Raw genomic sequence first — 72,089 nt, 5'->3', positions numbered from 1 at the left:
GGTCGCTTGAGTAGTCTGCGCATATATCAGATTATAAAAGTCACTTTTTGGATCACTTTTTCATCTCTCTCTCTCTCTTTCTCTCTCTCTCTCTCTCTCTCTCTTTCTAAACATTTCAAAATCTCAAATCTTCTCCCTCTCTCTCTCTCTTTCTAAACATTTCAAAATCTCAAATCTTCACCCTCCCCCTCTCTCTCTCTAGAAAACATCTTTCAACCTCAAATACACCTTGAAGTAGTGGTTTCTCAACCCTTGTCCTTTTGAGAAAAAGATACAGCTCGCCTAGAACTTCTATTTGATCGGAACAAAGTTCGTTTTCGGCTTCGTCAAGTTTCAACTCTTGTTCTTCTTGATCCTTGTCTTTGAGGTATGGATTTCTTCGCACTTAGTATGATTTTTAACTTTGTTATTTGTCTTTTTAAAGCAATCTTGATATTGGGAATTTTTGGAACAAAGCTAGGGTTTTGATTTGAAATCAAAAGAGGGGCTTTCAAAATGGGTTTTTCAATATGAATATGGGTATGAAATGTGGTTGAGTTGTGATGAAATGATGGATTTTTATCCTTGGAGTTGATTTTTAAAGAAATGGGATTTTGCTCTAAATTGTGAACATTTGATTTTGTAAAGAGAAAAGGGAGTTGATGTTGGTTTTATGAAATTGGAACGATGATGATGATGATGGTGGTGGAGTTGGATATGAATTATCACTCCTATCTTGAAATGTTGAAAGGTATATCTTTATTGAAAATTGTTTATCTGTTTAGAGATATCTGTTTTGGGCTATTGGTGGAGGATAGCTATGATTGTTGTAGAAATTGCATGAGAATTAGGTGAATTGAAACTAATTTCTCATCCATTTGCATTGAGCATTGTAACATATTTAACACATTGAAAATATTTATTGTTTTGAGAAAATGGGGTGAATATCTTGGTAAATCTGTGTAGGGAGTGTAGTTGTGGTATTAAGTTGGCCTGTGTGTCCTTGGTGAAAGTGTAGAAACCCACGTGGATAGGTGTCGAGCCTTCCGGTTGGTATCGCTAAAAATGGTAACTGGTAGTGCTTGCAGCCTACTTGCAAACACATCCTAGAGATTCCCCATGTTGTATCCACTGCCCTATTTTCTATTGTAAAGCAAGTGATTCCATGAACTATGATATAAACTTGGAATTACATGGTTTTGGAAAAAGAAATAAAATGTTTGGACACGAGCATTGCATATGCATTCACTTATAACTCTGTTAAGATTCATACAATGTGTTAGAGTTTCTCTACTTGGCTTTGACTCACCCTATATGGAAAACCATTTTTAGGTGGTGATGATATGTCTCCGCCAAGGCTGTAGCTTGGGAGGACTTGGAGCTGAGAGCTTCTTGTTTTGTTTCTGTTGTATCTATTTTGTACAAGCCTAGGGCTTTATTTGTATTGAGTTTTAAACTCACTTTTGTTGTAACCAAGCATTGACTTGGAAAGTTGTAGCCATTAAGGCATTCATTTATCTGTTTAACTCTTATTTCATATTTCTTGCTTATGACACATGCTATAGATTTAGGGTTAGGGCTCATGAATGTATAGTTGCATATGCCATCTTTTCTACAACTGGATCATATGAATGTAAAGATATCAAATTCAAAAATGTATTGTTAATTGATAAATGTTGTGAGATCATTTTGTAGTTATATTTTTTTTTGGGGGGGGGGGGGGGCATTACACAGACCCTTGTAAGAAGCATGACTATAAATCACAAAACTTTCTTTACCTGAGGGTAATATCAAAACCAGTATTGTGGTTAGTCTTGTTTTTTATTTCTTGAAATACAAATTCCTTTTCATCAATCCATTCAAACGGATGTCCCTTTCAGGTAAGTTGGGTAAGTGACACAGCTATCTTTGAGAAATCTTTCGCAAACCTCTTGTAATACCCAACTATAGACACCCCATTTTGACTGACCTTAAGACTTTGATGTCATCGTTTATGCACTCGGTGATTGCACATGTTTGTGCTCGTAATGAGTTTCCGAGGCTTTCGACTAAGCGCCTTGTCTTGGGGCCTCTTAACTCTATTCTTTAAGTTTGCTTTTGGACCGGACCTTGGTACCTTTTCCTGGAGGGAGAGAGAGGCCTGTCGGCCACTTTTTGTAGCTGTAGGCTACTTTTTCCTCTTGTAGGCCACTTGCAGTGGCCGGTAGGCTAGTTTCTGGGGCTTTCGGTTGAGTGTCTTGTCTCGGGGCCTCTTGGATCCCTTTCTTTTGGTTTATTTTCGGACCATACCTTGTTACCCCTTGCCTGGAGAGAGAGGAGGACCTGTCGGCCACTTTTGGCATTTGTAGGCCACTTGAAGTGGCCGGTAGGCTAGTGAAAGTGGCCGACGGCCATTTTTCTGTTTTTACAGATATTTTTGGTGCCCACTGTGCCAGCTGTTGGTCAGTGAATGCATCCTCCCTACACGTGTAGGAAGGGATTCAAGCAAGCTCTTGCTTGCATTTCTATAAAAAAGGAGGAGTCTCCCCCTTCTAAAGGGTTCAGATTTTTTAGAGCAAAAAAATCTACTCTCTCTCTCTCTCTATATATATATATTTGTGCTTGAAAGGGTTTGAAAGTGGGAATTCTTGGTGCATTTCCAAAGGGACTCTTGATCAAACACTTCTACCTTGGAGCTGAGGTTTCTTGAGGTTTGTTTGGAACCTTTTAAAGTTGGTTTTGGCTCAGAAGTGCTGTTATGGCTGTTGTGCTTCACGGGTAAGCCATCTTCTCTTTGAAGCTTTGTTTTAGTTGCTTACTTAGCCACCTTTGCATGCTATTTTAGTCCTAGCTTTCAACTACAAAAACCTTTGTTTTTAAGTGTTAAAAATGATAGTTTAAAGTGTTTTTGGAGTTAGGGGTGTTTCACCCTCTTTAGTGGCTTATTTGCTAAGCTTCTTGCCTTCCTTTAAAGCTTTTGAAATTATCTTGTTTTGGCCTTTTAACCACTGAATTCCAGAGGAATTTTAGTGGTGAAAAACTTGTTTTGAGGTCCCAAATGGGAGGGGGTGGTCCCCCATCCTCTTGTGTTGTTAGCATGTGTTGTTGGCCTATCAAATGAGCATGCGTTTCTCCCTTCTTGAGGCTTAGTTTGAGCATGTTTTTGTGACTTTTTGGACCTACAATAACTCTATTTTTGGTTGGTTTGGTCACCTTTTGCATGCTTCATACACTTGTAGTGTAATCTTACTTGCTAGCCTAACATGGTTCATGTCTTCGCCTATAATTCTAGCATGTATTGGCTTTACTCCAGCATGTTTTTGGCCATTATTTAACATGTTTTAACTCTAATCTTGGTTGGTTGGGTCACCTCTTGTTTGGTTCTAGCACTTGTAGTGCAATCATGCTAATTAACCTACTGTACTTGGTGATTTGGCTTCCCATTCTAGCTTATTTTGGCTACACTTTAACATGTTTTTTGACATGTTTTAGGACTTTTTTGAGTGTTCTTGGTCATGTATGGCTTGCCTTGTATGGCTATAGCATGATAGGCTTTCATAGTCCTGAGTTTTGAGACCCCTAGCATGCCTTATTTTTTATGTTTGTGTGATATGGAATCATTTGGTATGTAATTTCAGAACTTATGTCTTTGCCATACTTCCACTTAAATCACTCTTTAAGTGTTTTTTGAGAATTGTGCCTTTGTGCCTTGCTTGTAAGCCATCAAATGAACATGCTTCTCTTGCTTTTTGAGCTTAAGTTTCAACATGATTAGGCCACTGTTTTGGCATGTTTAACCTCTATCCGGGGTTGGTTTGGTCATTTGTGCTTAGTGTTGCATGCCTATGGTGTTATGCTCTTTGCTTGCTTCAATGCTTTCAACTCCGAGCATGTCTTGCAAGCATCATTTTCATCCTTTGATGTCATTTAGCATCCTATTTCAATGCTAGAATATGCGCCATTGCATTCCATCTTTCATTTGTTATATCACTTTTGAAAGAGGTATTGAGCCCCTTGTTGGCTTGAGCATGGAATTTAAGCTCTCATGCCTAACGGTTTTAGACTTCTCTTGAGGGTTTCTACTAACTGAAAGCATGAGGCTTCTTTTATGCTGAAGGCACATGTGGTTTAGACCATCTTTCCCATTAGAGGACAATCACATTTGGACAAATCAATTAAATGATGGATTGGTAATGTAAAATGTGTAAACAATTTGAATCAAAGTAAAACATGCCAAGATAACATGTTTGTGTTGCATTGCATGTGTTTGGATCGGACGTTAATCTAAACACGAGAAACGAGGGGCGTTTCATACTCAAAGTGATGAAACGTGCCTCATTTCTTAGTTACCGACACCCTTGATTGTGTATGATAGGGTGGAGGCTCATCGAGTCTATTTGTGCATTCATTGACTTGTACAAACTTGGCTTCTCTATCATCGTGCATCGGGATGCTCGGTTGGTGGCCTGAGAGTCGAGTACCACACTTATTTGAGCTTGAGAAATGATAAAGAGGGTGGTTGTACACACATATCCTGTAAAGACCTTGCTTTGCCTCTGTTGTTCCTTATTTGCAGCAAAATTGGAGAATGCAGGAGCAAGTGGCCGACCAGCCAGAGGAAGAGGCCTACTGGCCACTTTAAGTGGCCGACAGTTCTCACGCTAAGAGGTGGTCAGAAGTTGTTCCGGTTCTAGAGCAGAAACAACCTGGAGATTGGTTCGGTGTTCAGGAATCAAGGCGAATGCAAACAGAGGCAACCGGTGGCAAAGTAACGGACTTTCGGGAGGAAGCAGAGCAACCAAGCATGCATGCATCCCTCGCTTCCCGAGGCCGTTCATTTAAATTGTTTAGCTAGTTAGCTTAGTCATTTTTGTAATTAATTAGTTAAGTGTTTAATTAATTAATTCAGTTTATAACTAATTAGCTTAGATTAGCTAGTTATTCAATTGTGTTGTAATAATTAGTTAACTGGAATAGTTAATTAGTTTAGTTTATAATAGTTAGCTTAATTAGCATAGCTAGTTAGCTCTCTTTTATTCGGACCCTCCTTCGAGAGGGCATATTGTTATAATAAGGGTGCATGTGTGTGTGCATGTCTTCCAACCCCCATTTCTTTCTCCCTTTTACTTTTCAGCTTTCGGTGGTTAGATTAGGGCATATTTCAATTAGCATACCTTATGCTTGTATGTTTGCATCATTCATTTCTATTGCAGACACCGGGCTCGGCGCAATATTCAAACTGCATCGTATTTCGATATTTATTTGAATACATGTATCAAAGTGTTGCATTCATATGTCATGATTAGGTAGCTAAGCCTACTTAGTTGCATTTTGCATGTGTTGCATTAGGCATCTTAACATAGCTAGGATCATGCATTGATTTCTAACTAGTTTTCTGTTTTGGCTCGGAGTACACTATAAGTGTTTTCACTTTAGCATCCTTGCATGTGTGTAAGTGACTGCCATGATAGCATGCTTGCCATGAGGCTATGTGCTTAATTGCTATAACTACTTGAATGCCTATAGATGAAGGCTTCATTACTTGAATTGGGACAATTCATCAAAATGTGAGTTTTAAGCCCACTTGGAGTGGCAAATCATCATGTTTTAAGCCCACTTGAGGGTGACAAATTCGCGCTTTAGCCTACTTGTGAGTAGCACTTTCAAACTATTTTTGAAAACAAACATTGGATTGAGTCTATACTTGTATGCTGTGCACATCACATAGTAAGTTAGATTAATAACCGAAATAAGAACACATGTGTTTATGAAAACAACATATCATGCTTAGTAGAGGCCGATCCTTCGATCGGGCGAGCGGGGGTGCTCATGTTATGGCCTTCCCCTCTCGTACCCAAGTTCCCGAGCCGAGGTAACTTTGGTGATGACGGACACGTGGCCTTTGGCACAAGTCAGGGTTTCCTAAATTTACCAAAACAAAATATTTAAGTGGCGACTCTGAAATCTGGGAAAGCAGTCCATGTTTGGCACTTTTTGATTAAAATCAATTTTCCAAAACGATTTTTCAGATTTGGACTATAGCATGCCCCAAAAGTACTGTATCTGACCATATGCCCAGTCTTGCTGCATCTATAGCATGCCCCAAAAGTACGGTAGCAAACTCTTCGATGTTTCTTGCCACACACATTATAGGTTGGTACAGAATCTCTTGTTGAATTAGAGGCATTAGATGTTCCTAGATTTTGCTTCTTCGAAGAGGATGATCCTTTATTTGAATAAGAACCATTCCCTTCCACACAAATGGCCGGTTATGTGAAGCTAACTTTGTTTCAGACATTAGAGCTCGATCAAGAACATCCATGTACTTTGGCAATTTCAAAACATTTACTTTCTCTTGAATTGCATTTCGAAGTCCACCTTCGAATTTTCTTGCCTTTTTGTAATCAGTATCGACCATATGTGTTGCAAATCTGGCCAACTCTGTAAACTTTGCTTCATACTCGGCTATTGTCATGTTACCTTTCTTTAGTCCTTCAAATTCAGATACTTTTTGATCTTTAATGCATTGAGAAAGTACTTCTCGTAAAAGATTTCGAGAAATTTTACCCAACAAACCCCTTGATTTTCATCTCTCACTAACATCCACCATCTACGAGCCTCGCCCTCCAGAGTAAATGCCACCAACTGAACCTTTTGTGCATCAATGCACGGGAATACTTCAAACAACTTCTCTATGCCAAAGACCTACGTCTCGACTTTCAGAGGATCTACTCCACCCCAGAACAACGGTGGTTTCATATTCTTAAATTCTTTAGTCAAAACGATTGTCTGGTCATCAGGCTGATAATCTAGCACAGGCAGTACTTGCATTGGCGAAGGTGGAGGTGGTTATTATTGTTGTTGCCTTAATGCCTTAGACATATCGTCAATCATTCTTTCCATTCTGTCTAGTCGAGCAATAGTTAACTCTTCTAGCTCATTAGCCGTTGTTTTTACCATTATCTATATAAACTTGCATTATAATAAACACAGGAATTGAACATATACACATTGGCACAATAGTTCGTATTCTATATATTCGCATGTTCTCAATGCACACAAATAGATACTTATCAGATAAATGCACCTTAAGTCTTTTCTAGACACCTTATTGCTTATTTAGACAATTGTGTGAATTATTAACTCATGCTCCGATACCACTCTATTATGACGTGAACACGCCCCTATAGTTTAGATCATCGCCGGCCAATAATCATGAGATTACCTATGACATCAGATGGAAATCAAATCGTATCTAATCATATCGGGCCAGAAGCAGAAGCTGAATAACAAAATTTTGTCTAATGAGCTTATGCATAAATGGCATGAGCAAAAACTTCTTATATATTAATAATTCACACTCATACATACATAAAAAGATTCCATATGTCCAACATCATTCATACATCATTTTCATACAAAACCATAGCTTATATATATAAATAAGGTCAAACATGACCTACAAAAAGGAACAAAAGGGTAAAAGAAATAAAAAAACCTCGCTCGTGAGATGCTCATGATAGACTTAAAAAAAAACTCGGTATCCTTCACAGGTTCACTAAGGCTAGACATCCCGTTGCTCACCTACGTACATAGAAATACGGAGTGAGTGAAAACCCGGTGAATAATGTCAAAGTAAAAGGGTTATACGAATAAGTTCTACTAGTTGAATAAAATCATTCTCATAATAATTTTGTATCATAACAAAACGACCTTGAGTCTATTACATAACAGAACGACCTTAGGTCCAACATAATCAAAGATTCAGAACAAAAACATATCTTATTTATCAAAATGACCTTGGGTCTAATTAATTACAGCAGTATAATGACCATTGGGTCAACAGATAACAGATATTCATACTTATCAGATAATCAAAATGACCTTAGGTTCATCTTGTCAAATATATACAGAACGACCTTGGGTCCATTTCACATATACAGAACGACCTAGGGTCCATTATATATATTCATATTTCCTCAAACACATTTGCAGATATCATGTTGATCAGATAGATAAAGACTCATTTATACTTGCAAAATCACAGTTTTAGAAAAGCTTAACACAATAGGACATTCAAAAAATAGAGTAAGTAAGAAAATATCTTTACTAAGATATTACTCACAGTGATTTGGTTATTGACTCGTCCTCGTGGATGATCCTACACAATTCATAAACGTACACATATTGGATCATATTGTTTAGGTAAGTTTTTCTCTAACTTATTCATTCTAACTCTTTAATTCATTTTGGATGCTCAATTCATGCCTAAGAATACTCAGAAATAAATGAGAATGCACACGTTATCAGAGTAAGTCTTTTCAAAATTTGCTGAAATAAAACACTTTAGTCGAGTGTAACATTGGTCGCTCAAGCGGACTACTTGGTCTGCAAAAGTACTAGATGGTCCGAATTTATGCTCGATGTTCGATCGAGCCAAGGTGCAAAATAAAAGACGGTCGCTCGAGCACTAACTTGTTCGCTCAAGCCAATTGCAAATGTCTGCAAAACTTCTAGATGCATGCTATGTGTCCTTGAGCGGAAACTTATTCGCTCGACTGGTGAGACAGAATTGTGGAATTTTCAAAACAAGTTTGAACTTCAAAACTCATAGTTTAAAGCCTATAACTCATGCATAAGATGTTCTATTGTACAAAAACATGAACCTATGATAATTACAAACCTTTAACTCAAAAATCTATGAATTTAGTATAATTAAAGCTTGAAACTTCATAATTATAGCAAGTTGAAACTTAAACTTTCATGCATGTATCAATTGTTTCCAAACTCTTTTCCAAAGCTTAAAAAACATGCAATTCACTTTCGAAACTTTGTGAATCATGCATGCATGTATAATTTATCTTCTAAATTAAACATGGATGACAAAATCATGCTAAAAAATGATGAAACTCAACAAAACTATGCATGCATTTATGAATTGACTTTAATTTCAATAATCTTAACTCAATTTTTGTATTCAATCACATAATCCTCTTGAATTGACATATTAAGTGACTTAAACTCATAAGTTAGGGGCTAATTTCTTATCTAAAGTCTTCAATTAAACTTAATCTAGCAAAATCTTGAGCCTCTCTTCTAAGTTCTTCAACCTCCAACTCAAATTCTTCAAAAATCAAACCCCTTTTTCTCTCTCTCTCTCTCACTCTCTCTCTCTCTGTCTCTAGAGCTCTCCCTCAGATTTTAAGTCCAAAAATATGAGCTCAATTAGCATTCTCAACATATATATACACTGGATTAGCTTAGGGCCTTAATTAAGGCTTAATTAATTATGTTTGAGTTGATTTAATCAAAACTTAATATTTCTAAATTGGATGAAATTTTAATCAAACATCTCATTAGGCTCTAAAAATTATGCCGATCTCAATAAATCAGCAATTTCGGTTTCTATCACTATTAAGGCCTTCAATTTTCAAATTACAACAAAAATCATAATAGATATTCCTATGATCAACAAATATGAAGTCAAAAACCACATTAATGACATAATTAACGTTCAAATTCATAGCTAGCACATAAACACATGTATAATTAAAGAATTAAAAGCATAATACGTGATGGGGTTGTCACATAACCTTTCATATAATTCTTTTTGTAGACAAGATGATATTTTTACTACAAATGAAGAAAAGATAGAGTAATGCAATCAAATGAGTTGCTTTGTTTTGATCTTCTTGATATATTGACAATGTGAAGTGCACATTGCTTTTGATTTATTTTGACGGGAAAGAGAAAATAAGGGAGTCATATAAAGAGATTGCTTTTTCTTTTTCTTTTTTTTCTTTTTTTTTTTTTTTTGATATGACTAAGACAGTTTTGATGAGCTTTTATTTAATGGTAGGGCACTTTTTTAGTATAACAAGGTATCATGATGACTCGCACCCTAAATTACCTACTTATGAGACACAAATAGATCCTGTCTAAATTAGGTCATCCTCATTTGGACCATAGGCACGGACATGATTCATCTGCAAGAGGCCCTAGCACTATGATAAAGCATAGCAACAACTCCAACAGAGCCATGCTCGACATGAATATAGCAACCAATTGCGTGTGTGAATAAAGTCGTTATCTTTCTCATATATAAAATCAAAAGGTAGACAACTCTCATAAGTCATAATGAACAAGAAACTGAAAAACGCAAAGTATCATTCCATGGCCCTTGTTCATATTCGCATTTTGAACTCTGGACAATTCAGATTCCTCTTAGAACCCTGCAAGTTTGGGGAAAAATGAAAAATTCTCCCTCTTAACTATAATTTTTGTTAGTAAATTCTCATACTAATCCATTTTGCCATCTGACTTTTTGTATTGTTCGGATTTTCCTTCAATGAATTTCAACTTTTTGAAGCTCTTTTTTTTTTTTTTTTTTTTTCCCTCAATGAGCAAGATTGTATTTATAAGTACAAAATAGTAATGTTGACCCTATCCCCTAATTTTTTGAAAACTTTTCTTACAGTTATCCAGATGCTATAGAGGGTAAGGTAAAAAGATATGAAAGATTTTTTGCAAGGCTTCTATCTGCCCACAGGGTATTCTACTTCTCTACTTGTCTAAGAGTACTTCATTACCATAAATTATAACTAAAATAGTTCATATGAAAGAAAATACAATTCTGCCTAACTATTATTAGTATAGAGAGGGCTTAATTGACTATAATTAAATCCAGCTTCTTTGTAGTTGGCCAAATTTCTTTCATCCGTATTGTTACTACTACGCTTATTTCATGGCCTTTCAGCCGTTTTTAAAGTCTTATTTTGCGAACTTTTTAAGGGTTTCCACTGTTAACTCTCTATCTTTAAAAGGCACATGCATTCATTTGTTTCTCTCAAAGTCATCAATATTGTTTTCCTTTATCCTCCTTTTTTTTCTTTTTCTTTTTCCTTTTTTTTCCAATCCTCTCCAAGTGTTCCATTCTTTGTTTATATATATATATATATATATATTTATTTTTTCCCACTCCACTGCTATACATTAAAGTTGCTATACACGGTTTTTCTTCTGACCTATGTTTTCATGTGATGTTGCATAATATTATTTCATCTCTCAAACTATGTATCTAATTCTGAATATTTAATGCAAAAAAAGAAATGGCTATGGCAAACTACTGTTATATTCCAATTATCAGGCAGGCTTGTTGGCTAAAGACAAGCTTCTGTTGGGGAAATTTGGGAATTAATTACATGCACAAAATCATTAAAAATAAAATATAAAAAAAAAAAAAAAACAGCCACAGATGGCCAAAACAGAGCACAAACACAACTATCAACAATCTGAATTTTTCTGCATAGATTTTCAATTTCAACCAAACAACTTTCAGCACAAATAATCAGAAAATAAAAACATCAGTAAACACTTGTCTGGGCATCAAAAATCTGCATTTTTTTTCACTAAAAAATCAGCTTTACAAAGCTTTCTCCTCCACCTTGTACATAGCAACAAACACACAAAAAATCCCTTTTTTCTCCTCTCTTACAGAAAGTTTTTGTGTCTATTTTTTCTATTCAAAAAACTAATTGATGTGTTCACTTTTCTGCTACATATTTTCACCTATGAAATTTTCTAGAAGCACATTTTACTTACAAGTTCAAAAAAATAATAATTTTTACAAAAAAAGACCCAATACACATGTAACCAAACACCGTAAAATGGGTTTACAATATCTAACATCCCCCCTTAAACCCAATGTTCAAAATTCTTCATACCAACCATCATCTTCAATCAATTGAACACATCATGCTTCAAAGGCTTTGTGAAAATGTTAGCAATTTGATCATAAGACTTGCAATGAACTAGCTCCACTTCCTTTTGCTTCACATGCTCCCGAATCAAATGATAACGGGTGTCAATGTGCTTACTCCTTTCATGATACACCGGATTCTTTGTCAAGGCTATTGCCGATCTATTATCAACAAAAATCTCTGTGGGACTCTCTTGTGGAAATCCCAAGTACTTCAATAGGTTCCTTAACCGTATAGCATGACAAACTGTGGCATTAATCACTATATACTCTGCTTCACAAGTAGACAAAGTGACAATTGTTTGTTTTTTAGATGACCAAGTGAATGTGGCATTCCCAAGAAGAAAGCAAAACCTGAAGTACTCTTTCTTTCATCCAAGTCTCTTCCCCAATCACTATCGGAGTATCTAACGAGTGTAAAATCATTAGTCCATGAATAAAGTAAACCATCATTGAGTATACCTTTGATATAACGAAGAATCTTCTTTGCCGCATTGAGATGTGATTGATCCGATGCTTCGATGTATCTACTAATCAGCCTAACCCCATAAAGTATGTCCGGTCTAATGCAAGTAAGGTACCAAAGACTTCCAACCAAACTTTTAAAGTAAGTTGGATCTATATTGCCACCATTGGTGCTCTTCCTTAGCTTTAACCCACCATCTACCGGAGTGTTTACCGGATTACAAGACTCCATCCCAAATCTTTTGAGTATCTCCTTTGCATAGTCATTTTGAGAAATGAAAATTTCATCTTCCCTTTGCACAACTTCAATGCCAAGAAAGTGAGACATCAAACCAAAATCTGTCATTTCAAACTCCCGAATCATACTCATCTTTAATTCCTTGAACATCTTAGGATTGCTCCCCGTGAAGATCAAATAATCAACATAAAGGCACACAAGTAATACATTTCCATTGGCATTCGTCTTCATATACAAAGCATGCTCATAAAGACATTTTTCAAATCCATTCTTGTAAAAATACTTGTCAATTCTAGCACTCCATGCGCGTGGTGCTTGTATTAACCCATAAAGGGTTTTTTTCAACTTATACACCTTATCTTCATGCCCAACTTTGACATAACCCAAGGGCTATTCGACATAAATTTCTTCTTCAAGAAAGCCATTTAAAAATGCTAATTTCACATCAAGTTATAAGTACTCCATTTATGATGGGTGGCAAGAGAAATCATCAATCAAATAGTCTCTAAATGAACCACGAGAGCAAATATTTCACCATAATCAATTTTCAGGTCTTTGCTTGTAGCCTTTGGCAACCAATCTTGCCTTGCATCTTTGTACTTCACCACTTGAATTCCTCTTTGTTTTATAGACCTATTTCACACCAATTGTTTCGTGGCCTTGTGGTAAGCTAGTGAGCACCCATGTGCCATTTTTCTCAATTGCTTTGATTTCTTCATTCATAGTTTTCTTCCATTTCTCTTCTTGGATGGCTTCTTTATAGCTAAGTGGATCACAATCCATGAAAAAACAAAACACTTTTAGATTGTCTTCATCAATTTCAGCAACTTCATAAATCTCTCACAAGCTTCTCGTCTTCCTTGGCCTTTCACTTGAACTAGCCTCCGATGGTGATGGTGATGGTGATGGTGATGGTGATAAGACATCACCTCTATCAGATGAGGGGGACCCATGTAGTGGAGTTTGTGGCTCTCTTTCAACTTCATTTGAATTTTTAACCTCTTTTTCTTCAAGCATAAGTTCAATGTCCGTAAGGGCTTCTTTTTGCTTCCAATCCCACATTTCCACTTCTTCAAAGATGACATCTCTACTCATGATCACTTTCTTAGTGATCGGGTTATATAACTTGTACCCAATTGTTGTATCACCATACCCAAGAAAAATACATTTTTCACATTTGTCATCAAGTTTTGTTCCGTCTAGCTTCTGGAATTTTAGCATATGCGTTGCACCCAAATACTCTTAGATGAGCAACACTTAGCTTGAGTGAACTCCAAGCCTCTTCTGGTGTCTTCAAGTTAACACTTTTTGTTGTACATCTATTCAACAAGTAAACAACATATGCAACGGCTTCAATCTAAAACTCTCTAGGCACACATTTTCCTTTCAACATGCTTCTAGCCATATCCAATATTGTTCTATTCTTCCTCTCAGCGACTCTATTCAATTGTGGCGTATGTGATGGTGTTACTTGATGCATAATTCCATGTTCTTTGCAATAATTTTCAAAAGCATCGGATGTATACTCTCCGCCTTGATCAGATCTCAACACCTTGATATAGTAGCCACGTTGCTTCTAAACTAGTGTCTTGAACTCCTTGAAAACATCAAACACCTCGGGCTTCCTCTTTAGAGCATATACCCACATCTTTCGGCTATAGTCATCAATAAAAGCAAGGAAGTACCTATTCTTCCCATTTGACATAGGTTTCAAAGGTCCACATACATCGGTGTGCATAAGTTCCAAGGGCTTTGATGCTTTCCACCTCACTTGTTTTGCAAAACTTGATCTATGGTGCTTACCAAGAATACACCCTTCACAAGCTTCATTCGGATGATCAATATTTGGCAAACCTCTTACTTGATAAAAACTTCAAGCCACCAAAGTTGAGATGTCCAAACCTCAAGTGCCATAACCAAGCCTTGTCTTTGACAATAGCATTCAAGCATTTTGTAGCATCATGCTGAATATTCAAAGAAAACATTTTGTTCTTGGACATTTTCACATTAGCAATCAAATTACCACAAGCATCTTTAATAGTAAGGTAGAGATTTTTCAGGCTAATTTCATAACCCTTCTTTAAAAGTTGGCCCAAACTCAAAATATTATTCTTCATATTTGGAACAAAATAAACATCGGAAATAAAATGATGATTTCCATTCTTGAGTTTGATTAGAATTTTACCTTTGCCTTTCACTGGAATTTTGGAGGAATCACCAAATGTAACATGGCCTTGCACCGCTTCATCCAGTTCAACAAACATATGCTTCTTGCCACACAAGTGATTGCTAACCCCGGTATCAAGAAACCACACATTGCTTTGATCATTTTCAAACCCATTATAAGCTAGCAAGAAAGTAGGCCCCACTTCATTGCTCTCTTTTTCAACATAGTTCACTTGCTCTCCAACTTCATTGCTTGATTTTGTTCTACATTCATAGCTATAGTGCCCAAAGTTGTGACAATTGTAGCATTCCACATTTTTCTTGTCATAGGCATGCCTATTGAATGAATGGTTGTAATTTCATCCTCCTCTTTTTCTTCCTCTTCCTCTTCCTCTTCCTCTTGGATCATATGAATTCTGGCCTCTTCCACCTCCACTAATGTTTCTTCCACCTCTACCTCTACTTTCACGACCTCTACCATGGCTCTCATAGCCTCTTCCATGATTTCCATAGCCTCTACCACGACCTTCATAGCCTCTTCCTCTTCCTCTTTGGGATGTCCCGTCTTACTCCTTTTCTTCCTTAAAAGAAAGCTTGGATTGGAGAGCTTGCTCAAGGGAACTCGAGGCTTTCTTGTTTATGCTTTGCTCGTGTATTTCAAGCGTGGCCATCAATTGATCAATTGTCATGGTACTAAGATCCTTCGATTCTTTAATGGCAACAATCACATACTCAAATTTGAAACTTAGTGACCGTAGAACCTTCTCTATCACACACACATCATCAAGATTTTCACCATACCTTCTAATTTGATTTACAATACCCAAAGTTCTTGTAAAGTAATCTGAAATGGACTCATTTTCATTCATGTTCAACGACTCAATTTCAGCCCTTAAAACTTGAAGCTGCACTCGTACCGTTTTATCAATTGCTCTATGTGAATTCCTAAGAATCTCCCAAGCTTCTTTACAAGTAGTGGCGGAGGAGACCTTCTCAAAAGTTGACTCATCAATGCATTGGTGGAGTGGAAACAATGCTTTCTTGTCTCTTTTTCTACAACCTTTTAGTGCATTCTTGTGATTTTCTAATAACTTGTATTCATCTTCGTCTGAGTTAGGTTCTTCATACCATTTTTCAATTAAATCCCACAAATCTTAAGAGGCCAACAATACTCTCATTTGGATACTCCGTTTCTCATAATTGTCTTTACCCAATCTAGGAAATTGGGGTTGAAAGAAATTGGTAGTAAAATCCATCACAAGTTAAGCAACAACAAATATCAACACAAGCCCTAATTTCACCATAGTATTCAAGCAACACACCCAAGGCTCTGATACCAAATTTGTTGGGAAAATCTGGGAATTAATTACATGCACAATACCTGTAACGACCCCAAAATCTGTAACCGAAATTGCTTTTATGCATTTGTGAGTTAAGGCATTTTAATTTGATGGTATCTGTTCAAATTGAGGAATTATCTGTTGAGTCACAGCTTTAAAAATTAGAATTACCGACCTTTATGGGTTCAGAAATCAAAATTGAGTGCTCAGGTATGTTAATGAGAATTTTTAGAGTTATTTGGGAAAATTAATTAGAATTTAATTCGTTTGATCTGTTAATGCATGTTTGGGTGGCTAACTTTGTACTGTAAATTGAAGGCCTTCGAGGCTTCAGAAACCGGAACAGAAGATATATTCATGATCGGCATAATTTTTAGAGTCATTCGGAAGGTTTAATTGAAACTTAATTTCGTACGATTCGTAAGGCCACGTTTGGATTCCCTTGTGTAAGCTTGTGTGTGATGGATTTATATATCTATATATGTAGGGATATGCCATATGAGTGAGGGGAACTCATTTTTTGAAGACAAAAGAAATATTTGAGGGAGAGAGAACCGAGAGAAAGGGAGGCAAAAGGGGAGAGGAAGCTTCTTCAAGAGAGGGAGAGAGAGAGTGTGTGTGGGAGCTCACCATTGTTGGGAGCTTGAAGATAGCTTGAAGAAATTGAAGAGAGATGTGGAAGAGGTTCAAGGAAAAAACATGGATTTGGGTTAAGGTGTGTGACTCTAATTATTATCTTTGTAGATAACTCATTCACCTTAAGGAATTTAGTTTTAAATAGAAGATTTGATATGTAAATGAATTAGAATTGTTTGATTGAAGAGTTAACTCCTTTATATTTGTTTATCCTGAGGCTGATTAGAAGAAGATAAATTCCACTCTTGAAGTTTTGCATAGTTAGCCATATATGTGAAGGAAGATAGATGTAAATATGAAAGAAGTGAGCTTGAATTCCAAACCATGGCTATTTTATGCTTTTGGTGTTCTAATTCTTACCCTTGTTTGTGTGCTTGGGAATTGAGTAGTATTTTAAGATGATGATGTTTAATGGAAGCTAATAATGTGAAATTTAGCATGTACTAAAGGGTTTTGGGCTTTGATTTACATGAATTTGAAGTTTGATTTTGAAAATGAGGAGATCCTAATCAAAACACCATTTTCGGACTGAAAATTGCCCATCGCCGCACGTGCGGTGGGTCTTCCCGCACGTGCGGCAGTCCAGCCCCAAAACCAATTTTGATTCTGCTAAAAAGGCACGTCGTGCCGCACGTGCGGCCCCATTCCCGCACGTGCGGGAGACAGCTTCGTTCCGTCAATTTTGAACAAGCATATCTTTTGCATCCGGACTTCGTTTTGAGTGATTCTTGAGCCTAAAATGAAGCCCCGGAAGTCTAGTTTCCAATGGTGGTGGTCTCACTCCAAAATTATAAATACAGAAATAGTTATTCCCAAATTAGTGGGAGTTGCTCACTTTCTGTCTACCGATTTTGTACCGTTTCTTCGTCGGAACCTTTCTCCTATCGCTTCCTCTTATCTTGAGGCATGGATTATAACCTATGGAGGACTAATGAGACTAGAACCACCATGGCTATTGATTAAAGAATAAGAAAGAGATTGGTTTTATTCTCATATTCTGTTATGTGCATTATGTTTGTAGGTCAAGACGAGGACATCGTTCCACCGCTTCAGAGACCTACCACAGTGAGTAATACTACGGTAATGTACATTTTATTTACCAATGATAATTATTGTCACTAATGCTCTGTTCTTCGTAAGTGATACATGAACATTTATGACGATTGGAAGTCCATGTGAACGTTGAAAGATTGGCATACATCGGTATGACTTTAAAATCATTATGTCCTGTCAATAGCTAATAAATGGAACTATGGTATTCTAGTATCTCTGGAATCCTTCAATTGGTAAAATGTGTTTACCTTTCGTTAATATTTATCAAGAACGTTCTGTTAAACTTAAGTTACCTATATTAATTCAGGTGAATGATGCAATGGTTACCGGTAATACTCTGTTAATTGCGGGTCAACCATATTAACATATATGAATGATTAAATAAAGGTGTATGTTACTGATTAATAGTTCAAGTGAACCATACCATTTCTTAATGAATAAAGAGACCTTGTGTTCATCTTCGAAGAATCAGAATAATTGGAAAGTTATGTAAATCCATATGAACTCAAAGTGATTCCGAATCTACAACATGAATGCAAAAGTTTAACATCATTAAGTGACCCACATGAGAATGTGAATTATTCTATTTTGTTAAGCGCACGATAATGACATGTTATGAGTTAAAGAATGATTATCCATATATGTAAAAGTATTCATGGCATCCTAAGCACAAGGCCTTTACCCGGGGGTAATAATACCGTGGTCTTATGGCCCTTGCCCGGGGGTAATAATACCGTGGTTCAAGTAAGTTACGAGATATCTCTTGCCACCGATGGTCTTGTACGGGTGGGTTATGTTTTGCCATCGACGGTCTCGTACAGATGGTACCACCGACGGTCTTGTACGGGTGGTTTATGTTTTGCCATCGACGGTCTCGTACGGATGGTACCACCGACGGTCTTGTACGGGTGGGTTATGTTTTGCCATCGACGGTCTCGTACAGATGGTACCACCGACGGTCTTGTACGGGTGGGTTGTGTTTTGCCATCGACGGTCTTGTACGGATGGTACCACCGACGGTCTTGTACGGGTGGGTTATAATCAAGCATGAACCCTGATGTCTGTTTCTGATTCAAGCATAATTAAGAATATGTATGAATATGTTCCCATTTATCCGTTCCGTTTATGCTATGTTATAACATGATATGAATTGATCGATCTTTAAGACCTAATGATTTCTGGTATGGAACAAAGTGCTACACGGAACTAAGTGCTACGACGTGAGTCACCTCTAGAATCCATGTGAGACACCTCTTGGGTTCATACAAGTATATTCAAGGGCTATATGCCAACATGTGTAAAGCTTAATGTTAATACGTTCAAGGGCTTAATGCCGCTCTGTTAAAGGGCTTAATGCCATTCTGTTTAAGGGCTTAATGCCACTCTGTTCAAGAGCTTAAAGCCATTCTGTTTAAAGACTAGGCCTAAGGTTGTCCTGAAATTAGTACAAAATTAGATTAACTATAAGTTCTCTACATTTATATACCTTCTGATTCAAGTTAGTTATTGGATTATCACGTACTATTATTCATTGAGCCTTGCTCACTCTGTTTTTATGCATGTTTATGTAGGTGAGCCATCGGGGATTGACACTAGAATTGTATTGGGGTCAACCTGTTTGCCAAGCCACCTGGGGTATGCCTCCGTGTTGAGGCCTTACTTTTGATTACTGGGAGTTATGTAATTTTTGGAGTCTTATTTAAGTTTGTGTGAGATCTGCATAATTTTGTGATTGTATATGTAATTATGGGAATGTTTGTAAATGCCAAATTAATTAAGCCATCATGTATGCACAAGCTCAATGGATGTTGCATTTTATTGATATTGCTTCCGCTTAAGGCCTCATATGTGGTTAAATATTATTCTAAAATTTCTGTTTGAGGCCTACGTATAGGTCGGTCATGGACCAAACTTTTAGGGGCGGGTTTGGGTCGTGACAATACCATTAAAAAAATAGCCACAGATGGACCAAAACATTGCACAAACACAGCTATCAACAATCTGAATTTTTCTACACAGATTTTCAGCTTCAAGCAAACAACTTTCAACATAAATAATCAGAAAATAAAAACATCAATAAACACTTATTTGGGCATCAAAAATCTGCACTTTTTTCACTAAAAAATCAGTTTTAGAAAGCTTTCTCCTCCACCTTGTACATAGCAACATACACACACACACACACACAAAACCCCTTTTTTCTCACGTTTTTTCTCCTCTCTTACAGAAAGTTTTTGTCTATGTTTTTTTCTATTCAAAAAACTAACTAATGTGTTCACTTTTCAACCACATATTTTCACATATGAAATGTTCTAGAAGCACATTTTACTTACAAGTACAAAAATATAATAATTTTACCAGAAAAAAAAACACCTAATACACATGTAACCAAACACCCCGAAATGGGTTTACAATATCTAACAGCTTCTTCTAAAAAATCTCATATAGGGAGTCATTTGCCTCCTTGATTGATAAGTGTGGGCCTATTGTTGCGGTTGGGTGTAGCACTTCTTTTGTTTTGTCTTTTGTTGTTCTTGACATGTATGAAGTCTATCTTTTTCTTCAATGCTTTGTTGCCCTCTTTTGTTCTATATTATATTCTTCTTATCTCCATCCCCACCCTTTCTCCTTCTTTAAAAAAATAAAAATAAAAAGGTTGTCAATATTATAATTTTGGGAATAAGGATTTTCTCTTTTAATATATGTTTTGACATCATATGTAATATCATGTTAGTGGCCATAATAGTGCTTCTAATATGCTAAGTGTCTTGAAGAATCCTATTCTTGGGTTTACTTCAATTGGAAACTGACATATTTTACATGCTTCTTTGCAGGGTCTGTTGGAAAAATGGTGTTTTATAAGGCATATTTTGGGTCGACTTTTGAGCCCAAAATTGAGTGGACCCCAAACATTGTTTGGGGTGGGTCCGAAGAGGTGAAGACGGAACGTCAAAAACCATTTATGAGTGAATGGGAAGTTGACGTCGTTTTCAGGTCTAACATTAATTTTTATTAAGATAAAATTCATTTGAATTTTTTCAATAAAAAATTATTGTGGGAATTTAATTTAATTCTAAAATTCAAATTTTGGGTTCCTAAGTGGTTTCCTAAAATTTGTAATTGTGGAAATTTAATTCTAAATTCAAATTTTGGGTTCCTAAGTAATTTCCTAAAGTTTGTATCTCTTCCTTTATTTATTAAACTATTTCAATAGTTTAATATATATATATATATATATATATATTCAAATAGTTTAATTAATAAATAAAAGTTCCAAACAGTTCCACTAACGGAACAATTTTCAATTGTTTGAAAAGTTGGTCTCAACGGTCAAAATTTGTTTGATTTAAACAAGTGCACCGGTTCGGATTGCTTTAGTACCTCTTGACCATTTTCATACATGTTCGGACCACAGGGTTGGCCTATAAATAGAGCTTTATTCCAACAGTCTCAAGGACTGAAGAAATCGATCTGATAAAGTGAGTCTGCAAAAGTCCTTTTTCTGTCCAATTTTCTTCTTCGCATTATTTATTCTTCATATTAGATTTAGGATAAATTAAAGAGAGTATTAGAACACAAGGTTTGGTTCGACGAACAAATTGTTTGGAGTGTTACTACAATTTGTGAAGATCATTATATCCTGGGAGATAGACGCCACTCAACCGTAAGCACATTAGCGGGGCGAATCTGTCTTAAGGACAGAGTGTCACACACTCGACTTAGTCTTAAGTTATTTATTCGGTTCAACTAAATAAATTCGGTATGTTATTTATTTATTTTGTTTGAATTATTTCAAGTTTTTTATTTACACAGAAGATTGTTCCAACAATCTTAAGACAGAATCGAATTATTCTGTTTACAGAATTTTTCGTTTGTTTCCCTTTTTTCATTCTTCGTAAATAATTTCGAAAGAAAATTATTTTCTGTGAATTTACAAAATAATATTCTGGTTGGAAAAACAAATAATGATTATATGCTATTTGACAAATAGTAGTAATATACTGTCTCTTTTCTTTGACAACAACTAGTAGTACGATACTGGTGTCATTAACAATTCAGAATATATTTTTATGGAATTTTGTCAAAAAATTAATTTTGGTTTTTTAGAAATTATTTTTTGAGTTTTCATTAATTAAAATTCTGTTTTCAGTATTTTAATTATTGAAGTGTTACTGAAATTAAATTTCTGTGTAGAATTCATTTGGTTAAATAAAATTTTATTTTATTTCCAAACTAATTGAAAAATAAAATTTATAATTTTTATTTCTTTTATTTTTACAGAATTTATTTTTCTGTGTGGAATTATTTTGGTTAAATAAAATTTTATTTTATTTCCAAATTAATTGAAAAATAAAAGTTATATTTTTTATTTCTTTTATTTTACAGAATTTAATTTTCTGTGTGGAATTAATTTGTTTAAATAAAATTTTATTTTATTTTCAAATTAATTGGAAAATAAAAGTTACATTCTTGTTTCTTTTATTTTTACAGAATTTAATTCTGTGAATTTGGTTTAATTTTCTGTGTAGTATAAATTCTAATTATAATTTTGTTTTATATATTACAATTGATGGCTACTAAAACGAATGCCCAAACAAGTACTACTGTGGTGGCTGCAATGACGCCAACCCCCTCTCCTGTGATGACAGTACCAATAAATCATGGAGAAAAGCCAGAGAAGTTCTTAGAAACTGACTTTAAAAGATGGCAACAGAAAATGTTGTTCTATCTTACAACTCTGAACCTGGCTCGTTTTCTCCGTGAAGATGCTCCTATCCTGAAAGAGGATGAAACCAACCGGCAAGTGGTTGCTGCGGTTGATGCTTGGAAACATGCCGATTTCCTTTGCCGGAATTACGTCTTGAATGGACTTGACAACACATTATACAATGTCTATAGTCCAATCAAGACAGCAAAGGAACTTTGGGAATCGTTGGAGAAAAAGTACAAAACGGAAGATGCCGGCTCAAAGAAATTTGTGGTTGGCAGATTCCTGGATTTTGTAATGGTTGATTCAAAAACTGTGATCAGCCAAGCTCAAGATTTCCAACTCATTCTGCATGACATTCACGCAGAAGGTATGTATCTCAGTGAATCCTTTCAAGTTGCATCCTTAATTGAAAAATTACCAAAAGGCTAGAAGGAATTCAAGAACTACCTCAAACACAAGCGCAAAGAAATTTCTATGGACGAGTTAATTGTGCGTTTGAGGATTGAGGAGGACAACCGCAATTCTGAAAAGTGGGCTGGTAAGCTTCCTCTGGAGTCTAAGGCAAATGTGGTGGAACATGCTTCAAAAACCAAGAAACGAAAGTCTTCTGGAGAAAGTTCATCACAAGGCTCTAAAGGGGGGGATAATAAAAAGTACAAGTTTAATGGCAAATGTTACATCTGTGACAAAGAGGGACATCAGGCCAAAGATTGCCGTAGTAAAGGCAAAAGCAAAAGAAGAACAAGCAAAAAGCCTGCTCAAGCCCATATGACCGAGGTGGACAAAATTTCCAATGGTATAGATGACATCCATCTTTCTGCTGTTGTTTCCGAGGCAAATCTTGTCGGAAATCCTAAAGAATTGTGGGTGGACACTGGTGCTACTCGCCATATTTGTGCCGACAAAAAGATGTACACATCTTACTCTACAGTGGACAATGGTGAACAACTTTTTATGGGCAACTCCTCAACTTCCAAAGTTGAAGGACAAGGAAAGATTGTTCTCAAGATGACATCAGGAAAGGAACTCACTCTCAACAATGTGCTACATGTACTGGACATTCGCAAGAATCTTGTTTCCGGATCTTTGTTAAGTAAGAATGGGTTTAAGCTAGTATTTGAGAGTGATAAATTTGTACTTACTAAAAATTGGATGTATGTAGGAAAAGGTTACATGTCTGATGGCCTTTTCAAGTTAAATGTAATGACCATTGTACCCTTAGTTATTAATAATACTACATCTTCTTCTTACTTGCTTGAGTCTTGAAATTTATGGCATGGTAGACTAGGACATGTTAATTATGGATCTTTGCATAGATTAATTAATATGGAATGTTTACCTAAATTTGACATTGATCCAAATCATAAATGTGAAATTTGTGTTGAAGCAAAATTATCTAAAACTCCTTTTCATTCAATTGAAAGAAGTACGGAACCACTTGAATTAATTCATAGTGACATTTGTGATTTTAAATCAATTCAAACCAGAGGTGGAAAAAAGTTTGTAATCACTTTTATAGATGACTATACTAGATATAGTTATATTTATTTAATTCGAACCAAGGATGAAGCTTTGGAAACTTTCATTCAATATAAGAATGAAGTTGAAAATCAACTTGGTAAGAAAATCAAGAAACTTAGAAGTGATAGAGGTGGTGAATATGAATCACCTTTTGGTGAGTTTTGTAAAGAATATGGAATAATTCATCAAACCACCGCACCTTACTCACCCTAGCAAAATGGAATTGTTGAAAGGAAAAATAGGACTTTAAAAGAAATGATGAATGCCATATTAATAAGTTCTGGATTACCTCAGAACTTGTGGGGGGAAGCAATACTTTCTGCTAATTATATACTTAATAAAGTACCCCGAAAGAAAGTGAATCAAACACCTTATGAATTGTGGCATGGAAGAGTACCATCCTATAAATACTTAAAAGTGTGGGGGTGTTTGGCTAAAGTGGTTATTCCTAGTCCTAAAAAGACTAAGATAGGTCCTAAGACCATTGATTGCATTTTCATTGGTTATGCTAAGAATAGTAGTGCATATCGGTTTTTGATTCATAAATCAGAACATACCGAAATGCATGTAAATACTATTATTGAGTCTCGGAATGCATCATTCTTTGAACATGTATTTCCAAAGAAAACTGGACAAGAGACTAGTACTAATCAAAGATCTTTTGATGCTATTACTAGTCAGGATCAAGAACATGATCAAGAACAAGAGTTAGATCAAAATGAGGAAGAGAAACTTAGGCGTAGTAAACGTGCTAGAACCTCAAAATCTTTTGGTTTAGATTTTCTAACATATTTGTTAGAAAATGAGCCTTTAACTTTTAAAGATGCTATGTCCAGTCCTGAAACTCCTTTATGGAAAGAAGCTGTCAACAGTGAAGTTGAATCCATCTTGCATAATCACACTTGGGAATTAGTGGACTTGCCACCAGGTTGTAAACCTCTTGGGTACAAGTGGATTTTCAAAAAAAAATTGAAAGCGGATGGATCAATAGACAAATACAAGGCAAGACTTGTAGTCAAAGGTTTTAGAGAGAAAGAAGGTCTAGATTACTTTGACACATACTCACCGGTTACTAGAATAACATCCATTAAAATGCTAATTGCCATTGCATCTCTATACAATCTAGAAATTCATCAAATGGATGTTAAAACCGCTTTCTTAAATGGTGAGTTAAATGAAGAAATTTACATGGAACAACCAGAAGGGTTTTCTGTTCTAGGGAAAGAAAAGAAAGTGTGTAAATTGGTTAAATCATTATATGGTTTAAAACAAGCGCCAAAGCAATGGCATGAGAAATTTGACAATGCAATAATGTCAAATAGATTTAAAATTAATGAGTGTGACAAATGTGTTTATGTTAAAAACATAGACAAAGGTTATGTCATTGTATGTCTTTATGTAGATGATATGCTCATCATTGGTAGTAATACTGACATGATTAAAACTACCAAGAAAATGTTGAATAAACATTTTGACATGAAAGACATGGGCATTGCTGATGTAATACTTGGTATGAAAATTATCAAAACATCAGAAGGATATGCTTTGTCACAATCTCATTACATTGAGAAAATACTTGCCAAATTCAGCAAAGATGATGATCATCTTGCTAGAACTCCTGTAGATGTTAATTTGTATCTTTCTAAAAATGTACAGGAAAGTATTTCTCAATTAGAGTATGCCCAAATTATTGGAAGCTTAATGTACTTGATGAATTGCACCCGCCCAGATATAGCTTATGCAATAAGTAAATTAAGTAGATATACGAGTAATCCGGGAGTAGAACACTGGAAAGCAATGATAAGGGTTCTAAGATATCTCCGATTTACTCGTAACATTGGGCTTAATTATACTAGATATCCAGCAGTACTTGAAGGATACTGTGATGCAAATTGGATATCGGATACTAAAGACTCAAAGTCCACTAGTGGGTATGTCTTTACTCTTGATGGGGCGGCTGTATCTTGGAAATCTTCCAAACAGACTTGCATTGCTAGGTCTACTATGGAATCAGAATTCATAGTCATAGACAAAGCAGGGGAAGAGGTAGAATGGCTTCGCCACTTTCTTGAAAATATTCCAATTTGGCCAAAAACCTGTGCCTGCTATATGCATACATTGCGATAGTCAATCAACTATAGGTAGAGCACAGAGTCATATGTATAATGGTAGGTCACGACACATTCGTCGTTGACATAACACCGTGAGACAACTACTCTCTAATGGAATTATTTCCATAGAATATGTTAAGTCTAAAGACAACATAGCGGATCCACTAACCAAAGGGTTAGCAAGAGAGTTACTTGAGAATTCATCGAGGGGAATGGGACTAAAGCCTATTAAATAAGAGTTACCACAACGGCAACCCAACCTAGTTGACTAGAGATCCCAAGATTTAGGTTCAAAAGGACAACCGAGTTGTGAATGACTCAAAAGGATCACTGGAAAGTCTAACTCCTACCCATTTCTATGATGAAATAGTGATGTCTGCAGCGTTTAAGGTTAAGTAAAATTTTAATGATTCTTATATCTAGGTAAACCTAGTGGAGTATGGCAGGATACTCTTCGTAAGAATCACCTATGTGAGTGTGAACTGGGGCCGGTTCTATGAGATTTGTGAAGGGCTACAATTATCTAGAGCACTCATGAAAGACCAGGTTGTTCAGGGCCAAAACGAGCACAATAGTGAGAACTAAACTGTATCTGGGGATATACTGTGTGAGTTCTATTGTCTTGGTTTACACAAACGGCTGAACAGTTCAAGACATCATGTTCACTGGTTAGCAAGTAAATCCGATAGTGTCTCACAAGGGAAGGTTCAAAGCCAAAAGCTACCTATCCTTTGCAGAATATTGCCAATTTCTGTACTCTCTGTAATTAGATCATGTTGTTGCATTTTCTCTCCGTCAAATTCCATTCATGTGGGGGATTGTTGGAAAAATGGTGTTTTATAAGGCATATTTTGGGTCGACTTTTGAGCCCAAAATTGAGTGGGCCCTAAACATTATTTGGGGTGGGTCCGAAGAGGTGAAGACGGAACGTCAAAAACCATTTATGAGTGAATGGGAAGTTGACGTCGTTTTCGGGTCTAACATTAATTTTTATTAAGATAAAATTCATTTGAATTTTTTCAATAAAAAATTATTGTGAGAATTTAATTTAATTCTAAAATTCAAATTTTGGGTTCCTAAGTGGTTTCCTAAAATTTGTAATTGTGAGAATTTAATTCTAAATTCAAATTTTGGGTTCCTAAGTAATTTCCTAAAGTTTGCATCTCTTCCTTTATTTATTAAACTATTTCAATAGTTTAATATATATATATATATTCAAATAGTTTAATATATATATATATATATATATATATATATATTTTAAATAGTTTAATTAATAAATAAAAGTTCCAAACAGTTCCACTAACGGAACAATTTTCAATTGCTTGAAAAGTTGGTCTCAACGGTCAAAATTTGTTTGATTTAAACAAGTGCACCTGTTCGGATTACTTTAGTACCTCTTGACCATTTTCATACCTGTTCGGACCACAGGGTTGGCCTATAAATAGAGCCTTATTCCAACAGTCTCAAGGACTGAAGAAATCGATCTGATAAAGTGAGTCTGCAAAAGTCCTTTTTCTGTCCAATTTTCTTCTTCGCATTATTTATTCTTCATATTAGATTTAGGATAAATTAAAGAGAGTATTAGAACACAAGGTTTGGTTCGACGAATAAATTGTTTGGAGTGTTACTACAATTTGTGAAGATCATTGTATCCTGAGAGATAGACGCCACTCGACCATAAGCACCTTAGCGGGGCGAATCTGTCTTAAGGACAGAGTGTCACACACTCGACTTGGTCTTAAGTTATTTATTCGGTTCAACGAAATAAATTCGGTATATTATTTATTTATTTTGTTTGAATTATTTCAAGTTTTTTCATTTACACAGAAGATTGTTCAAACAGGGTCTACTGTCCCACCTCTCAGTAAAATTTCAAAGACGGAGATGGTATATTTTCCTCAACTTATTTTTTGCTATGAACTATAGAATATATTGCATACTGCATTCACAATAACACTATACTAGCCTAATTGGAAGAGAGATTTTCTTTGAATGGTAATAATCATAGGCCATTACCTTAGTGAGATGCACATAAATCTTGATAAAAATAAGTCTGTTTCGTAGTATTAAAGAAAAAGCTCTATGTTAGTTATAAACACCATTTTACCTTAAATAGGCTTGTAGCAATGATCACGTTCCCTCTGTCCCTGTATTAAAATAAGTAATAAAAGGAACATTTGTTTATAAATCAATGAAAATAGTGAACATTGAACCTAACTTCAAGTTTCTCTTAGTAGAAATTTAAAATAAGAAAGTCAAATTCATGGTAAATTAGAAAGTACCTCAGCTGCCCAATCTCTTTCAATGTTGCTGATAATGCAGCGAACCTGACCACAGAATAAGAATAGAAATTGCCAATAAAAAAAGAATAAAAATGGTCACCACCTTCAATAGCTACATTATTACCACAGAATGGTACTTAAACACATTTTTTACAAGACATGAAAATAAAAGCCATCGACCAACATCTATGTTACACCAAAATGGTACAGGTGTTAGAGTTATATAATAAGAGAGTTTTTATTTTTGTTGCAATGGAGAGAAAGAGAGAGAGACGGCTTGTTTTTTCTTGACGAAGAGAATGAAATAAGTGTAAATTCAATGATGAGACCCTTTTTGTATCTGATGAGAGGTTGTTTTGCTTTAATTTTTATTTGATGAAGAGACTAGGATACCTGATGAAGTGTTGTATTCTGTTTTGATAATTTAAGATTTGACCATTTTCATTTATTTACAAAAATATTTTTGACTACTTTTTTGGTTTTTAATAATTATTTTGATTGATAGTTTCTTTTTGGGAGTTGTTATTTGCACTTCACTTTTTGTTATTTTCACTACACATTTTGTGTCTTTGAAAAAAAAATGTGAGTGTCTGCAACAAAAAAGTTGAGTGTGAATAATAATTTCATTTCTTTTTCTGTATATAGACATTGTAAAGTGAAGATATAATAAGTGAGGTCTCCTCTTCTCAGAGCCTTAGGCAAGCACCAAAGCTGCTTACCCCTTGAGTTACTACTGCTTGCAAGCCGATTTTCAAGGTGAGTACTATCCATAGGTTGTATCATTTGGTATTAGAGCAAACCACTACGGAGCGGGAGACTTATAGGCTAGATTAAAGAACCTTTGTATTATGTATGGACATGGTACCTATAATTTAGGAGATTGTGATGGGATAAGGAGTTGGATAAGATTAACATGCTATATAATTTAAGTTCTTCGTTTTTCTTATTGCATTAGGGTACAATCATAGGACAAAATGTTTCACCAAATTTGGAGCAACCTAAGTTGTGTATAGGAATTTAGCTAGTGTGGACTGTAGGATACTTTGTTATTAGAAGTCAACAAAGGATGCGATGCGAATTGAAAAATCTAGAAATCCCCTAAGCGTTGATTTGTGATTATGTATCAATTTTAAACAATATATAACAATCCCAATCAAACAATCAAGACAAATTGACACAATGATTTTATGTGGAAAGCCACAATTGGACACCTCCAATTGTGATAAAAAAAAATCACGGGCGACAGCCACAAAACAATCCACTAAGAAGATATAAAGGAATTACACAGGTATACTCTCAATTACCTAGCGAATCCACGCCCGAATTGAACCAACCGCTATGTGCCTCTTCCAACCCCGTCTTCACCTCGGAATTGTCTTGACGATGAGTCACTCCGGAATCCACCAAAGCTTCAGGCTCGAATTCTTCAGAATCCACCGAAGAACAACTCTCTCTTTTGTGTAGAACAAACAAATAATCCTTTGATGTATACTCTTTAAACCATGAGTTGAATACTCAATCAAACCATCAAAGAAAACTAGCAAAATATCCCCAAATATAAACCCTAGAACCCAAGAAGAAGATCTGGAGAAGTTATCCTAGATTTGGACTGAAACACGTATTTATAGAAAACTGTCCCGCGATATCTGCTCGAGCGTCATATGGGCCGCTCGAGGGCGGAAAGTTCCGCTCGAGCGGGAAAAAACAACATCCAGTATTTTTGCAGGCGAATAAACTTCTGGAACTCAGCATTCTCCACTCAAGCGGGGGAATGTCCACTCGAGCGGACAGGCAACTTGGAATGCATTTTTGCATTTTACTTCGGGAGCGCTGCCCCTCGACCCCGTCATAATCAGCGAAGTGGCAATCTTGAAAGTATTAATATCACAAACTTCTCTGCAAGGCACAATTCGGATTGGATTAGCATCTAAACACTTATAGCCTTACTGAAATAAAAAGTGCGAAAACAAATACAACTTAAAGGAGTTTTGTCAAACGGGGTTGCCAAGAATAAAAACCTAGCAATCTCCCCTTTTGGCAATGTCGTGACAAAACACACCTAACAAATAAAATCCTAAACACCCCAACCCTTACAGTCAATAAAAACACACTTCTTTCTCAAGGTCATGATCTGCAAAAGTTATTAGTGCCACAATCTCCAAAATAACTATTAGTCCCACGAGAGTATATGAAAAAGCAATAGACATATGACACGATTATCTTGAAACATGAGATGGAAAACATGAATAGATGAAAACTAAGACTCATGAAAAACAACTCTCAAACAACAAAAGCAAGATCATAAACCACACAAGCAATGATATGACGATGTAAATACCAGGAACATACAAGAAGGAAATAATTAGTAAACAGTGCATAGCAACATGCAAAACAACTATAGCCAATCTCCCTTACCAAACAAATCAAAGTGTTCATGCTAACAAACTCTTGTAATGATAAACCAAGCTCTCCTTCACTAAAAACAATGAACAAGAAGAAAAACAACAAAAATAATATGGTGGAGCAAGTAAGAAATCTCAGATTTGTACCTTAGAACACACAAGATTATCCAAGAAACACAATTACTTGAAAACACAATGTGCACAGTCTATAGAAGAGCCCTCATGAAAGAAAGTGATGCATTATGTGAAAAGCATAGATCCCATGATAAAAGTGTGTGTGTGTGACTCTTTGAGTTCGACAAACATTACATTCAATCCTAGTAGTGATCTGAAAGTTGGACCTCCGACAAGAGAATCTAAGCACAACAAAGGAAAGTCAAATCACTAGGAATCAAGGGGTATTTGGTGAGTAAAGGCGGAGGCTCCCCCTCAATCAATGAATCCTTTATTTTTTCCTTTTTTTTTTTTACATCTTTTTCTTTTCTTTCTTTTGCACATCCTTTTTTCTTTTGCACATTTTTTTTTCTTTTGCACATTTTTCTTCTTTCTTTTGCACACTCATTGGCAGCTGATACGCTCAAGAGTATGGGAACCGAACCAGAGAAGCATGGATATAATAAGGATGGCCTAGTTGGTGACTCTGAGGTAGCCTTTTCCTCATGGATGGATTGTAAAGAATTGAGAGGAAAGCCGTGGAAGTGCAAAAAGATAGAAAGTGGTTAAGAGACTCAACATCACCCAAGATATGCTAGTATTGGTCAATTCTTCTAGAAAAGCAAAAGATACCAGCCAGAAGTCCATAAAAAAAAAGTTCACTAAGGCAGAAGACTCAAATATTTGCTAATTCAAGAGTGTGTACAGAATGAGACATACTAATCAAAGAACACACACTCCGAAATGAGTAATGACCACAAAAAGTATACACATATTAACATGTAATGGATATTCTTATCAATTCCAATTTGCACTAAGGACCACTCAAAAATTTTAAGCTTGCTAAACCATACAAAGAAAATCTTTTTGGGATTTTTTTTTTTCATTTTTTTTTTCTTTTTCTAAACAAAGCAAGACATAAAAACGAACATGCACACATTTTTTTCTCATTAAAAAAAACACACAGAAACCTAAAAACTAAAAAGAATTAACACAAGTCAAGTTTTCGCACCCAAACCGTTTTAGTATGAACAAAGTTGTGATAATTGCGGTTCTTGGATGGTGCCTTGACGTTGTAGTTCCTTTCCCTTTCAATTTTTTTTTTTTTTTTGAACGGCGAAAAAGAAGATCTTTATTGATGAAACATACAAGTATGACAAAGATACATCAATAAAGAGGAGCTCGAAGCTAACACAAGCTTGGAGCTCCAGTTGGCAAGGAGCCAACAAGAAACAGAGAAGAGAAGGAGAACCGAATACACCTGGCCATTGACAACACCAGACTACAAAATGTAGCCAGCAAGCAATCCACACAGGTAGCAGAATTACACAGACAGCAGCAAACCAGGTAGCAGAATTACAAAATTCCAAGAAGCAGAACCGAATACACCTGGCCATTGACACAGGTAACAGAATTATACAGACAGCAGCAATGGCCAGTAAGCAAACCAGAATTACCCAGACAACAAACCAGACAGCAAACCAGACAGCAATGGCCAAACAGACTGCACTGCCCAGAAAGATAGAAATACACAGCTGCAAACCAAACAGATAGTATTACACAGCAAAACACAGCAGAATTGCATTACCCAGAAAGCCTGAACATATCAGATAGCAACTCAAGAGCGTATGCAGTGCCTAACACCTGATGCGTTGAAGAGAAAATCATTGATGGAGAATGGAAAGTGTTTGGAAGAGGACTTTAACCATATCGCTAACCTGATGATGATGAGTTCCTGCAGCTGCTGGGTGTTAAGTTGGGAGGCTTGAAAGAGACACTCATTTCTGATCTTCCAAATGGACCAGAGGGTGACCAAAGGGATGGCACGCTAGATTTTCCTCTCCTTTTTCTTGCAATTGAACCCTGCCCACCACTGCAGCAGATTTTCAACAGAGGCAGGAACCACCCAGAGAATACCCCACCAATGTAATAACCCAGTCCAAACTTTCCACACCAAAGGACAGTGAATTAGAACATGCTGGACAGTTTCATGCTGCGATTTACAGAAAAGACATGAGGTGGAAGCCGACCTATCCAAGACACCAATCCGTTGCAAGAAGACAGAAGTTTTAACCTTGTGTTTCCAAGCAAGCCAACCGAAGAATTGTATTTTGGGAGGCAGATAGTTGAGCCAAACCAAATCACTAGAGTGAACAATGTTACCCAAGGCAAGATTAGAATGATTGTAAAGAGTGGAAATGAAAGACTTGCTAGGATGAAAGGCTGCCCACACAGCTCTGTCAGCAACTTCAAGATTCAAGGTAGGGGGAGCAGCTATGGTGGTAATAAGCCTGTGGAGTTCATCCTTTTCCCATTCGAAGAGGGCTCTCCTGAAGGTAAATAGCCAAATGGAAGAAGAGTGTGACACAAAGTCCTTGAGAAAACCTTCCTTACTATTGGACAGTTGAAAAAGTCTGGGGAATGCATCTTTGAGGCAAATACCCCCACACCATTGATCACACCAAAACGTAATACGACAGCCATTCCCCACTTTTAGATGAAGATTACTAATATAGAACAATAGGAGAGGCTCATGCTTATCTGCTGCTGCCACTATGCCACCCCAGATATTAGAATGATGAATGCTGGAACAAAGGTTTGGAAGCCAAGACCCTCCTAGGAACTTATATTTACTACATAAGACCCTCTTCCATAGTGAATCATGATCTGAGGCAAATCTCCACCACCATTTGAGTAGTAAACATACATTCATATCCCTTATTCTTTTGATGCCCAATCCTCCTTGCTTTATGCTTTTTGTTACCTCCGACCACTTAACAAGATGTATTCTCCTCTTTAGATCTGGGCCTCCCCAAAGAAATGAAGCTTGAATTTTATCTAACTCCTTGGCTACGCCTTCAGGTAGCTTAAACAGAGATAAGAAAAATACAGGCAAGGTTGACAACACTGCCTTCACCAGAGTCAACCTCCCAGCATAGAAGAGAAACCTCCTTTTCCACCCGGCAAGCCTCAATTTGAATTTATCTACTATTGGTTTCCACATCCTTTTTCTTTTGGGATTAGCTCCCAGCGGCAATCCAAGATACTTGAGTGGTAAACTTTGAGTCTTGCAATTCAACAGAGATGCAAACTCCTCTAGAGTGTTGCCAGGAATACCAACCCCGCAAAGCCCGCTCTTATGATAGTTGATTTTGAGACCTGACACTACTTCAAAGCACCTTAAGATCCTTTTCAAAGTGAGAACTTCCGATAACTCCGCTTCACAGAACAGAAGAGAATCATCTGCAAATTGGAGATGAGATAGCTGAACTTGGTTAATTCCAATGACGACCCCTTTGAGCAAATTCAACTCCCGAGCTCGGAGGAGGAGGATGTTAAGAGCTTCAACAACCATATTAAAGAGGAAAGGGGATAAAGGATCTCCTTGTCTAAGACCTTTCTGAGGATTAAATTCCTTAGTTGGAGAGCCGTTTACGAGGATTGAAATTCTAGAAGTAGAAACACATTCCTTGATCCAAGAATTCCATTTGGGACCAAACCCAAAGTTTGATAACATTGAGAAAAGAAAATCCCAATTGACCGAGTCGAAGGCCTTTTCGAAATCCAACTTAAACAGTAGCCCAGATTTCCTGGATTTGAGCCGACTATCTACAACTTCATTAGCAACCAAAACTCCATCCAAAATGTTCCTGCCTCCCAGAAAAGCTGATTGTGAGTCACCAATGATCCCAGGCATAACTTTTTTTAGCCTGGAGGGAAGAACTTTAGAGAGAATTTTGTACACAGAACCAACAAGGCTTATAGGCCTAAACTCATTTAAGGTGACGGCTTTATCTTTCTTCGAAATCAGTGTGATGAATGTACTGTTGAAGCAATTTGGTAATCTGCCACTGGTGTGAAAATCCTTCATAAAATTAAGCACCTCCCCCTTAAGCATCTTCCAAAACTTTTGAAAAAACAGCAGGATAAAGCCATCCGGCCCAGGAGCTTTGTTTCCATTACAATCAGCTACAGCTGCCCAGACTTCTTCTTCCGAGAACTCTGCCTCAAGCAAAGGGAAGTGGTCACTGAGCCGTACACTCTTGAAATCACCAACAAGAACTGGCCTATGCTTCCAAGCCTCGGAGAAATGTTTAGAGAAATAGGAGCACACTTCAATTTTAACTAGGTCTGGTGCCTCTATGACTACATCACCCACTGTAATGGAATTGAGAGAATTTCGATTTTGCCTACAAGTAGCCATAACATGGAAAAATCTAGTATTTTTATCGCCTTTCATATTCCAGTCCTGCCTAGATTTTTGTAGCCATTCCCATTCTAGCTTCTTGCTTAATTCCCACATCTCATGCTTTTTCTCTCTTTGCTACTTCAGGTCATCCTCAACCAAAGGCATAATCTCGGCTTTCAAGTCCAATTGATGAAGTTCATTTTCAAAAAGATGCAGCTTAGATGAGACATCACCATACACATCTTTACTCCATATTTTTAGAGCCAACTTGAGGGCATACAACTTACGCTGAAGAATAAAGCCAGCAGGACCTGAGAACTGTGAGTGACACCAAGTATGTTCCATAAAGGATGTGAAGTTCAAATGCAACATCCACGCATTTAAGAACTTAAATGGTTTGGGCCCCCAATCTCTAGTATCTTCCATAAGTACAATAGGGCAGTTATCAGAGAAGACCCTATCAAGACCCCACTGGCTGAATTTAAACTTTTCTAACCATTCAGGGCTGAGCAGAAACCTATCAATTCGGCTCCATTTGTGGCCATCAGTTGCATTACACCAGGTGTACTTTCTGCCTAGCAAAGGAAGATCAACTACCTCACATTTATCAATAAAATTGTTGAAGTCACTCATACCTCTATCCCTGAGTGAGACGCCTACCCTTTCCCCTAAATTTCTAATCTCATTGAAGTCACCACCGATACACCATGGCATAGGGAAATGAGCTTTCAACCATAGCAGAGATTCCCAAAATTTCCTTCTCCTTATGATGTCAGTAGGGGCATGGATATTGACAATAGCACAATTAAAGGAGTTGAGAAGCTTACCAGATAGGAGAATGAAGTTCCTGTTGCAACAGCAATCAGAGAGTTCAAATATGTCCGGATCCCACATGCAAAGCAGTCCACCGGCAGAGCCTTCAGCATCCACATGCATAAACTCAAGCCTGTCTCTTGGCCATACACTTTTCACCATCTGATTGGTTAGACTTGGTTTTTTTGTTTCTTGGATCAAAGCCATGTCAATCTTCTTATCAAATAACAGCTTTTTGATTTTGCTCCTCTTGTCATGCCTTCCTAGCCCTCTGATGTTCCAACTTAATGTCTTCATATGAGAAATAAATTGACTCTGATAACACCCAGTGATTGTGGATTATTCCACTTTGCCCTTTCCTCTTTCCAGTCGCTCTTTGTCCCTTTCCTCCATATGTACTAGTTCTCTAATCACCTCGGATTTGTGGCCTTGGAATTCTAAACCCAATCTTATTTGCAACGTGGATTGAGCCTCTTGAACAAGACCACGGTTAGGAGATTGTTGTAAATTCGAGCTAAGAGTTGAAGCAGGTAAAGCTGCGATTGTGGATCCAGATTTGAAGCTATTGACAAGTCCCTTATTTGAGGTTGCACCCGATTGCACTAGTCTTCTAGCAAAGCCAGAGAATTTCCCAGCTAGCATTCCTCTTACCTTTCTTCAAGCGTTGGGTGTTAGAGCTAGAAATATTTGGGCTGGAGTTAGCACCATTCTTTGTTTGTGAGACGTCCCAAGAGGTTGCACAAATAGGCCCAACTGATGGGGTCTTAACACCAGAACTAGAGGGCCTAATAGGTTGTGGTCCAAAAGCATTTTGGCCCAATGCAATCTCCAGCTTGATGCCCGGGCCATCAATGAAAGATTGGCTAAGGCTTTTCAGAAAGCCTTGAGGAAAGTTAGGCCCATGCACAGTCCCCCCTACGGGCTGTTGCGTGTTACACACATATGTAGCTTCAACGTCGTTCTGAATGGCATGATTACACTGCCCCTGTTGCGTGTTACACTGCCCCTGATGCTGACTTACCATAGGTAATAATGAATCCACCACATCTGCTCCATCCCTGGTCTCCTCCACTGCAGACACGTGGCTTAGACTACCCCCTACAGCTGCCTTGTCAACTTTCACGTTAGATGATAGTGCCACAGCGACGGCCTTGTCAGCGTCATCCCGATGTTCTATAGGAAGGGGGAGCCCCCCATTGATGATAGAACAAGCTTCTTTGGTTGTGCCATTAGAGTGCAAAGCCGCTGAACTACTACCATCCTCTACTGAAATCGGCTCCTCCAAGACTCGGATAGGATAGATTCTACCTTTACACTCCAAATTTAGACTGGTATTGATGGGGTTCATGACATTTGTAACTATCTTAACCCGGCTGCAACGGAAGGATTTGGGAGTGCAAACATCCCCATTGAGAATAACTACCTCTCCCCAAAGTTGCCCAATCTTACGAAAAGTATTTGAGTTCCACAGGTTGAGGGGCACTCCATAGCAAGTGACCCAAACACACCTTTCCTGTTGTATGTACATTCCGATTCGCCACTCTGTGATATATTCACACCAGTCAGTGAACCAAGCTTTAAGCAAAGTACTTTTACTCGCCATTTTTTCCTTAGAGTTGAAGGAGATGATAACATCACGCCCTCCTCCCTCCCGAACTAAAATATCCTTCGCCTCTTTATGCTTGAGTTCCTTCCTCACCTGCATAGCAGAGTATGGTGTTTTGAGCCTCATAATCATGCTTTCATAGAGCCATCCATTCCCGGTTTCTTCGACTTTAATAGTTGTCACTGAGTGGTAGCTGGGTTCAGCTCCCTTAATGACCTCTGCAAATGATCTGCCATCAATGCGTTGTTTTCAGATCTGATTTGGTGCTACCGAACTGCCCTTCAAAGGTTCAAAAGATCTTGGTGGTTGGAGATTCTTTCGAAGACTATCCACTCTGCCTTGATTATATTCCGCAACTTTCACTGATAAAGACTTGTCATCAACCCACAAACCATTGGCCTTCTGCTCAGCTACATCAGTTGCGATGGAACAATCGTAGCGCACGAACGCAAATCTGGTGTTAGTTGCTTTCCTTCTCTTTTGTGGAATGTAAACGTCCTTCACCACGCCAAACTTGTTGAACAGATCATGAAGTTTCCTAGGTACCATTGATTCAGGCAAGTTATCCACAAATAGTGTATACAAAGAGGTTCTGTGATCGGTAAACCGTGAGTTGGAACGCAACTGCCTAGCTCTTTGTTTGACCACTGGTATCCAGCCTCCCCGAGCTCCGTTCTCTCTCTCCATTTTTTCCTCACACAATGTCTTGTATTCCTCTCAAGCTATTTGAAGTTTCCTTTCCCTTTCAATGGGAACCCGTCTCGACGTGGTTTCCAACTTCCTACTTCTAGGTCTAGGCAAATGCAAACTCGCTCCATGTTTGGTCTCAAGCTGATCAAAATAACGAGGTCTGATATGACATTTAACCTCATTACTACCAATGAAGTGTCTCCTTCCCCACGAGATGTTAGAATTCCTTCCATCTCTATGAGACACTCTTCCATGCAACTTATAACAATAAAGGTGAATATGACCATGCATACCACAATGATGACAATTAAAAATAGGGTGTACAGGGTGTACCTTCTTTTCTTTTACCTTACCAACTCTAGGAAGTTTGAGAAGGCCATCCTTATGTTGAATTTTTTGTTCTCCCTTTTCTAGAATTCTTGTATCATGAGATGTAGATGCACTCTGTTTTTGCTCTTTGTCATCACCAAAGCCAATGTCACTCTTGTCAGAACAAATTTGTTAAGACCCAATGATATTGTCCAAAGTCTTTGATCCTTTGTTCCAAAGAACAATGGTAGCCATAGCACACTTGAGTTCTTCCTTTTTCTTGATGATTAGTTCTTCCAAAGTAACTTGAGACATCTCGAGAGTTTCAATCTTTTCTTCATATGTTGCATAGATTTGTTGTAGCTCATTCCTCTCTGTCTCACAAGTCAAAAGTTTTTCACAAAGAGTTTGTCGATCATTACAAATCTTAAGGGCATCATTCTTAGCCTTGGAAATCTCTTCCTTTAGTTTGACATTCTCACTTTCATATGCTTTGAGTTTCATAGTGAGTTTGTCATTCAATTTGAATAACTTAAGAGATTCCTTATACAACTTTTCATAAGCTTGCTCAAGCTCTTCATCATCACTACCCAAGGATTCATCATCAGTGGTATTCTCAACCGGCCTCTTCGGATACTCTGTTCGTCCTTCAGTTTCAGAAGTGGCCATGAAACCAAGGAATTGTTTATGTCCCTCTTCGCCTTGATCTTCGTCGTCACTTTCATCTTCATCAGATTCTGATTCATCATCCCAAGTGATGGCGAGGGCTTTCTTCTTCTTCAAACGAGTGGGACATTCTGAAGCAAAGTGGCCAAATCCTTGGCATTCATAGCATTGGACTCTTTCAGAGTTCCCTTGTATCTTTCCTTTCTCCTTCTTGGCTATAGAATTAATTTTGAGTTTATCTTTGCCTTTAGATTTATGGGTATGAGTAGATTCCAAAAGATTAGGATTCTTTTTCAAAAAATATTTTTTAAATTGTTTAACAAAAGCAGCCGTAATCTTGGAATCTATCTCACAATCCTCATCAGAATATTTTCCAACTCTATGAGCACTACTAAAAGCAATAGTATCTTTTTGTTTCTTTTTAAAATTCCTATGTGCTTCATAAGTTTGGAGATTTCCAACCAAGTGATCCAGCTTGAGGTTGTCAACATCTTGAGCCTTCTCAACAACCGTAACTTTTGGTTGGAACCGATCGGGCAAGGATCTCAAAATTTTTTCCACAACTTTGGATTCTGGTATTTTTTTTTACCTAAATTGAAGCTGGAATTTACAATATTACTAAACTTCGCATAAAATTCATCAAAGGTCTCACTATCTTTCATTGAAAGGTTTTTGAAACTAAACGTGAGCCTTTGAAGTTTTGAGCGTTTAACAGAAGGAGTGCCCACATGAATAATTTGTAAGATATCCCAAGACTCTTTTGCGACTTCACAATTGCAAATTCGACTAAACTTTTCAGGTGTGACAGCGCAAAAGAGAGAATTGATAGCTTTACTATTCCAGCTACTACTTTGGTAATCAATTGTGTCCCACTTTTCAATTGGTTTGGGGAAAGGTACTCCATCAACGGTAATTGTTGGTTCGGTCCACCCATTCATGACAGATTGCCAAACTTTTTCATCTATAGATTTCAAAAATGATCTCATCTGAGCTTTCCAAAAAGAATAATTGGATCCGTCAAGTAAGGGTGGTCGAACCATAGAATTTTCCTCATGTATTGAATCCATTATCACAAATCAAACAAGATCTCGTTCTAAAAAAAAAATTTAAACAAAATAGAACGACCTGCTCTGATACCAATTGAAAAATCTAGAAATCCCCTAGATGTTGCTTTGTGATTATGTATCAATTTTAAGCAATATATAACAATCCCAATCAAACAATCAAGACAAATCGACACAACGATTTTACGTGGAAAAACTACAATTGGACACCTCCAATTGTAATAAAAAAACCACAGGCAACAGCCACAAAACAATCCACTAAGAAGATATAAAGGAATTACACAGGTATACTCTCAATTACCTAGTGAATCCACACCCAAATTGAACCAACCTCTATGTGCCTCTTCCAACCCCGTCTTCACCTCGGAATTGTCTTGACGATGAGCCACTCCGGAATCCACCAAAGTTTCAAGCTCGAATTCTTCAGAATCCACCGAAGAACAACTCTCTCTTTTGTCTAGAACAAACAAATAATCCTTTGATGTATACTCTTTAAACCATGAGTTGAATACTCAATCAAAACATCAAAGAAAACTAGCAAAATATTCCCAAATATAAACCCTAGAACCCAAGAAGAAGATCTGGAGAAGGTATCCTAGATTTGGACTGAAACACGTATTTATAGAAAACTGTCCCGCGATATCCGCTCAAGCGTCATATTGGCCGCTCAAGCGGACCTACGCTCGAGCGCGAAAAGTTCCGCTCAAGCGGGAAAAAACAACATCCAGTATTTTTGCAAGCGAATAAACTTCTGGAACTCAGCATTCTCCGCTCAAGCCGTGGAATGTCCGCTCGAGCGGGCAGGCAAATTGGAATGCTTTTTTGCATTTTGTTTCGGGGGCGCTGCCCCGGACCCGCCAAAGGGCACTGCCCCCTCGACCCCCGCGAGCTGACCGGGCAGCTCGATCCCCGTCATAATCAACGAAGTGGCAATCTTGAAAGTATTAATATGACAAACTTCTCTGCAAGGCACAATTCGGGTTAGATTCGTATCTAAACACTCATAGCCTCACTGAAATAAAAAGTGCGAAAACAAATACAACTTAAAGGAGTTTTGTCAAACGGGGTTGCCAAGAATAAAAACCTAACAAGAATGATGTGGTTATATAAATAAAGGGTGTGATCTTAATCTTGTCACTGTGCATTTTTCTTTTTTCCTTATCCTTTCAGCGATGAAAAAGAGAATCCTACATATAATTCTTTGATCATGTTGTTTAAAATTGTGGGCATTTATGTTAGTGGTTAAGGTGTTATACCATTGTAAATCTTTTTCCTCCATCATGGTACTTCATTTCTGGATATATGCAATGCAGAATTCCTAATATATTACGGTTTATGCACTACAACAAAAAAGGTCTATGGTGACGAAAACACGTGACGAAAAAATATTTAGTCTCCAAATATGCATGTTTTAGTGATGAAAATAAGATTTCGCCTCCAATTATATTATTTTCAGAGACGAAAATCAAATTTCATCACCAAATGCTTAAAATCAAATAAAACAATAGGTGACGGAAATTTTATTCGTCTCTAAATTTTATTTTTCGTCACAAAACAATTTCCCACCCTTGGAAAATTTGGTGGAAGATTTGGCGCAATTTTGGAGACGAAATTTGTCATCACCATTGTAAAAGATTTTAGAGAGGAAATAATTTCGTCTCCAAATGTATTATTTTTAGAGAGGAAAACCAAATTTCGTCACCAAATGCTTAAAATCAATAAAAAAATACAAGAAATCTAGGCTATTGTGACAAAATTTGGTGACGAAATTTTTTTGTCTTAAAATTTAACCCAAAGATGACGAAATATTAATTTTGTCGTTTGTTTTAATTTTTCTCAAAAGTACAGGAGACGAAAACAAAATCTCGTGTGCAAAAATGAGGTGCCAATTTCATTTGCATTGGCGCGAATTATTTTAGTTCATTGGAGACAAACATTTTTGTCACAAAATATAATTTTTTTTTGTGACGAACATAATTCGTCGCCAATAAATTCCATACCTATTAAACAATGTTGTTGCATATTTCCATTTATTAGGCGACAAATATATTTTTGTCTGCGAAGGATAAGTTATGGAAGACGAAAATATTTCGTCACCAATAAACACTCCATCATGCAGACAATGTCATTTCATCTTTCTATTAAATAAGGGACAAATATATTTTTGTTTCAGAAGATTAAGTTGTGGGAGACGAAAATATTTCGTCACTAATAAATTCTAATTGATTGCGTGACGAATATATTTTTCGTCTCATAAGGTTAAGTTGTGGAAGACAAAAATATTTCATCACCAATAATAAATTCTTTGTTCTGGTATTGAAGGATACAAAAATATTTTATCACTAATCATTTTTCTTTATTAAAATGCCGTGGTTTTGTGTTTCAAAGCGTTGGAACTGTGACCCCAAGAGATACACTCTGATGCTTATCACTCATTTTCATGTACAAGGACCTTGAAGTTGTGACCCAAGAAAACACTTTCTACAAACCCTCATTTCTCTCTCGCACTTGAGTCTACTTTTCTCTCACAAGTATTGAAGTCGTGACTCAAGAAGACACTCTGTAAACCATTTCTTCTATTTCGCGCTAAAGCCCCTCTATTCTATCTCACACTAAGCCCTTCGTGCATGCCAGCATTGAAGCTATTATCCAAGAAGGCACCCTATGCAAACCCACTATTCTTTCTCACAGTAAAGGCCCCTCTTGCACGCAAGTAATTTTTCTCATTGTCTGAACCAACTCTACCCTTTCCGTCTAGAGCACTCATTTAGAAAAATTGAAGGTCAAAACCTCTCTCCACCAAAAAAAAAAAAAAAAAGATAATTAATGTAGTTATTTTTTTGTGAGAAAAAATATAGAGAAACAAATAATAAAAAAATTATAATTTTCAAAATTAATAGAAAACTTTACCTTGTTTAGTATGGAGTTTTCAATAATTAATTTTTAAAATTTGGTGATAAAATTTATTTTCGTTTTAGAACATAACCCAAACATGACTAAATATTACTTTTGTCGTTTCTTTTAATTCTTCTCAAAATTATAGGAGACGAAAAAATAAATTCGTCGGAAAAAAAGAGGCGCCAATTTTTTTCTTGTTGGCGCCAATTATTTTAACTCATTGGAGACAAACATTTTTGTCACAAAATTTAAAGTTTTTTGCGACAAAAGGAATTCGTCACCAATAAATTCCAAACTTATTAGACGATGTCATTTCATTTTCTTATTTATTTGGTGACAAATATATTTTTTGTCTAGGAAGGATAAGTTATGGGAGACAAAAATATTTCGTCACCAATAAACTCTTCATGCTCATTTTATCTTTCTGTTAATTAGGCGACAAATATATTTTTGTCTCGGAAGGATATGTTTTGGGAGACGAAAATATTTCGTCACTAATAAATTCTCCATGTGTCGTATTGCATTTTGATTGATTGCGCGACGAATATATTTTCGTCTCATAAGGTTAAGTTGAAGGAGACGAAAATATTTCATCACCAATAAATTCTCCATCCCCACACAACGTTGTTTTTGTATTTTTGTTGATTAGCCAACGAACATATGAGTTTAAGATGAAAATATTTTATCAGTAATTATTTCTCTTTATTAAAATATCGTCAGAAACTAAGAGACACTCTCACCTTAATCACTTACTTTCACACACACACAAATACTAAAGTCATGACCCGAAAAGACACCCTCTACAAACCCTCATTTCTCTCTCGCACTTGAGTCTCCTCTTTCACAAGTATTGAAGCCGTGACTCGAGAAAACAATCTCTATAAACCATCTCTTCTATTTCGCACTGAAGCTCCTCTATTCTCTTTCACATTTAAGCCGTTTGCGCATGCAAACATTATTATCTAAGAAGACATTTTGTGCAAAGCTACTATTCTTTCTCACAGTAAACCCCACTCCACAAAAGAAAATAATAATAATAATAATAATTAAACAAGGAAACAAAATACAAGAAATCTAGGCTATTGTGATGAAATTTGGTGACGAAATTTTTTTTTGTCTTAAAATTTAACCTAAAGATGACAAAATATTAAATTTTTCGTTTGTTTTAATTTTTCTCAAACGTATAGGAGACGAAAAAAAAATTTGTCTGCAAAATTCAGCCGCCAATTTCGTTTGTATTGGTGCGAATTATTTTAGCTCATTAGAGACGAACATTTTTGTCACAATATATATATATATATATATTGCAACGAACGTAATTCGGTCACCAATAAATTCCCTACCTATTAAACGATGTCGTTGCATATTTCCATTTATTAGGCGACAAATATATTTTTGTCTAGGAATGATAAGTTATGGAAGACGAAAATATTTCGTCACCAATAAACACTCCATCATGCAAACGATGGCGTTTCATCTTTCTATTAAATGGAGGACAAATATATTTTTGTCTTGGAAAAATAAGTTGTGGGAGATGAAAATATTTCGTCACTAATAAATTCTGATTGATTGCGCGACGAATATATTTTTCGTCTCATAAGGTTATGTTGTGGAAGACAAAAATATTTCGTCATCAATAATAAATTCACTGTTCCTGTATTTAAGGAGGCAAAAATATTTTATCAGTAATTATTTCTCTTTATTAATATGCTATGGTTTTGTGTTTCGGAGCACTGAAACCGTGACCCCAAGAGACACACTCTGACCCTTATCACTCATTTTCATGTGCACGGACACTCAAGTCGTGACCCAAGAAGACACTTCCTACAAACCCTCATTTCGCTCTCGCACTTGAGCCTACTCCTTTCTCACAAGTATTGAAGTCGTGAAACAAGAAGACACTCTGTAAACCATTTCTTCTATTTTCGCACTAAAGCCCCTCTTATATGTCTCACACTTAAGCCCTTCATGCATGCCAGTATTGAAACTATTATCCAAGAAGGCACCCCATGCAAAACCGACTATTCTTTCTCATAGTAAAGGCACCTCTTGCATAAGCACTTTTTTTTATTATCTGAACCAACTGTACCCTTTCCGTCTAGAACACCCATTTTAGAAAAATCGCAAGTCAAAACCCCTCTCCACCAAAAAAAAAAAGAAAAATAAAAAAGAAAAAAAGAAAAAGAAAAAGAAAAAGAAAAAAAAAAGATAATTAATGTAGCTATTTTTTGTGAGAAAAAAAAAATAGAGAAAAAATTAATAATAATTTTTTAATTTTCAAAATTAATAGAAAATATTACCTTGTTTAGTATGGAGTTTTCAATAATTAATTTGTAATTTTTAATCTATATTTTTTTAGTGAACATTTTTTAATATTATAATTTTTTTTCTTTTTAAATCCCTTTAATTTAGATGAGGGAAAATTACAGAAGTTGTCCTGGTACTTTGGTCCTTGATATAAATGGTATGTGCTATATCTATATCTATACCTATATCTATCTATCTATCTATCTATATCTGTCTATAAGGAAAATGTAGTTTAACACTTACAAACCTTGTGGGAGCTTCAATATTCCAATCTTAATTTTCTAAATTTTTGATTTAAAAAAAAAACTCAGCATTTATTGACTTCTCTTAACCTACTTTTTGACTTCTCTCATATTTACTACTAACATCCATTTCAACTTCTCTCATATACTATGACTAGTAATGAGATTGTTAAATTATTTTTTATAAAAAAATCTTTAAAAAAAAATAATTTGTATATTAAAAAAATATTTAAAACAAACATAAATTCTTATTAAATCTATCTATCTATCATCTATCTATACTATATATTAAGCAAAAGGGCGTTTTTAACCCCCAATGCTTGTAGGAGTTTCGATATCTCAATCTGAATTTTCTAAATTTTTTATTTAAAAAAAAAAACTCAACATTTATTGATTTGGTCAAAATTCCCTGATGAGCATTTATTAACTTTTTTCAACCCACATGTCTTTTCACATGCCTGCATTTATCAATTTGGTCAAAATTCTCTGATCAGTATTTAAAATCCCCTCATACAAATAATTATAGATACAATCCGTGTATAGTTACTGCAGTACTCTTTTCAACTTCTCTCATACACTATGGTTAGTGATAAGATTGTTAAATTATTTTTATAAAAAATCTTAAAAAACATAATTTATATATTAAAAAAAATCTAAAACAAATATAAATATCTATAATTATCCCGTGCATAGCACGGATGATAGGCTAGTATATTATATAAAGAAAAAGGGTTTCTAACTCATATGTCTTGTGGGAGTTCTAATATCCCAATCTTAATTTTCTAAATTTTTGATTTAAAAAAAAATCATCTATAGCTTTCATTCAAGCAAAATTACATCCTTTTCAACTTCTTCCGTACACTATGGTTATTAATGTGATTATTAAATTATTTTTATAAACCAATCTTAATTTCCTAAATTTTTTATCTTAAAAAGAAAAAAAACTCGGCATTGATTGACTTCTCTCATACCTACTCTTACACCATTTTCAAAAAAATAGTTGCAAACCTTAAAAAATAAAAAATAAAAAAATAAAAAACAAAAGAAAAAGATTGAATGTATATTTAGCTTTGGTTGTGAATCTTAAAAATAAAAAAAAAATGGTTGTGAACCTTAAAAATAAAAATAAAAAAGATTGGAGGTATATTTAGCTTTGGTTGTGGATCTTTAAAAAAAAAAAAAAAAAGTTGGTTGTGAACCTGAAAAAAATAAATAAATAAATAAATAAAAGAAAAAAGATTGAATGTATATTTAGTTTTGGTTGTGAATCTTAAAAAAAAAATGGTTGTAAACCTTAAAAAATAAATAAATAAATAAAAGAAAAAAGATTGAATGTATATTTAGTTTTGGTTGTGAATCTTTAAAAAAAAAAAAAAAAAAAAAAAAAAAAAAAAACATATGGGGAAATTAGTGGGTACCCATCCCCAACCCATCCCCTATGGATATTTAAAGAATATTACTTACCCTACCCAATGGATAAGAAAAAAAAAGGGAAAACCCATGTATTTGGGTTGGGTTTCCATGGATACCCATAGGATAGGTTATCCATTGCCATCCCTATCTAATGAGTTGTCCACCCATTAAAAAAAAAAAAAAAAAAGCAGTGAAGTAAAAGACAAAAAATGAAGAAGAAAAAGACAAATTAATGCTCTATTAGATATCTATTTTTAGAGGCCTAAATCATTTTTTTTTTTAAAAATAGGGGCAAAATAAAAATTTTGGGAGCCAAGCACCAAAAAAAATAAATAAATAAAATCAAAAGCTTAAGTCCCTAATTCATTCTCACACCCAACCCTGCCCTAGTCTCTCTCTCTCGCAGTGGCGACCACATCGACGTGTGCAACCACATCGACGTGTGCAGTATCCCCTTCGGCATCTAGGTAAACCTCATTATTACAAAAACAGTTAAAGATCACACTTTGACAAATAAAAATATCTCACTTTTATTAGAAGTGTGATAAAAAAAATTAGATTGACATTTTAATCATACTTAATTTGATTGAGTGTGATAATATATATTTTTATGTCATTTTTTAATTAAGTGTAATTATATATATATATATTTTTTTAATCTCACCTTCTAAATAAGTGTGATTATATATATATTTTTTTTTAATCACAATTTTTAAATAAGTGTGATCAAAAGTTTTTGGAGGGATATTTGCCACCTAATTTTATTTTATGTTTAATTTTATTAATTTTTTTAAAAATTTTGTTTATTTGTCTGTATGTGTCGAATAATACATACACAAAGGAAATACCAATCAACACTCAGTGTCTTACTCTCACTGTCACTCTCACTCTAGCTCTCGTCGACTGCCCATCGGTCTCCTCTCATCGACTGACCATCGGCCACCGTCGCTCACCGTCTCATCGTCGTGATCGGTACACCATCTCAGGCCCATTAATTTTGAATCAGGTTTTTCTATTTCTCTCTCTCTGCCTCTCTTTGTCTCTCTTCCTTTCTCTATTTCCCTATTTGACTCTGGTTCTAAGATTTGTTTGTTTTTGTGTTTTGATGTTGTATGGGTTTGATTTATGGGAAATGAGTAAATGGGTTATGATTTTGATCTCCATTTAGGGTTTTTTTTTTTTTTTTTTTTGTAAACGAATCAAGCCGTTGTATATTTGATCCCTTGACTTGTCACTAGCATCAGAACCCAACATGGCTAGGAATTGATCAATTTGAAACTGTACCCATGAATGCTGAATATTAATATGATATCGAAATGTATATCAGTAAGTTAGCAAAATTTCCCAACAAAGAGAGTTCAAACTGAAGTTTAGAGCAAACATTTAGGTACGAATTGCAACAAAATTTTGAAAAAAAGAAGGGTTAGAGAAATCACCCTCATATTTTTATTATCAGTATCCGCATCTGTTGAAGTATCAGTCGTAGGACTGATATCTGCCATCTTGGACTCTTCTCAATCCTTAAAACAACCACTATTCAAACCAGATTTGGTTGTTAACTTTTCTGTGATGGAAATCAATCACAACCCAGTTCAATTGCAACACAAAAACACTTACTGAGATACTTATACTTAGCTTTGACTTGGTTAAGGGTAGTCATATGCAGAAGAGTATATATATGCTAGTCTAATATGGGAAAAAAATCAAATGAAGCTTGAGCTTAAGCTTTGAATTAATTTTTGAAGTAAAACATATACAAAGAATAATGCATATAATAATCCAAAACTATATACAGAGAACTATGAATTTGAGACAAAACCCTTTTAAAAGAACCCTTGAACATTAAAATTTCTTCCACTATACAAATATAGACATGTATGTGTAAATACAAGGGGTTGGGAAGTAAATGAATCAAACCTCAGTTGGCATGGCTTGGCTTGCTCTAGCATTTGCAGATTCTGTAAAGCCTACAGGTAGACGTTCTGGTTTTATTATTCGAAAAATTCATTATTATTAGCTCTAATCAATTTATGTACTTTTTTGGGCTTGGCTTGGCTTGCTCTAATCAGGTTATGGTGCATTATTCTTTGTTTTTCTGATATAATGTTGATAGTTCATCACTAATTGTCTATGTTTGAAGTACTAATAATATGTTTGATTTGATTATTTTCCCTAATTATGCTTAAAGAAAAACTTATTTTGAAAGCATATAGTTGTATCACTCATCACCATGAGGGCAGGCATTTGTGCAGCGCTGATTTTCTTTGCAATTATCTGCTTTAGTTGTTTTATATTGAAATGCTTAACCTAATTAATCATTATAGTAGTGTAAAGTTATGATTATGTCCTATTGATCTAGTAATTGGATTTGTGTCTAGAGGTTTAACCAATTTTATTTTATTTTATTTTGTTTGTTTCATGCCAGATTCAAGCTGCCTTTCGGAGAGATGAGATTCGGAGAACTTCTCCAACCCCACAAGATGAAATGAGAGCAGGAATGAGCTACTTCCACGAAACAATCTGGAAGGGTGTTCCTAAATTTTTACGGCGTGTTAATACAACTCTAAAGAACATAGGAATAAATGAATGTGTTCCTTACAATGCTCCCCTTATTCAATTCTCATCCTGGATGGGTGGCGATCGAGATGGTATGATCCTTTTCTTACCAAATTGAGAAGTTAAAAAGTACTTCAACTGCCATTTTTCACTAGTTATGAATACTTCCAAGTTTTCATTTTATTTAAGTGGTTTTATTGGTTAAGGGCAGCTTTTGAGACCAGATTCCTCTCTCTCTCTCTCTTGCTGTCATTTATTGCTTAACATATGTTTGGCATCAAATGTAGGAAATCCAAGGGTCACTCCTGAGGTCACACAGGATGTTTGCTTGTTGGCTAGGATGATGGCTGCTAACTTGCACTATTCTCAAATTGAGGATCTCATGTTTGAGGTTTCAACTCTTTCAATTGTTGTTTATTTCGGTGATTTTATTCTTTAAGGAGCTCATTTTTCTTTATGTTCGATAACTGTTACTGATATTCTAATTCTTTTTTTTTTGGCCAGTTGTCTATGTGGCGTTGCAGTGATGAGCTTCGTGTTCGAGCCGAAGAACTCCACAGATCATCAAAGAGAGATGCAAAACACTACATAGGTAATTAGATTAATAAGAAAGGTTTTGTCTAGCTAGTTCTTGTTTCCAACACAGAATTTACAAACCAAGGTGGTGTTTTATTGCTGCTTTCTCAGCCTTTTAAATGTGTGTTTTCACTTTGAATTCAGTTTGGTCTGTTGTATTTAAAATAAATACACCAGATAATCATTGTCAAAAGCACATAAAGAAGCCCACAGCCCCGTTTCTGTGTGTGCGCATTGTTAGCAGTGTTCGATTGTTGACCTTTATCATTATGCAGAGTTTTGGAAGCAAGTTCCTGCAAGTGAACCTTATCGTGTTATCCTTAGTGATGTGAGGGATAAGCTATATCAGACACGTGAACGCTCTCGCCATTTATTAGCCCATGATATTTCTGACATTCCAGAGGAAGGAACTTTCACCAATATTGAGCAGGTATCTCCTTCCCTTCTGGCTTCCATTTTTCTCTGCTAAATATTTTATTATTATCCTAAATCTCCACCAAAACCTATTTTCCACTTTGTCAATGCAATTTCATATATTTCATGTAAAGATTTATTCAACTGTTTCTAGTTGGCATTTGGCAAATGCATCCACTTTTCCCATGTGGTTTTGTTGGGTGTGCTCATCTGTATGGATTGGGCATTGACTAGGGTTATTATCCCTTTGGTTTTTAGTATGCATTGCAATGGAAATTCATAATTAATTTTCCTCCGTCTCTCTGTCCAATGGATTTCATCCTAATTAGGCTTTAAATTTCATGTAGTTCTTGAAACCTTTAGAACTCTGCTATAGATCTATGTTTGTTAGTCCTTGGATGTATGACTAAGAGTTACCCCATCCTGTCCACCCCATCCATTCATCATATGGGCCAAGTAACTTTATTATTTTGATTTCATGCAGCTGTGAAGGAAGGTGCATGAGGTCGTTTCATGCCACTGTTGAAGCTGGTTCTGAATCCATGTGTGAATCTCTCTGCTTTTCTGATGAACTAGTAGAGGTACGCTATCCTTTGGTCTCTACTATATATTCTTTTTTGGCTTGCATTGTTTTGGTTGTTAATGTTGTTTGATAGATTGTTGGCACATTCTGAAGTACATGTGATGTATGTATTTTACAGGCAATACAAAAAAAAATTCTGTGAGAACTGTCAAAAGAAGCAACACCAGTGTTTCTCTTGTGGGGAATTAGGTTCTTCTGATAAATTGTCTGGTGCAGAGGTACGAGTTCTTCTGGAAAATTGAACTACTATTTTAATGTTGACTGTGCATTTTCCCCATTGGATCATCATAGAATTCTTTTTGGTTAAGTTTAGCTATTATCATTATAAAAATTGAAGGTATTCCATCAAGAGCAGAATTTAGCGACTTAGTGTTTCTAGAATAACATTTAAAATAATCTTCTTGGTTAAATTTCAACAAATATTTTGAAATGAGATAGAATAATTATTTTACATTATAAATGAGTCAATCAATCCCTGGAGATGCTTAGTGTGAAGTCATATTGGATGATTTTGTGTTGCATAAATCTCCTCCCCTCCCCTCCCCTCCCCTCCCCTCCCCTCCCATCCTTCTCTTTTATGGTTTTTATTTTCCATGAAACTTAAATCTTAGTTTTCAGAAAGGGGTGGATTTGTCTTCAATTACCATAGTGGATGATTCTTCAAAGAACAGTGTGTGAAAATGGACTGGATCCAATTATTCAAAGAAATAGAAAGTGGGGGATACAACCAGAAAGCCTCTAAACAATACTGGCTCTACAAAAGTCAGTAAGTCCTTCACCGATGGAAACAAGTTTTCCTTGGGGAATAGTGTGTACAACTTGATCAGCAAAGGTTCCAAAACGAAGTCTAGGAAAGACACACCTGATAGTGAATATAAGCAAACCTTGACCAATAAGCCTGTTGCAAAGGAAATGAGGGATTCACTGTCTCTGGATGCTGATGCAAAATAGAGGTAACTGTCATTTCTTTCCGTCACTTTATTGTTACATCCTGTGTTATTTCTCTTTGCTTTTTAATAATTCAAATGGGAATTATAATAACGTGTCCTGTAGTTTCAGTCGGTGATTGGAATTGGTTGTACATTTATTTGATTGCTTTATTTCTGACATTTATTTTAGGGTTGTACACAGTGTGGTTTGGTTTTGAGCTAAACCAAGAACCAAACTGTGTGGTTTGGTTCCAGGATTTTGTGAACCAAACTGAACCTTAGACATAAGTTTGGTTCTTGTTGAGAACAACGGTTCCTTTCCGAAACAACCAGTTTCATTGTATGATGTTGAAACAATCAAACAAATATATATATATATATATCTTAAGTTGTCCATTGGATGCATACTTTGATCTATCTCTTTGATGTGGTTTCTAAAGCATGCTTTCTCATATATATATATATATATTGATGTTTCAGATTTTAACATGTAAGTCTCAACATCGTCTTCAATCACACTCTCAAATACCACACTTTAATAAAACTTGAAAAGTGTGATTAAAAAATATACATCACAAAAAAAAAGTGTAATCTTTATTTACATTTGTAGTAGTGCCTCCTCCTCTCATGTCCTCTCATTCTCTTCTATCGCTCTTGCTGACGCTCACAATCTCTCTCTCGTAGACCGGCGTTTGCAGATCTCCCAACCCTCTCACTCTCTCGTAGACGTATATTGAGGTCGGAGATCCTTCTAGATTATTAATCTAGAAGGATTTGGATCTGCCGGAGTTTGATCGGCCTCCGGTGGGACATTTGTTGGATGAGAAAGTTATTATCTCGGAAATACGATGAAATGGGTTACATTGTTTAAAGATTTCAAAGAATAAGTCGGGTCTTTGTCAGCCTCCTTCCTCTTCTTCTTCATCTTCCTCGTCTATTAACCAAGACAACAATGTCACTTCAACCACACAAGTCTCATCTGCATCTTCATCGTCTTCAAGGTTTGTTTTATCATACTATCTAATTATTAATGTGTTTTATGTTCTCTTGTAATGCCCTAAATTCAATTTTACTGAATGATTTATACTGGGTTTTGTATAATAGTGTGTTGTTGGGAGATGTTTGAATCTGCAAGTGTTTGATTAATTTACTCATTGATTAGAACAAAGCTATCAACTGCAAAGTGTTAGGGGTTTCTAATAGATGAAAAGGCATGAAAAGGGGGAATAAAGCGAAAATGAGGGTGTTTGGGTTTCTAACTTCAATTATCCACTAAAGTTAGTACGGACTTTTAATTAACTTGAGTTTATAAATTTCATTATCAAGTAGTGGTTTCTTATTAAGTAAAAATTTGTGATTTATGATGAAGCTCTGGTGCATTGCATTTTGAATTTCATTTTGAGTCAGCATGAAGTTCAATGTGACTCATGTAACTTTGTTTTCTGAATTGATTCAAACATTCTAATTTGCTATATTTTTTGTTAAAAAGGCTTCGTGATTGATAGTCTGATTTGAATTTCTGATGCATTGTGTTTGTTTTTGTATTGCTGTTTGTTATCTACTTCATTAGGCGTAGTTGATTTCTATATTGCTCTGTTTAATTCTGATTTCAAGCTCTGTATTGCTGTGCATTGCTTCTCTACACTCTCTCTCTACCAGCAGGTTTGATTTTCTTTTAATTTGATCCTGTGTTGTATGATATCAAATTTGTGTCTCAATTTGGTTGAATTGTTGTAGGAGCTGTATGTGTTTGTATGGGAAATGATGGGTTTAATTTCTGTTATTTAGATATTAATTTGTGTCTCAATTTGGTTGAATTGTTTTTTGTTTCACTGTCAAATCAAACCAAAGCAAGCTTGGTGTCCATATCAAGTGGGTTTTGTTATTGCTTTTGAGTAATAATGATTTTTTTAATGGCATTGAATTGGATGTCTGTTAGGTTTTCTTTGTACTTTTTTGCAGCATTTTTGTTCAAAATTACTTTGTAGGCAGGCACAGACTCTAAATTGAGCTTATTTAAGAAAAGCAAAAAACCAATTCTAGGGGTCACAACTTCACTGGTTTGAAACCTTTTCAGTGTTTGGTAAAGCATTTCAGAAGTACATATGCCAACCTTTACTCGACAAAAATTCCCAAAACCTGGTTAAAATCCAACCAAGTTGGCTGGTTTTTCAAAATTTCTGATAAATTAATGAAAGTGTCTGGTCCATTTTTTAGATTACCCAAAGCAAAGTATATAATGAAATTGAAATGTTTTTCATTCTTAATTTTAAGAAATGAATGACTATCATTTTCCTTTTATTTGAGCATTGTCATGTTTGTTTTATCTTATGAAATTCTTCTCAAAAGTTCCCTCTCATAAAAAGGTAAGATCACTTCTGTCACACTCAAATAAATTTTCCCTTCTAATTTCTATTTAGGCAAGCATATCACTTAAGTGAAAGTATAAAAAGGTTATTTGAAATCTGATCATGAGTTGTCTTGAAGAAATAATGATTATGCAAAATTCCTGATATTATGCCATTATGAATTTCCTAACAAACTTGCATCCTCTTCTATATATCATTTCATTTTGAATTTCCTAACAAACTTGCATCCTCTTCTATATATCATTTCATTTTGAATAATCGAAGTTAATGTGAACTTCAAATATGAACTTGATTTGCAATTTTGAGTTCATGTTGTTTTCTGTCTTCTTTGTCAGAATCTACTATTGGATGCCAAAAGAAAGCTTGGTGAAATTTTATCTGCATTTGAATTTTTGGATAGCAACTCAATGGATCTGGTAAATTTTCTCTACTGGATATGGATACAGATATTTGAACTAAAAAATCTTTCTTTTATTTGCATTACATTATTTAACTGCATTAGAGAGAGATTCTTCAAAATTAGAAGGTTTAAGATTAGTAGGACCAATATCAGTCAGAAACATGGGCCTTGTTTGGTTTGTGTTTGTAGAATAATTTATCACACAGCCATAGATTTGTATAGGAACCAACAGAAACACCTTAGGAGGGACCAATATAAGTTGTATGAACTTACGGCACATTAATGGGATGCACCATTTGTGAATTAACCTTAAAATTAATTTTTTATTCTCATAATCTCGAAAAAAAGCTTGTTAGATGGATAACTTGTATTATTGATCTAATTGTAAATTGATGAGTTATTAATGTTTTTAATCTTTTGTATAATTAATTAATTACTAAAGTTTTTAATTTATTTTTTTGCAGATTGGATTGGGGTGGCATTTTTGACGTGCAACAATGATGTAATTTACTTTGAATGTTCTTTTTTGTTTGATAAGGATACACATACTTTGTGGAGTTGCACTAATTATTGTTGGATGTTTGGTAGAATTGTATAAGTTATAACTTTTGGATATTTTGTGAATATTTCACTATTTTATTGTATTATGATGAAATTATTTGTAATGATGAATGAATATTTTTATTTTGTTAATTCGTAAATGTGTTGATGATAGGCTAGGTTAAGTTGTGATGAAATTGTTATATTCAACAGGTTTCAACATGAGCAGGGTTTTATTTGTTGAACTAAAATTCAGATTTTGATAAAATAGGTATATAATGTGGAAAAAAAATATTATGGAATTAGTGACAAAATTTTCCATTCCTAAAGAAGGTTTTTTCGTCTTACTTGGCTTAGGTGGAAGATTAATTTTGTTATGAATTTTTTATTTCGTTGCTAAATGAATTTGTCATGATGAAAAGTATTGTCACATTTTGTCACTATTACCCTCAATGTGTGACGATTTTTTTTTGACATTATTTCATCTTTTTTAATGATAAATTTGTTTTTGTCTCTATTGGTAGCTTCTTTGACAAAAAATTTTCGTCTTTGTTTATATTAAACATAACAAAATTATTTCGTCTCTATTTCTTATATTTATGATAAAATACTGTCATCTCTAATTTCTTTCATTAATGACAAAATATTTTGTCGCTAATTACTTATAAGTATGTTTCCAACAGAGTGTATTGGAGACAAAAAGAAATTCATCACAAATTTATCATTTTTAATGATGAATTTGTTTTTGTCTCTATTGGTAGCTTCTTTGACAATTTTTTTTTGTCTTCGTTTATATTAAACGTGACAAAATTATTTCGTCTCTATTTCTTATATTTATGACAAAATACTTTTGTCTCTAATTTCTTCTTTAATGACAAAATATTTTGTCGCTAATTACTTGCAAGTATGTTCCCAACAGAGTGTATTGGAGACAAAAAAATTCGTCACAAATTTATCATTTTTAATGATGAATTTGTTTTTGTCTCTATTCGTAATTTCTTTGACAAAAAATTTTCGTCTTCGTTTATATTAAACGTGACAAGATTATTTCGTCTCTATTTCTTATATTTATGACGAAATACTTTTGTCTCTAATTTCTTCTTTAATGACAAAATATTTTGTCGCTAATTACTTACAAGTATGTTCCCAACAAAGTGTATTGGAGACAAAAAAAATTGTCACAAATTTATCATTTTCAATGACGAATTTTTTTTTCGTCTCTAAGACCCTTTAGCGACGACCCTTTGGAGACAAAATGGGTGACGAAAAATGTTCGTCGTAATTAGTTTGGGTGACGAAATATATACATTTTGGGACAAATTTGTTTCATCTTTAAATCCCAAATTTGTTGTAGTGATGAGTAGTTAAGATATTTAAATTTATTGTTTTTCTAATTATATATGTTTCAAATAGGTAAAGTTATTTTAAGCATGAGTTTCATAGGAATATTGATGAAACTTTACTTTCTCTCAATGATTTGATCAGTTTTCAAGAATGTATAGGACTCTGAAACGAAAAGTTTCTCCTGGAGCTTTGGGAGTTTCTTCTTTTACGGTACTACCATTTTTATTTATTTTTTTATTTTATTTGTTTTTTGGGGGGAGGGGGGTAAATTACCGATGTCATGGCATATGCATGCCTGTGGACTTAAACTAGTACATTCTACATAATTGGTGAACATATTTCAGTTTATTTAATTTTTCTCAATCTTTCATATGATTATTTCAGATCTTAGCCAAGTCGCTGAAATGGATTCGAGTTGTGGTACCTAAACCTACAAGTTATATGACTAATGTGACCACAAGAAGAGGGGTATTAAATTAATTTGTTTTTATTCTTGTTGTATTTCTCTTTTGTTCTTTAAAATGTGTGTACATATATTTTGTCATTGTCATAATCATATCTTATTCAATGTGTTTCAGTGTTGAGTTGTTATTCTATCACCTATGTAGATTTGTTGATTAATTTCTCTTCCATGTTTTTTTATTGCCTGGTCCTTGGACAATGGGTTTACATATGAGTAATCATGTCTTGCTATTTTGATGTATAGAAACATCGCAATAGGTGAAACATTTTTGTTGGACATAACATGATGCGGATATGGTTGCCAATAAAAAAATAAATAAAAAAAAAAAAGCGCGTGATGCGGATATGGTGTGGTCACTACAACAAATTACACTTTTGGCGACTAAATTTTTAGTCGCCAAAAGTCATTTTTTGGTCGCCAAATATTTTTCCCGACTAAAATTCTTAGTCGCCCGTTTGGTCGTTGATAGATTGTCGGCAAATGAATTGGCGACTAAATTTTTTTTTAGTCGCCGAAAGTCACCAATTAGCGACTAAAAATTTAGTCGTCCAAAAAAAAATATTTAGTCGCAAAAAAAAAAAAAATTTCATCATCAACTTTTTAGCTACCAATTTTTTAGTCGCTAAAAACTTCACTCCTTTTTGGCTACCAATTTTTTAGTAGCCAAAAACGTGGCACTCTTGTTTGGCTATCAATTTTTTAGTCACTAAAATCATGATACTCCCTTTTAGCTGCTAATTTTTTAGTAGCCAAAAACTTCTTTTTTTTTTTTTGGCTACTAACTGTTTAGTCGCCAATAAGTTCCCTTTTATTTTTTGGCTACTAAATATTTAGTCGCCAAAAGCTCTATTTATTAATTCTTTTTAAATGCACAAATTGAATATTTTTCATTAATTTCTAAATTATATGCATTCCATTATCAATGCAACCTGTACATGTATAGAATAATATATCTATCAATTATAATCTAAATCTATTATCAATAATACCCATTTCATTATCAACTATCCAAAAACTTTAACTTATAACATCTTATTCCAAGTATCATATAAATTCATTCTAACCAAGTATAATTCATCTAAATTAAATATTACATTCAAAAACACTGTATTTCCAAAACAGAGAATTGTACACAAATAGATGCCATATACAGAATAAATGCTCTTTGTACACAAAAATAAATATCCACAATAGCTCACGCAAAAGCAATCTGTAAAACATAAAAAAAAAAACCCATTAGCACTTATTCAATAAAATTGACATTTCAAATTATAACAATTATAAAATTAATAATTCGGATATATTATACTCTAGCAGAAACACAAGATGTTTGAACAAAGACTCAACATTACAACTAGGTCAAAATACCTTGAAAACCAATTAAAAGCAAGCGAGGGGTATATGTAAGGATTCCCTGCACATGATTAAGACTCAATTGTAAACAACATGACATGAATGCAATCTGTACAAAACATTACAACTGAGAAGAAAGTCATCAAAATCAAAATCACTGGATATTGAATTAGCAAACTACTAGTGCATGTCTGATAAATTTGAAGAAAAATACCACAATGAAGAATTAAATATGTAAATTAGAGAATAGACAATGTTATACCCATTACACAAGAGAACAAACAATGGTAAAGGAGGAAGGAAAATAATTGCCTACAATGTATCTGAGAGACATGTCTCTAAACAGAGCTGAATGGTAGAAGATGATTCTGTAGCCACAAGGACTTGGAATTGAGGCTTTATCAAATTGAATAATGCAACCTCACCCACATAATAACAGTGCAGGAAAGGATAAAGAAATCCACCATGTATATAGCCAACAAAATTAAATATATCAATCTCACCCACCAAATGCTCCCGTAGATTGCAAGAACTTAATGTCAAAATTTCCCACCTGTTGTGTTTCACCAGTACGGTATAGAACATCCATGTTAAGACCTTGATTTTTAAAGACTGCATCACTCTAGGGGTCCTCAGCCAATCCTGTTGGGTTTTTCATGTAAAATATGATATTCATGTGTTGATTGTTTATTCATGATTCAATCTGTTTGATCAACTAAAATTAAACTTAAAATCAATAATTTTAATTGGTTGACCTATTCATCCCCTTTAAGTACTTTGGACTCCGTAATTTCACAAACATAGTGCTTTGCAAATTAAGTAAATTTTCAATGCAACAATTGGGTTTTTTAACAACAGTTAGAATCATAGAACAACAAGAATGGGCAGATTCAAAAAAAGAAGAGGAAGCTATATTTGGCGGTAAGAATTACAGAAAAGAAATGAGAAAATTCAAGGCTAAAAAATGTGAGATGCTGCTGCAAATGATTAGGTTGTTCATCTTGTGAAAATTTAAGACTAGAAAACATGGGTCTCTTGTTAGTCCCTTTGTGTTCTCCTTACAGAACACATTGATTTAATTAAGTGTGAGAACGTATTTTTGAGTGGCACCACATTGGTTCAAGATCTCATTTATATTGTACGATATCGGATTGTGGTGCATGTGGTAGGATGATAATGGTTTAGGTTGTGACATTGGACGCGGCTCCGAAGTTGGGTATAAATGATACTCTTAAGGCGATTAAACCCAACCCAATTAGGAAGATAAATTTTAGATAAGGAATACTAGGTAGACAAGTAGAGTCCTAAATGGAAAATGAAACATAGGCTGAGACAGAGCATTACTGTATAAATAGCACACCACCAAAGTTGGGTATAAATGATACTCTTTGACTTTTATATATTTTATGGCCTTCTTCACCGTGGCATCTTCATGTTGGTGATTTTGGAAACATGTGCACGTTCACTGAGAGAGAGATCTGCAAAATAAACATATGAATCCTATAATTGAAGCACATTATCTCATCCCTCACACCTTCATGTTTGCTTTTAATATTTTCATTTTCTGTTTTCGTTTTTCAGAATATATAAACAATGGATCCAGTCTGGTGGCCAAATCAAACACAACAATGTGATTTATGCTTCATAGATTATCAAATTAAACTTCAAAAACAATAAACAAACTACAATTTCAAAATTAATTGAATCCAATGATATCAAAATTCCAAATTATAATTAGCAAACAAACACTCAAGCTAACCTGAAATTGAGACTGAACCAAAAGCAAACCTATATTGTATGCCTGTGGAACTTACATTGGTGATATAAATAGTCCAAAAGCAAAGATGTTCCCTGCAATAGGCACACAAGAATGACCCTTTTGACAATTTCTTGAATAATACGCTTGAAATATCCACCTCATAGTAAAGCAAATAAAGTTAAAATTAAGCTTGTAAAAGTTCACATGTTACAAATTTGAGAACTATTCTAGAAACTATTTTCAAAATAAATTCTGGTCCTCCTCTTCTTCTCCCTTTCTGTCATGAATTTATTTTCACAAGCTGGAATCAGGTTTTGGATTTTCTGGAAATTATTACCATAAATCTTTGCAGCTAAACTTTGAGATGGCAAACAATTCCATACATAGAGAAACCATATATACTCACACCCGACACACACAAAGGGTGGAGCCACATACCCCGTTAAAACTTATTGAAACTAATGGGTTCAAACTTCTTATACATATTAAAATGTAACACAATAGTTTCATAAAACATAAATCAAAATTTACAGAAAATTCAGAATATGTTTATTTTTATTATTTTTTTAATTTTTTTTATTCCTAAAATAATGTTAACCATCAAAAAATCTATCCATAGTTATCAAAATACACATAATTCATATATAGGTTTAGATAAGCCCAAAAATTATGAATGTAGAAACAAATTAAACATCTTGTGCTTTATTTATCTCACTCTGGTTTTAGTGCTTATGAGGTCAATTGACCTTCAAACTTTACCAGCAGCAAAGGGAATGCATATCATGAAGAAACAAGTACAACACTTGGAGGGAAAATCACCTAGTTCCCATAGACTCTGGAAATCTGTTCCAAGCTGCTTTGTGTGAGAGTATTTAGTGTACATATATCATTCTTCAAATGAATCTACCAGATCAGGAAGAGGTTGAGAAACAGAGTCTTCATTTGACTGGCAAGGCAGTGGACATTGAAGAAGTCATTGCAACTGCAAGAGAGTGAGACAGAGTGTGTGTAGTCACAACATCAAACCCACAAAAAACCCAATGAACCCATAAAACTAAAATCTATAATTTCAATTCAAACACAATAAACCCATTTTGGACATCAAGATTTAATTAATTTCGTACAAATCAAACACTTCAACGAAACCCATTTACGAAATCAACACAAAAATAAACCCTAGATGAAGTGTGAGAGATGGGGAAATACGGGAAGGGAAGGAGAGGGAGAGGGAGAGAGAGAGAGAGAGAGGGAGAAGACCGAGAGCGACAGAGAGAGGAGAGAGAGAGAGAGAGAGACAAAAACCTGGGATTTGCAGCAGTGGCGGTGGTGATTTCCGGCGGTGGCGGTGGCGATGGCGACGGCGACGGTGACGGTGACCTGCGACGATAGCCATCGACGTGCGACGGTGGAACCGACGTCAGGTTTGGTGGTGAGTGATCGGAGATGGGTGCTCCTTACGACGGTGTGGGGCAGCTCTCTATAGAATGAGAGAAAGAGAGATGAAAGAGGATGAGAGAAGAGTAAGAGGTGAGATATTTTTATTTTACATAAGATGGTTATTGGCGACTAAAATCTTTAGTCGCTGAAAATATTTTAAAAATCCCTCCAAAATATTTCAAACGTCTCCCTCCTAAAATTTTAGTTCTTTGGCGACCAAAACTATTTTTTGTCGCTGAAAATAAACCTTTGGCGACTAACATTTTGGTCACCAAAAGGTAAAAAATAATTTTTTATTTTTTATTGGGCGACTAATGATTTTAGTAGCCAAAACTCTATATACGGCGACTAAAATTATTTTTTGTCGCTGAAAATACACCTTTGGCGACCAAAATTTTGGTCGCCAAAGGTAAAAAATAATTTTTTATTTTTCATTTGGCGATTAAGTCGTTTTAGTAGCCAAAAATTAATGTAGGGCGACTAAATTTTTTTTTTTGTCGCCAATTCTGACATTTTTGGCGACTAAATTATTTTTTAGTCGCCAATAACCAATATACAGCTACTAAAAAAATTAGTAGCTAAATATTTTACTTTTGCCGACTAAAAAAATATTTAGTCGCCAATTCCACAACTTTTGGCGACTAAATTTTTTTTAGTCGCCAATTTTAGTCGCCAAAGGTGCGTTTTGTTGTAGTGGGTGTGCTACACATCTATTGTAAATCAAGTTTTGTCAGGCTTGTCAAACAAAAGAAGAGAGAATCATATTTGTATATTACAAAGCTTTTTGCTTTGGCACATGTTCCCCTAATGCATGAATATTTTAATGAGTGGAGAATTCACATTGAATACAATCTCTTTCACATTAAGAAATCTTAACGAGGTACCCCATCACGATAACAAGTGAAATTCCATTGTGTTTAGGTGGTTTTGACGAAGGATAGTCAACCCCACGGTTTCTATATGAAGCTCAATGACCAGAAATTGGGTCATTGTGAGATCTTGAGTAAGATCAACTATAATGCCTATCAAGTGCTCTCGCCATATGAATACTTCTATTACCTTAAACCTTCAACAATTAGTTCCCTATGTAATAGATTAGTTTGTGGTATATATTGTTGCTTTTAATGATTGTTTCTAGCAGTTGCTTCTTTGTTTTACCTCTCACTTGAGGATAAGTTCTTTTAAGAGTGGTGTCCTGATATAAATAAAATGTGCAATGCATGTGAATGGTGTCCTGATTTTCGCATATCGATATTGAAGTTTAAAAATTTTTTTTTCAAAAATAAATATCAAATATTTTATATTTTCTATAACTTTGAAATTAATTATATTGTAAATGATTATTTTTTCTTTTTTTTCCTTTTGTAGATACAATCATTTTGAGTATATGATAATATCTTCACATATTGATATTAGAACTTATTGTTGATATTAAAACAAGCTATAATATATATGTTTTTTTATTTGTATTGTCGATACTTTTGTTTTGTTTTAGATACAAAAATTTGAGTTCTTAAATTATCAAAAATTATTAATATTGTTGGAAGATATTTTATATATTTTTATAAAGAATGTTTGGCTGACACTATATTGTTACAAGTTACATATATATTATTATTCGTATGATATTGTCAATGTGAATGTGCGTGGATATGGATGTATTTTATTTTTAAAAATATTAATAATTTGTACAGGGAATGAATTAATAAAATATATTTTTCTTTTATGAAAATAATTTTACAGCGATAATAATAAAGCGTTGCTAATATAATTATCATTTCCTTACATTTTATTAACAACAGATTAACTTGGCACATATACATATTAGTTCAAATCTTTAGCGACAGTTTAAACTGTCGCGAATACAGTTTTAATTTAATTCTTTTTGGGTTAATTACAAAAAAAAAAATCTCAAGATTTTGCGTGTTTTTCAATTTAAACCCCAGAATTTCAATTTTGACAAATTAAACCCTAGAATTTCACCTGTGTTTCAATCTGGCCCCTCCATCCATCTCCGTCATATTAAACGAATGGAAATCTATGCAGAATTTCAGATTCAAACCCACATGTTCAAACACTTGTATTTCCTCGTCGTAATTATGTTTCACCTCATTTTTGCATCGGTGGATTCACCTCATGGTCTAGTTTTCATTCCACTCTTCATACGCCTTGTTCCACATCTTTTTACTTTTCACTAGAGTTTCGAAAGTTGGCCAAAAATATGATTTTTCTCTCTTTGGACAAAATTTTCGGATTCAAATCCACGTATTCAAGCACGTATATCTCCCTCGCTGTAACTCTGTTTCACCTCATTTTTGCATCATTAGATTCAACTCATGACCTAGTTTTTATTTCACCCCTCATATGCCTTGTTTCACCTCTTTTTGTATGTCGTCGGATCTCCAAAAGTTGGCCAAAAATAATCTCTCTCTCTCTCTCTCTCTCTCTCTCTCTCTCTCTCTCTCTCTCTCTTGCTGCTATTGCAACAATATTCTTAGCAGTAGAGATATAACGGATGATGCTTGATTGGAAACCAAGACAATCTAACATGCTCACCAACCCATTTGGTTTTTAATTTTTATGTGTGGTTGTGTACCTATCACTACTCGACGACACTGCCTCCATTACCACCAGCACCTTATCTTGCAGATAATGATGATGAATCTGCAAGATAAGGTACTGGTGGTAATGGAGGAGGCGCCACAGAGAATGAGGAAGAAAAAGAAAAAAAACAGAGAAAAAGAGAGAGAAGGCTTATTTTTGGCCAACTTTTAAAGATCCGACGACATGTAAAAAGATGTGAAACAAGGCATGTGAAGGGTGGAATAAAAACTAGGCCATAAGTTGAATCTAATGAGGCAAAAATATGGTGAAATGAAGTTACGACGAAAGAGATACAAGTGCTTGAATATGTGGATTTGAATATAAAATTTTGCCCAACGAGAGAAAAATCTTATTTTTAGCCAACTTTCAGAGCTCCAATGGCAAGTAAAAGGATGTGGAACAAGGCATATGAAGAGAGGAATGAAAACTAGGACATTAGGTGAATCCAACAATGCAAAAATGAGGCGAAACAGAGTTACGACGAGGGAGATACAAGTGTTTGAACATATAGGTTTGAATTTGAAATTCTGCCCAGATTTCCGTTAGTTTAATATAACGGAGATGGACGGATGGATGAAATTGAAACACGGATGAAACTCTAGGGTTTAATTTGTCGAAATTGAAATTCTAGAGTTTAAATTGAAAAACACACGAAATCCTGAGGTTTTTTTTGTAATTAACCCATTCTTATTTATTTTATTTTTTTTTACGTTCTATACCGTCGCTTATAATACTTTTCGCGACATCAATTACCGTCTCTAAAAAAGTTTTAGGTGACGGCAACCTAAACCATCACTAAAAGTGAAGTTTTTCTGTCTTTTTTGTGACAGATTACTGTAGACACCTCATTTTCACCGATCCTAAGACTCGGGTGCTTTCTTTTGATCAGTCAATGATGAAAATAAGAATGTGCTATCTCACAAAATCTTCAGTAAGAAAGATGGAATTCGAGCTTTATTCCCAACCTCAAACCTGCCTTAGCCAAGTGTTTTAGACCCGTTCAAAACTCTTTTTTTTCAAAATATTCCTTTTGTACATAATTCCAATAATTCTGCTGAAAAACCCTATTTTTTCCTTCCCAAAAAAAAATATATATATGTCAATGAATAATGCATGAATAGCGTCGGTCGGCAATAATAGTAGCTGACTGGTCAAATAGTGCATAAATAGTAGCTGGCTCACCAAAAAGTTGGCCGACCAGTGAAGAAATTGGCTAGCCTACCAATTTGTCCAGAAATAAGGCAGTTTCGGCAGAATTCTTATTTAGTGCATGTGGGGCATTCCACTATCCCATTTTTGGATCCATTCTTGAATAAAAGCCTCCACCTACCAAAAGGAGTGGCTCTTCACAAAAGAGAGGGTTAATGCACATTCCATTAAACTTTCTTTATATTTCCATTAACTCTTAATCAACCTTTGTCTTCCACCACCATTGTCCATTGTCTTCACCCATCTCCACCAAGAGTCATCTCATCATTGCCTATATTAAGTCTTGAATGGAGAAGAGGAAAGAAAATAGGAGGGGGGGGGGGGGAGGGAATTGATGCTTTGATAAAAGACTAGTCAAAATTGAAAGAAAAATACAAAGTGAGCCATAACTTCCATCTTCCCATTTATACACTAATATATCCTCATGATAACCAAATCCTAAAGCTTTGATGAAAGAAAGAGTAGTCCTTGCCAACTTTAAGAAAATTAAAGAGTGATCATTTCCTATAAACACACTATTATATTGTCTAAAGTCACCTTTCTACCCCAAATTCCAAGCTTTTGAATTGAGGATTAAGAATATAATTCACAACCTTGAGGGTAATCAAAAAGAAGTTTGGAATTCAAGAAGTTCATCCTTTTTTTAGAATGTGAATTTTCAATTTCTTTCATTTTTCTTGTATTTTTTTTTTCTTATATTAATTTTCTTACTTTGATTTCATATTATAAACTTGTTGTAATCTAACTCGAAGTAGTTAGTTAAGCCACCTACATATTCCTTGTTTGTTCTTTTCTTGGTGTTGCAACAAAACAGATTTTGCTAGGCCTAGTTGGTGGGCCAGCTAACTTCTTCTAGAAAGAACAGAGTGGTCTTTTGGCGTTGAGCATAATAGTTTCCAGCGATCCTTGAGACCTAGATCTTCTGCTATATTTTCATTTAAGAGATTTGTGAGATTTTTATTTTTGTTGTAGTATTTTCTTCATCACTCTCTCATTCGGTTTGTAATTATTTATTCAAGTGTTGTAATAATTACACTCTCTGCTTCTTTCTATCCTATTCTTTTACTTAATTTTTTTATTTGTACATAAGCTTCATACTTTGCTTTTTAGTATATCTATGTTTCATGCATCTTGATTCGGCTGAGTTTGCATCTATGGATTCAATTCTTATGTGATTATGTGCTCTACCTCATGTTCTTGAGATGATTCACAAATCATATATTAGAAGTTGAATCTTTAGTTGCATTTCATGAGTGAAGTGCATCCTGATTTTGTACATAAGATAATGCATGTTTTACTAACTTTGTTTTGTAACTGTTTGCAGGACGTCAGTAAATATATAAGTTTTTATACCTTAGCATCCTACTTGTATGTGTTTTTCTTACTATATTTAAGTATCCTACCATGCAGCTACTTGCTTACTTGATATAACTATATGAATACCGGTGGATGAAGGTTGTGTTGCTTAATTTGGAATAATGTTGATTTTTATGTTTGTAAACTCAATTTCTTTGAGTTATATATCTTCAAAACTCTTTCAAAATACATGAAATCAAGTTGTTCCAAAATGAATGATATAGTCTATGTTTGTATGTTTCACATATTAAATTTTAGGGTTTATTAAATAATCGAGATATAAACATATAAAGTAAATAAAACTCATATCATGGTTTAGTAGAGGCCGATCTTTGATCGAGTGAGAGGGGTGGTCAATTAAAGACCTTTCCCTCTCATACCTAAGGTTCCGAGCCAAGCATCCTTTACAACGAACAATATTCTTGGCACGAGTCACAGGTTTCCTAATTTTTCTAAAATATTAAGTGGCGACTCTAAGATCTATTAATATAGTCCATTTCTAGCAAAGATTTTGTAATAAAATGAATTTTATATGCAAGTCATCAAATATGGACTCTCATCTATATTTCACATGCACTCATGAGACTAGATCAAAAAAATTGAGTGTCGGAACTGTTTAACGCGCATGGGTATTCTCCAGGCATGTTACAATTACACTATCGCAAAAACCATTGATTTGTTGTCGCTACAAGAAAGCGACGGTTTGTAACTATTGCAAATACATTTTGTCACGCCCCCTTCTGTCACCCCCCATTTACTGTTGCTACTCCATAACAAAAAGTCTTTTGCGATGGCGTGTGTATCTTTTGCGACATTTAAGACCGTTGCAAAATTTTCAATTTTTAGTAGTGATATATGCTTTGTGAAATTAATACATAACATGTTTTGGAGCTTTACTTCCCCAGTTTGTACAAAGTACCTCTTTAACAAAATTATGTGATTTTGCAATTCCCAACAAGTGTACCATTTGAATGTTGATGTTGATCAAGAATTTTATAACTTATCTCAATTTGAATTAAAAAAGATTTTTTATTTTTTTTTTATCAAGATAGTGATAAAAACAAAATATATTTATATTAATTTGTGTATTTACATTTTATTTTTTTAAACAATAATATTAATAGATTAAAATTTTATTTTATTTTTTTATTTGCGTGTTATTTGAAAAGTCTAAAAAAATAAATTTTTGAATGACTATCCTCAAAAAAAAAATTAAATTAAATACCTACTATGAACAACTTGCTGGACATCACATCATGGCATTTACCTTATACTACTCACATAAGATAATATTGTTGTCACCCATGTCTCACAAAAGTGATGACCTCACACTGTATAAATTGGTCATGAAACAATTCAATATAATTCTTATAATAAAGAAGAAATAATTAACTGTCTTTGTCAAAGATTGGCCCCCTTACCTCCTAAATTGGAGTGAATTAAACTGAACTAACTTAATTGATTGCGCAAGTTAATCCACATTCAAATAGGGTATTATATGGCAAAAACCTTACATGCAAATAAAAATCAAATTATTAGATGTCTTTATATTTCAATGCTATTCTAAGCTAGCTTGTATCATTGGGGATTGCAAGTTGTAACTGCAAATATCTTTCGCCTCGTGCTTGCTCGTCTCATCTCAAGTGTTGTCGCTAAAATTCTATTGTAAGGTGCCAAGAAATATGAGCTAGGACAAGTTTTGGTCACAAAAATTCTCTTTTTTAGTAGTACATTTAATTTTATTTGTAATTTTGTTTAACTTGTGACACAATTTAAGGCTAAGTTTGAAAACTTGTAAAAAAGTCAAAAAGTCAAAAAGTTACTCAAAAAGTTAAAAAGTTAACACTATTCATCAAAAGTCAACAATTACGGCTGCACAACTCCCAATTCGAATTTTTCCTTACAAATCAATTTTTACAATTTTTTATTACACATTTTTCCATAAAAAGTCAAAAAGTTAACCCAAACATCCATATTTTCAACCTCAATTTTTTAGTCCAAAAAGATAAAAAGTACACTTATTTAGGACACCCCAAACAACCCCTAAATAAGAGTTAGTTTGGAATGTGAATTGATTTTTTAATTTTTTGGCTATTTTAACTGGGGCAAAAAATCCTCGTTTAGAATAGATTTTTTTAACTTTTGTGAGAAAAAAAATGAAATGATTATGGATTAGATGTAACATTTTATCTTATTTAGCTAAAATAGTCTATTTTATCTTATGACAATGCTACGTAGTTCAAATTTTGTAACTCAAAAGTGGCTCAAATGGCCAAAACGACGTCGTTTTGAGTCGTTTTGGCCATTTGAACCACTTTTGAGCCACAAAATTTGAGTTACGAGACATTTTCCTTTATCTTATATGACTATTTATACACAAAGTATCTTCCCAAACAAGCTCTAATAATACAGTTGCCATCAATATTTGTTCTATTCAAGGCATAATTGGCAAAAATTTAGAACATTAGACTTTGATTGGATATATATAATTGAAATGAATGATTTAATATTAAACTTTAGAAATTATAAGAAAATTATTTATTAAATAAAACTAAGAAACCTAAAATAAACCATCACATCGTAAACATCTGCGCTTCAAACATCACACAAAGAAGCCTACATGCAATTTCCACCACTTTGGTACAAAACAAATATAGAAATTATTTTATTTTATTTTGATCCACTCATTTCTTATCATTTTATCCTTGTCAAACTAAAGTCTTTCATGACGTCTTCAATAAAGCATCCGAGGGAATTATAGGATGAGCCACCCTCCATCATGGCGGCCCGGCTCTTCTCGCTCATCTGCTTCACTTTCTCCCTAATTTCATTACTACTGTCCATCAACTGCCTTATCCCACTACTTATCTCCTCCACCGTCACCAGAAACGTCTCCATTCCAAATTCATTCCTGTAATCCATCTTTATCTCCACCGTCATTCCCAACCCTTTAACCATCTGGAATGCATTCAGTTGCTGCTCCGCATACATTGGCCACGTCGCCACTGGCACACCGTACCACAAGCTCTCCAACGTAGAATTCCATCCACAGTGTGACACGAACCCTCCAACTGCCCGATGAGAAAGAGCAAGGATCCTCTAGAGTGATTTTTCCCTAAAGTTTCCTAAAGTGCTACAGTGTATGGTTGAAATTTACTGGCAAGTCACATCAATTTTTCTGATGTGACTTGCCAATAAATCTCAATCATACACTGTAGCACTTTAGGAAACTTTAGGGAAATTTCACTCTAGAGGATCCTTGGTGGATGAGAAAGCACCGCCACCTGCGGGGCCCACCCGATCACTTTCCCAATCCCCGCCGTTGTTTCCAAGAACCCTTCTGGCAGGATATCCGTCAGATTTTCGTACTCACTCAGAATACCAACCTTTCCTTTCGCCGGAGGCTGACGTAGGGACCACAAGAACGGGTGTCCGCAACTCTCAAGAGCACGCGCTATCTCCTTGACCTGGTCCTCATCAAAGGTTCCCATGCTCCCGAAGCAGAGGAACACCACCGATGCCGGATCCTGGTCGTCCAACCATCTCATGATGTCGGCTTCGGATTGGCTGCTTTGGGCCTCGTTTGGACCGCCTCCTCCCCCTTTGAGGTTGAGTACGGGTCCCACAGGGTAGATTTTTTGGATGGTTTTGTCTACTTCGAGGGACTTAAGAGCATGGAAATCAAGTTCAGTGAATGTGTTGACCATAATACCTTTGGTTTCTCTGCACCGCCTAGCGATATTGAGGATCGTGGTGGACCACTTGCCCAAGAAAACGCAAGGCAAGACCTTTACGGGGACTGGGTAGGCAAAAGCCGGAACGGTCAACTCAGCGTCCGAGTCTTTGAACTTAGTAACGTCTTGGTTGTGGTGGTCGTGGAGGGTCTGGAAATGGAAAAAGAACCCAAGCAAGCCTGCGTTGGACGTGAAGAAGACGTAGGTCGGGATGCCGAACTCGTTTGCTATGTCAATGATGGACGTGCCGAACATGTCAATCACCAACCCAGCGAGTCGAGGAGTGGACTCGGACTCTGACTCAGACGCAGACTCAGATTTAGAGACTATGTTGGAGACAACGTCTCTGATGCGAGGCTTGTGAATTTCGATCAAGTCGGGGAAGAAAGAGCCGGGTTTGGAATTGGGATCGGCTGCTGAGGGGGTGTCATGAGAGAGTTCGACGATTCGTATGCGATCGGAGGCGTGGTTGGAGAGTGATTGGGTGTTGTTTTCGAAGGGAAACTTCATGATGAGGACGGTGATGGAGAGGCGGTCATCTCGGCCGACGAGGAGCTTTGCCATCTCAACTGTCGATATGAGGTGGCCGATGCCTGGAAATGGGACAAACACCAGTTGTGCTTTTCTCATTTTTGGTTTGTCTTTTTGCTTATAATTTCTCTGTAGCCACTAATGTAATCGCCTGAAGATATATGTCTAACGGTATATATAACAGAGAGCTTGGTGATTACTCAGTACTCTGGGCTCAATGTTTGTTTGGGTGGATATAAGTTTGGGATTAGATTATAATCCAATAAAATTATTAATCCGATATTTGATTAAACAATTAAAGTACGGATTAATTATTTTAAACTTAACTATTAGTTAAGATAGAATGCATAATCCAACGAATTTGTAGTCCTAATACTATTAGTCATGGGAATGCTAATCCAGTCCGTCCAAACAAATATGGCCTTGGTGTATTGACACGTGGTGTTTTATAAAATTTTTATTTATAAAAGATGTAAGAATACATGATTTATGTTGAAAATAGAAAAATAACACAGGATTAACTAATTGATAATTGATTTCAAGTATGAACAGTGATGCCCGTGAGTATTGAATAATTTCCCCTTGTTATAATGCTACTTTACGAAAGTTATTAGATGCTTCGCAAGTCACCAATGTCTACAGTTAAATTTATAATATATAAATTTTAATTTTATGATAAATTACACTGATATCCCTTGAGATTTCTATTTAATATAAATTTTCTTTCATATTTAAAAAATTATACTTACTCTTATCAAATTAAAATAACATATTTTTTTCTTACCTTTATACATATAAAATAATAACATAATACAAATATTTTGTTCATATTATTTTAAGAGAAATAACAATCATCGTCTTTAATCTAATTCATAGAAACAATTGAATTTTTTTATTTTTTGTGTTTTTTTATTTTTGTTGACTCTTTTTAACATCTT

General features: G+C 35.1%; 3 protein-coding genes and 2 long non-coding RNA genes across 9 annotated transcripts; 2 read left to right on the top strand and 3 right to left on the bottom strand.

The window, feature by feature from the left end:
* Nucleotides 1-35,398: 35,398 nt before the first annotated feature.
* On the bottom strand, nucleotides 35,399-36,096 carry LOC145796023 (uncharacterized). Its single transcript, XM_082880996.1, has 2 exons — nucleotides 35,504-36,096; nucleotides 35,399-35,405 (listed from the first exon to the last, which is right to left on the bottom strand). The coding sequence occupies exons 1-2, from the start codon at nucleotides 36,094-36,096 to the stop codon at nucleotides 35,399-35,401; spliced, it is 600 nt and encodes a 199-aa protein (XP_082737122.1).
* Nucleotides 36,097-47,826: 11,730 nt separating this feature from the next.
* Nucleotides 47,827-51,124, top strand: LOC145795249 (phosphoenolpyruvate carboxylase 2-like). The gene is made up of 6 exons (XM_082879057.1): nucleotides 47,827-48,000; nucleotides 49,420-49,642; nucleotides 49,838-49,941; nucleotides 50,055-50,142; nucleotides 50,402-50,556; nucleotides 51,025-51,124. Exons 2-6 carry the CDS (start codon nucleotides 49,480-49,482, stop codon nucleotides 51,028-51,030), a joined length of 516 nt encoding a protein of 171 aa, XP_082735183.1. The 5' UTR covers nucleotides 47,827-48,000; nucleotides 49,420-49,479; the 3' UTR covers nucleotides 51,031-51,124.
* A 1,400-nt stretch (nucleotides 51,125-52,524) lies between these two features.
* Nucleotides 52,525-55,514, top strand: LOC114322003 (uncharacterized). The gene is made up of 4 exons (XR_014335853.1): nucleotides 52,525-52,542; nucleotides 52,737-53,053; nucleotides 54,757-54,837; nucleotides 55,286-55,514. It is a non-coding gene; the product is annotated as an uncharacterized LOC114322003 (long non-coding RNA).
* Nucleotides 55,515-58,181: 2,667 nt separating this feature from the next.
* On the bottom strand, nucleotides 58,182-61,645 carry LOC145795248 (uncharacterized). 5 transcript variants are annotated; one of them, XR_014335850.1, is made up of 6 exons: nucleotides 61,583-61,645; nucleotides 61,100-61,262; nucleotides 60,281-60,372; nucleotides 59,866-59,999; nucleotides 58,537-58,582; nucleotides 58,182-58,378 (listed from the first exon to the last, which is right to left on the bottom strand). It is a non-coding gene; the product is annotated as an uncharacterized LOC145795248 (long non-coding RNA). The 5 variants fall into 5 exon arrangements; XR_014335851.1 differs by having other exon boundaries at nucleotides 60,336-60,372; XR_014335849.1 differs by lacking the exon at nucleotides 59,866-59,999.
* A 7,764-nt stretch (nucleotides 61,646-69,409) lies between these two features.
* LOC114260355 (UDP-glycosyltransferase 71A16) lies at nucleotides 69,410-71,438 on the bottom strand. Its single transcript, XM_028200441.2, has 2 exons — nucleotides 70,162-71,438; nucleotides 69,410-69,973 (listed from the first exon to the last, which is right to left on the bottom strand). Exons 1-2 carry the CDS (start codon nucleotides 71,248-71,250, stop codon nucleotides 69,581-69,583), a joined length of 1,482 nt encoding a protein of 493 aa, XP_028056242.2. The 5' UTR covers nucleotides 71,251-71,438; the 3' UTR covers nucleotides 69,410-69,580.
* Nucleotides 71,439-72,089: the final 651 nt, after the last annotated feature.

Source organism: Camellia sinensis, chromosome 7 (assembly GCF_055761805.1).
Source record: "Camellia sinensis isolate YWXY chromosome 7, ASM5576180v1, whole genome shotgun sequence".
In the NCBI taxonomy this organism is placed as follows: Eukaryota; Viridiplantae; Streptophyta; class Magnoliopsida; order Ericales; family Theaceae; genus Camellia; species Camellia sinensis.
Note: the sequence above shows the minus strand (reverse complement) of the source record. Positions and strands in the feature narration are given on the sequence as shown.

Coding starts and splice junctions, on each gene's coding strand:
- LOC145796023 (XM_082880996.1), bottom strand. CDS start 36,096: ATGAAGACATTAAGTTGGAACATCAGAGGGCTAGGAAGGCATGACAAG.
- LOC145795249 (XM_082879057.1), top strand. CDS start 49,480: ATGAGAGCAGGAATGAGCTACTTCCACGAAACAATCTGGAAGGGTGTT. Junction 49,942..50,054: donor TTGAGGATCTCATGTTTGAG/GTTTCAACTCTT, acceptor TTTTTTGGCCAG/TTGTCTATGTGGCGTTGCAG. Junction 50,143..50,401: donor AGATGCAAAACACTACATAG/GTAATTAGATTA, acceptor ATCATTATGCAG/AGTTTTGGAAGCAAGTTCCT.
- LOC114260355 (XM_028200441.2), bottom strand. CDS start 71,250: ATGAGAAAAGCACAACTGGTGTTTGTCCCATTTCCAGGCATCGGCCAC. Junction 69,974..70,161: donor GGGCCCCGCAGGTGGCGGTG/CTTTCTCATCCA, acceptor AGGATCCTTGCT/CTTTCTCATCGGGCAGTTGG.